Raw genomic sequence first — 69920 nt, 5'->3', positions numbered from 1 at the left:
ACTACATCATCTATTCAGCTTATCAAGCATTGAACAACTATGATCAACATAACAAATGATGATTTTTGTCATGCTTTTGACTTTAACATCTAACTAAGTTCATGGTTTTGACATACTCCCTCTTTTCTCTTTCAAATTTACATGATGAACTCTGAAAATTTATATGTTCTAGAAGTAACAGGTCACATTCGATCATATTACATTAACAGATAACAGAGCTTGCATACCTTTTTTGTTGTTATTTTTGTGATTTACAGCATTCAAAATATCAGAATTTGCCTTCCATACTCCCTCCTTTCTACTTCAAAATCATGAAATTAGAGTACTATCATCACTGCCTCACCAGTTGAACGAAAATTGCAGGTTTGTTCAGCTTCTATCTTCACTGCATTTCTTCTTATTTTTCTTTCTTCTGCCCGATGCCTTCTTCACAATATGTAAAAACTGATTTGTTGTCTTGTCCCTAATGTCAATCAGCAAAATGGCGCCATATTGGTGAACGAAATTGGCGCCAGTTGCTTATGCATTTTTTATTAGCAAGATTCCAACTGTTAAGTTGGTTAATGAAATTGAAAGTTCTAATTTGACCCTAATGACTTATTTATCATATTTTAGTCCTATAATAACACAAAATGTCTTGGGTATAATAGTAATTTCGCATTATATGATGTCAGCAATTGGGTCCCAAGTTCTGCCAGGGGAGGTCAGTGTAATTGTGGAAACCTCAGGGGAGGTCAGTGACATTGTCAGAAGCCTCAGGGGAGGTTTCTGAAATTATCCCTTGTTTTTATTCTACCAAAGCCCCTCGTGCTTATTTTATTTACTGTTATTATTAGTATTTATTTTGCAAGGTCCGGTGGCGACTCTAAGCATTTATCTGTTCAGTTCAGTCCTAATATGTGACTGTGGACCCTTCCTCCTCCCTCCTCCAGTTGCCACCGCTGAGCAGTGCAGTCCAGTGCAGCGTCTAACATCTCAATAAAAGGTAACCCCCTCTCTCCCCCCCCCCCCCCTCTCTCTCTCTCTCTCTCTCTCTGTATTTTCAGGATAACATTGGTCTTGTTTTACAAGACTTTGCTTCTTGAAAGGAAGAAGAAGGAGGGAAAAGAAACAATTGAAAGAAGAAGGAGAAACCCCCCCCTGATAAATTCAATCTTTCTAAGCAAAGATGCTTTTTCTGGATGTTAACTAGTTGTTATTAAGTCTTCTGTTTAATTTTAACAGAAATAAGGTGAATGGTTGTTATCTTTCTGCCACTGTCCCTTTCGAGAGCTTGAATTTCTAAACTTTACCACCATCTTGATTGAATGTATGTTGATTTTCTCTACGTAATCATGTAGCTACTTTTTTTTCCCACTTGTTAATTTGTGTTTGTATTTTTTTCCCCAGAGGAGGCTTGTTTTTTCTTGTTCCCTTTTTTTTTTTTTTTTTTTTTTTTTTTTTTTTTTTTAAATTTGGGTTTTGGGAAGTTTCTGGTGGTGGGGAGAGGGGGTGCGGTTGGTTGTTTTCTGTGGTTGTGGTTAACCTGAGAACATTCATTTCCATGTTAATTTGATCCTCTATCTGCATTTTCTCTATGTTACCTTATCAGATTGTGCTTAGCTAAAATATTCACGTTTTATTTCATTCATTCATTTGCATTAGCACATGTCTTTTTGACAATTGTGCTAATCATTACCAAAGTATGAATCTTTTTAGGGATGGTAAGTTGTTAAAGTATGTTTGCCTGAATTTGCGTTATTAGGTAATTATTTACTTTGTTCTGATGTGATCACGTGGATCTTAAGTCCATTTGTATCAGAGCACAATCATTTTTAATTTGTTAAGATCCAGCTCAAATGATACCCCAAGAAGTAATTGAATTCATGCACTCACTAGCCATTTCAAGAATTCTACAACCATGATAGGTAGAACAGAAATGTCATATGGTGATGATGAATGATTGTTATGTTGTTCTGACATGGCATGTTAAACTTAAGAGTTTTCTGTAAGACTTAGACATTGAAGGCATTGTTTTCCAATAATCACCTGTCCTAATTTGGTTAACTTTTTTCCCTCCTGCACTGTCCATCTTGTTGAAATTAAACTTTAGGCTTTGGTATTCACAAATATTATCCATTATCAGACATGAGGCTGGAGATTTAAGAAATTTCGGCATGCTAGCTAGTCACATCATTAGAATAGTGCTAGACATGTGGAAGGCAGTGGTGGGAGTGCAATAATATCTGAACATGTTTTCTTCACTATTATTTTCTTTCTTAAGATCTGTCCAAATGCGTGATCTTTTGCTGGTTTAGAAAAATTAATTGCTTTTGACATGAGAAGATTGGTTCTTATTGAACAAGATTCTATAAGATTGTTCAATGAACTGTTGTTTTATTAATCTTTGCCTTAGAACCAGATAAATCTACTAAGTTTCATAACGGATTATGATTTTATTTCCGGCACTCAACAGCTGATAATTTGTCACCTTTGAAATCCTTTATGTTTTCTATTTCCTATTTGGAGAATGTTGGTGTTAGTGCATTTTTCACTTACAGATAGATGGGAAAAAGTAGGGTCTTTTCATATAAGTTAACAGCTTCCTAAGGGCTGAGGCTCTCTGCAGGCGACCAGACGCGTTAGAAAGAGCATGGCTGCTGCCAGTGGCTCTGATTTATCTTCAGAAATGGAGGTGGATGCTTTTAGACGTCTTTTCCCTCTGAGTTTTCATGAGCGCCATCTGCTTAAATCTATTAGACCTGATGGCAGGACCCTTGGAAAAGCTAGAGACACAATCATATCCGTTGGTCAGTCCAGGTTTTATTTGCGTAAAGCTTTCTAAGATTTGCAGATATTACTATTGTCAGCTAATTGCAATTGGTTTTGTTGTAGGAGCTGTTACATCGGCAAATGGATCTGCACTAACAAAGATAGGCTGTACGGTAAGTTCTTATGCCACAGTGCTAACATGTTATTTTATTTTCTTACAGTTTAGGTTTTTGACGTAGAATCTAACACACATCACTTGTTTGATGCTTAGACCATGTTGGCTGCCATTAAATTGGAGGTTATGACACCTACAGTGGAGTCACCAGATGAGGGATGCATAGGTTCCTCTTATAGCCTCTTATCATCCTTAATTCTTTAATGGTTAATTGAATACTTAAACATGCAATTTTATACAGCTATAGATTTTCATATGCCCCCAATATGTTCTCCTATTGTTCGGCCTGGGAGGCCAGCAGAGGCCGCTCCAGTTGTGGCAAAGCAGTTATCTGGCACTATTTTGAGGCAAGTCATGGCAACAGCTTGATACCTGCAATCCACTCCTTTTCTAATTGATGAACTACTTCATCTTTTAACCTAGTTTTTACGTAGTATTGGACAATGATTTTGAATTGCCCGTGTAAAAATGCATTTTCTCTTGTAATCCATTAGAGATTGCAAGAGGTCCTACACACCGTAAATTGCAAGCTTAGGTATTTGTGGAAAAAGTCAAGCAATTAAGCTTGGTGATTAGTAGTTCAGTTCGTTGTTGAACATTTCTTTTGGTAACATTAGAAACTTTTGCATTTTCTACCTAATACAGAGTGCCAGACCTCTTACATCTTCATGCATTCTGTTTCTGGATATCTATTTTCTTGTCTTTGCTGATTGTTTGGTTGAATATTTTATAGTTCTGGCATGATTGATTTGAAAGAATTGTCTTTGGTCAGTGGGAAAGCTGCTTGGATGGCTTACCTGGTAATGAATTTTGAGCTGCAACTGTTACATAACCTTTGTTTTTAGTCCCTTTAATTACTCTTGTGTCGAACTCAACTTTGTTGTGATTTCCTTCATGAAGAAGTGTTTTCGCAGACTTGTGGTTTAAGCAAATATAACCACTTACTTATTTTACCAACTTATGATGACACAGGACATATATTGTTTGGATGCTGATGGTTCCCTTTTTGATGCTGCATTGCTTTCTGCAGTTGCTGCCTTTTCACATTGTAAGTTTATCTCTTTTTTTTTTTTCTGTCTTTCATGATTGTCAACTTCAATTTGTGGTTTGGTTGCGTGAGGAATTTAGTTTAATTATGATAGGCACTGCCATATGTGTAGGTTTTAATCCTTCTAATTCCTTTGTTCCTTGAAATATAGCCAGCTTGCCTGGACTATGTGTTGGCCAGATTTTATACATTTTATTGCCAAGTCCTGGTTCTCCTAGATATTTTTTGTTTGCTCACCTAGAACAGGGTCCTTAAATATAGTAGCCTTGGGATGAAGGTTTTCACCCGCTGTCTCCTGCAATTGTTTTGCTCTTACCTACTCTTCATCTTCACACCTTCTGATATGCACAAAAGTGGTTTTTTATAGAGCTGGTGTTCACTAAAAGACGAGATTATTCATCTCTGTAATTAGTTTGGATGGCAAAACTGAGGCTCCTGGTGTTCCATCATAATTCTTGCATCATAGAAGATTGTGCTATGTAATTCTTGAGGTTCACATACTACCTTGCTTGTTTACATGAATCCCGTTGCTTGCAGTGCAAATTCCTGTAGTTTCTCTGAATGATGAGGGAAGAATTGTGCTTATTTCTGAGGATAATGGGGGAGGGAAGTTGGAGAAGGAGCCAGTCAATAAAGAAAAAAGGAAGCTCAAGTTGGCTACAATACCATTGTCCTTAACTTGCATACTTCACAAGAATTACATCCTGGCAGATCCTACAGCAGAGGAAGAATCCATAATGGAGACACTTGTGACTGTGGTATTGGATTCCTCCAGTCAATTGGTTTCTCTTTACAAACCAGGTGGACCAGTTCTTGCCCAAACGTCAGCTATTCAGGTTAGGCTACATCACCTTGAAACGGGAAACAAGATTCCATAATGTTTCTGTAGCATGGAAAAATGTTTAGCTTTCTACTCATTAATTATGGCTATCCCTCCCTACCTGCATATTCATCCTCTTTCCTTATACCATGAGAAACTGCTGACGAAGTTCAAAACTGCAGGATTGCGTTGCATTAACAAGACAGAGACTGAAGGAACTTCAAAAGATCTTAAATGAAGCAATTTCTGATATGGAGGTGGACTAAAAGCAGGAGTAACTTGTGAATCCATCGGTATCTAGGTTTTAATGGTATTCGTTTCTTCATACCCTTTAGCTTCCTTGGTTGAGAATGAAATGAGCAGCAAAATATCACAGAGGACTGTGTTTTAGCCAATCTTTTTGCAGGGATTATAGTTGGAAAGGAATTAGACAAATGGCAATTTCATGGTGAGCTTGTAAAGAATCCTTGTGACTAAAAAAATCGTATTTTGCATTATGGCACCATTGACTTCTATGGATACTAGTTATGGCCTGGATGGCTGGATCCTATACAAAGTAAGTATAAACCTCACTTTCCCTGGTGCCAAGTTGAATCGCATTATAACAGGATCTTTCTGTTCAGGAAACCGACCACAGGCTACCTGTTGTTATTTCTTTTTTCTTTTTTTTCCCCTTTTTTCCTCCTTTCAATTTTAATTCCCAGATTGTCAAATTCTGCAGTTTGGATGTTTGGATTCAAGAGTTTTTCAAAATACTATTAGTTTTTCAAATACTATTAAAATTTTTTAAAAATACTCTAAAAGATACTCTAAAAAGTAGTCTAATTTTTTTTAATGTTTAAAAAATATTTCAAAATATATTCTAAAAATTCTTTTACTCTTAAATATTCCAAAATATTTTCTAACAATATTTCAAAATATACTATAAAAATTCTACTGCAGTAAAATTTTTCAAAAATACTTCTAAAAACAGCTAATCCACGAGTGTAAATTTGGAATAGCTATATATTTTACATGTATAATAATCATAATAAAAATGATGATACATTCCAAGCTACAAAGGGGTTTTTTTTTTTCTGTTTGGGTTGCCTTTTTCAATCGGCAGGGCACGCAAGCCTTGGTAATAAAATAAAGTATAGAAATCTAATAGTATCTACTTTTCCTCCCCGTTAGTTTTGTTCAAGAATGCCCCATGAGCTTTTCCTGCCATTGACTCCATAGTCAAGGTTTTTTTTTTTTTTTTTTTTTTTAACATGATTATTAACCACTGAACCACATTTAGCATTTGAGAAAACTGCAGCTTTCTTTTGCTCTTACAGCATAGTAACAATTTTCTGATATTGTGCCAATGTGTGTGTGTGTGTGTGTGTGTTTTCTATTTACGTCTTGCAAGAAGGCATTTGCATTTTCTTCCCCCCAACCCGAAACCTGCCAAACAATTGAAGGATAATGCATTGGTGAAAGTTTGTGTAAACTTTTTGTCAAGAGACCGGCCTCCTTCAGTCAAATATTATCTTTTTCTTGATTGAAAGAAAAGAAATATATGGACATTATGTTTGTTTTACAGCTATATAAAAGTTTCTTTCATTTGTAATTTATTTTTTTTTTGAGTAACAAATCTAGAATACCAACTCTAGAATGTTAACTTTTTTTTTTTTTTTCAGACTTTTGAAGTTAGTTAATTAAACCTAATCCCAGATTTAACCCCAAAAGCCGGCAACTCTTGAGGCAAACCTGGGGACTTAACTACCCAACTCCCCAACCCGAAGAAACGATGTGGGACTATGGGCTAGAATGTTAACTAAAACACTCTAAATTTGCAAATGTAAAAGTTTCTCTTTCTAGAAATTTAAGTATCGCAAAATATTGGATCAACGTGACAAAAGTAAGGGTGGGGAGTGTTGAGTTGGGGAAACTACCCCCCAAAAGTTTGAAGAATTTAATTTGGACCGCTATTTTTTTTTTTTTGATAAATTGTACAAATATTAAGTTCCCCACCCTCACACCCCTTCTCCCCCCCCCCCCCCCCAATCACCAATCCCCCACAAAAACCTTGATAAACTTGAGGATGAATGACTCTATCAATTAAGTGGTTTATTTTCTAAAAAATTGTTTTGAAGTTTAAATTTTTAGAGATATTTAATATCTATCATTTCAAGTTCTATATTACAGTATCATGGTAATAATTAAATATATTTGACTTTAATATTTATATTAACATAAATTATTTTAGCTTAATATTTCCTTGAATTACTTATACAATTTAGCTTTAGCAATTGTTAATGTTGAGAAAGAAATTTTGGTACTAGCCCTTAATTTAAGAAAACTGAAAAATGTGTTAGGGACAAGGGAGAAAATGGGGGTCGTAGTATGCATGAATCTTAGAAAGCTTAGAAAAAAGGTTAAGGGAGTGGACGGCCAGGGGTTTGAGTCAGTGATGCAAAAAATGGAGGATGCTTCATTGCTCTTCCTGCGAAATACATACATTTCAATCGCCAAATGCACAACTATACATATGCCACATTTTGTTTTTGAGCTTAATTTTTATCATAAAAAGCTCTAGATTTCCGGTTTTTTTTTTTCGTAGATTGGCATATGGGGGATGCAACTAGTTTTTGTCATGCATTTCATTTTTTGCAGTCCCAAAGTCTAAATCCTAGTTACACCAATTCCTTGCAGGTTAAAAATGTGACTCTTCCCGACTAAACTATATATATGGTATTCGAAAAACTTTTGCTCTTTTGTTCTTTGATTTATCCCCCATCTCCATACAAAGACGCCAATTCCTTCTCTGATGTAAAGCATATGGAATAAAAGATCAGTTGATATGCTTGATTCTTCTGCAAACAAAACCCCATCTCAGAATATATATATATAATATATATATATATATATTCTGCTAGGCAAGAGGATAGCAAGTTACAAATTCTGTCTCGGTAGGACATGTTATTTCTATTACTATGAAATTCATAAATATTCATAAACAAAGTAGCTAATTAATGGTGGAAAAAAATCGAAGATTTCACATAGTACTTTTTGATCGGAAAATCAATCTGATATATTTCGTACCCCTTGTTCGTTGAATGAGAAATGGGTCAAATTCTACAGGATAATTCACTTGTAAGTTTATCTTGAAACTTTTTTGCCTTTGGGGATGGTCTCCTGTGTTCTTGGTATCATTCATTCCTACGGCACATCACCCATGTCAGGTAGAAATGTCTTAACTAGCCGGCAAAGCAATGGAGAAATGCATCCGAGTTCCAATACTAATGACCCCATTTTGGGTGACAAATGGCCGGTCTCCTATGTAGTTGTACATTTTACCAAAGAAGAAAAGAAAGTAAAAGTAGTGTATGAATAGATAACTCCTTCAATATTTGTGGACAAAACTTTGAGTGTTAACTAATGCATTGAAAGATCAAAGTGTTGACAGGATCAAGCTTATATTTCTAGACAATTTCTTGAGGATTTGTTCAAACATGTATGGAGATTTTTTTTTAAAACTTTATTTTCATATTGAAGGAGACATGAATCGACCTAAATTAAATGCATTTGGAGGAAAATCTGTTTAGGGTTTTGAAAAGCTAAAGACAACAGTAAACAGACTTGCATGCAAATAAGTTACTGTAAATTAACTACATTCTTATATATATAAAAAAAAAATAAACACATTTAACAAGTACTACTGGACACTAAAGTATTCTTATATAAAATTTTTGCCTTGACTTTCAAATTCTTTCCGTCATATTCTCTGCTGTGTAAAAGTTTAAAGTCTCTTAAGAAAAAAAAAGTAATAAATTGACACTAAAGTATTATTTACATCAGACTATACATTGACACTAAAGCAATAAATTGATATTAAAATAGTAAATAGCCATAATAAGCATTGTTTCTCCGTGGGATGCAACATAATTTCAAACTTTCTTTAACTTTCATTTTCACCTCAGACGCCGCACACCCCTTTGAAATCACTTTTATAATGGCTGACTATATATAATAGCAGATGGTTTGAATTTGTGACCTTCCATCCCACCAAGCCTTACAGGTTTTGATGGTGGCGACTGAACCAAGCTTTGTAATTATATCAAACGCTTTATCACTTGACCGAATAATCTTTATTATGATTCTCAACACTGTCCTTGTAGCAATCAAAACTAGGAAGCAAGGTAAACTGAAAAAAGAGGGTGAAAAAACAATGAAAACATTTGCAAGGCTACTTTTTTATTTATTTTTTCACCCTTTTCTTTTTCTTATGGCCATTTAGTGTTCTACGTGTCACTGTTAACCTGCCATGAGACCTAGGAAGGTTGGAGCCATAGGAAATGTCAATTTCCTTTCCCGCAGGGACGCAAGCTAAAAAATCAGAATCTTTTCAAGCAAAAAGAGCTTTCCCCTTCAAAGTAAATGTTCACTCTAGAATGACAACAAAAAAGATTAAAAATCTAGCAATCTAATCTATCTCCCTCCTCATCATAAACAATCCAATCTACCCCTCTCATAGGCCTGTACTTCTTCCTTAGGAAATCCAAACTGGCCAATAGGAAACCAAGAAATTCATCAGAACAAGCCCAAGAGATAGACAGAGACCACATTACATGCAGACAATGTCCACTCGCTAGTACTAGGTCGATCTCCCTAAAATTGCCTGACTGAATTGAACCTCAACCTCAGAACACGCACTCCCAAGTGGCCTACACAGTTTTCCACGTGTCCTATTGTCTGACCACTAACAGAAAATAACCAACTTTATTTCCTTTCATTTCTTCATACACTCACTTCTCTCCACATGAAGGATATAAGCTCGAAGCCTTGTAATTTATTCAAGAAAACAGAAAGAAGAAGCAGATGCAGAAGCAGAAACCTTCTTCACTGAATAGTGAAAACGCTCTCATATCTGAAAGAGGGGGCAAGGTACATTTATTGATTCCTCCCCCGATTTCTGTTTCATTCTTTTTCTTTCTGTTTGCCATTTTAGCATAGTTGTGCTTGTGCACGCATTTAGAGCTACAGTGTTTCCATTAAAATTCGTGGGCTGCTCTGTTTTCCTCTGTGCATTCAAGAAAATTAGGGAGCTTGAGCAAAATGGCTTCTCTGGTTTCTTCACCTTTTCAAATTCCTAGCTCAAAAGTGGACCAACTTTCATCAATTTCGCAAAAGCGTTACTTTCTTCACTCATTTCTTCCCAAGAAATCCAGCCCAACCAACTCAAACTCAGTTTTGAAATTCAAATGTGCTGCAATTGGCAATGGATTATTCACTCAAACCACCCCTGAGGTTAGAAGAATTGTACCTGAGAATAACAAGGGCCTCCCCACCGTTAAGGTTGTGTATGTAGTTTTAGAAGCTCAGTATCAGTCATCCCTTACAGCTGCAGTTCAAACCCTGAACCAGAATGGAAAGTTTGCTTCTTTTGAAGTTGTAGGATACTTAGTAGAGGAGCTTAGAGATGAAAATACTTACAAAACTTTCTGTAAGGACCTCGAGGATGCGAATATTTTTATAGGATCATTGATCTTTGTTGAGGAATTAGCCTTGAAGGTAAAGGCTGCGGTGGAGAAAGAGAGGAATAGGCTTGATGCAGTTTTGGTGTTTCCATCAATGCCTGAGGTTATGAGACTCAACAAGTTGGGGTCTTTCAGTATGTCCCAGCTCGGGCTGTCAAAAAGTCCCTTTTTTCAGCTGTTTAAGAAGAAGAACAAGTCCTCCGCAGGATTTGCTGACAGCATGTTGAAGCTTGTGAGGACATTGCCCAAGGTTTTGAAGTACTTGCCCAGTGATAAGGCCCAGGATGCTAGGATGTATATACTTAGTTTGCAGTTTTGGCTTGGTGGTTCCCCTGATAATTTGGTGAATTTCTTGAAAATGATTTCTGGTTCATATGTGCCTGCACTAAAAGGGACAAAAATTGAGTATTCTGATCCAGTTCTGTACTTGGACAGTGGAGTTTGGCACCCATTGGCTCCTTGTATGTACGATGATGTTAAGGAGTATCTGAATTGGTATGGTACTAGGAGGGATGCTAACGAAAAGCTTAAGAGTCCAAGTGCACCTATCATCGGGTTGGTTTTGCAGAGGAGTCACATTGTCACCGGTGATGAGAGTCACTATGTGGCTGTGATTATGGAACTGGAAGCAAGAGGGGCTAAAGTCATACCAATATTTGCTGGTGGACTTGACTTTTCAGGGCCAGTTGAGAAATATTTCATTGATCCAGTCACCAAGAAGCCCTTTGTGAATTCAGTGGTTTCATTGACTGGTTTCGCTCTTGTGGGCGGACCTGCAAGGCAAGATCATCCCAGGGCAGTTGAGGCGTTGAGAAAGCTTGATGTGCCTTACATTGTTGCGTTGCCTTTGGTGTTCCAGACTACGGAGGAATGGTTGAACAGCACTCTTGGGCTGCATCCGATCCAGGTAGCTCTGCAGGTTGCACTTCCAGAACTAGATGGAGGCATGGAGCCTATAGTGTTTGCAGGCCGAGATCCCAGAACAGGCAAGTGACTTCTTTCTTTATCATCATATCTTTATGTTTTGATTTCAGCTCAAACACCAAGACCTTGAAATTTGAACTCTTAAGCATTTTGGCTTATGAATTAGTTACTCCTGTTTTTGGTTCTTTATGCTTGCAAGTCAAGGATTGCTAGGCGCTTATAGTTCTTACCTGAACCTTAATTATTGAAGTCCCTCTCTGAATCTCCATCTGCAAATGTTTATGCTTGTATTGGTTACGGTAGTACCATATACTTTAAGCAAATGATGTATTAGCGTACTTATTTTTGTTTGCACTTGCCACTATACCATTGCAGGGAAATCACATGCTCTACACAAAAGAGTGGAGCAGCTCTGCACTAGAGCGATCAAATGGGCTGAGCTTAAGAAGAAATCAAAGGTATGGTCACCTTTGCTTCTGAGTTTTATGCGAGTCTTTTATTTTCTTTATATAGACTTTGAAGAAAAGTATCTGTCGTAGGCCTAATGGTGCCTGAATTTTTGCTTCAAGCTCCCACATCTGAAATGTAACTGCACTCTTATCTATGAATCAATTATTTGTGACAAGAGAATTTTAGGTTAGATTTTGTGGTTTAAATATTACATTATGTCTGTCAAATTAGTTCAGGCCATAAAACATTTTATCTTTTTGGTAAGAGTGAGTAATGGACTGACAATCGCAAATGCATTTTTTTTTTCTTTTTCCTCTTTGGTAAGAGTGACTAAAAGTAGTAAATTCGAATCTTATGTGCCTTGTCTTTGTTTTTTCTGAAAATTAAAGAGGAAGACAAAACTCTAATATTAGCATGACTAAGAACAGTGTATCCATGATTCCTGATTAGCAGCTCGCTTCGTTGGCCTACTAGTTCTTATCAATGTTGTTATATCCATAAATAGCAATGGGAGAGTTGCAGCATATGCTAGATAATCTCATATTGCTTCTTAAATATGTACAGACAGAGAAGAAACTAGCCGTAACCGTCTTCAGCTTCCCCCCAGACAAAGGCAATGTTGGAACTGCTGCGTACCTGAATGTCTTTGCTTCCATTTATTCTGTTCTCAAAGACCTTCAAAAAGATGGCTACAATGTTGAGGGCCTTCCAGAGACTGGTGAGGCCTTGATTGAAGACATAATTCATGACAAAGAGGCTCAATTCAACAGTCCAAATCTTAATATTGCTTACAAAATGAATGTTCGCGAGTACCAGAAGTTAACTCCTTATGCAACCGCTCTGGAGGAGAACTGGGGTAAGCCACCTGGCAACCTGAACTCTGATGGAGAAAACCTTCTGGTGTACGGAAAGCAGTATGGAAATGTCTTTATTGGAGTTCAGCCGACTTTTGGCTATGAGGGTGATCCGATGCGGCTTCTATTTTCTAAATCAGCAAGCCCGCACCATGGATTTGCAGCTTACTACTCCTTTGTCGAGAAGATATTCCAGGCTGATGCAGTTCTTCACTTTGGCACTCATGGCTCCCTTGAGTTCATGCCTGGAAAACAGGTGGGCATGAGTGATGTTTGTTATCCTGATAGTCTCATTGGGAACATCCCCAATGTCTATTACTATGCAGCAAACAACCCATCTGAGGCCACCATTGCCAAACGTAGGAGTTATGCTAATACAATTAGCTACTTGACTCCACCAGCAGAAAATGCAGGGCTCTACAAGGGACTCAAGCAGCTCAGTGAGCTGATTTCCTCTTATCAATCCCTAAAAGACACTGGTCGTGGTTCTCAAATTGTAAGCTCTATTATCAGCACAGCAAGGCAATGTAACCTTGACAAGGATGTAGATCTTCCTGAAGAAGGGGGAGAAATTTCAGGCGCAGAGCATGACCTTGTGGTTGGAAAGGTATATTCAAAAATCATGGAGATTGAATCCCGGCTTTTACCCTGTGGGCTTCATGTCATTGGTGAGCCTCCATCTGCAATGGAGGCAGTAGCGACACTAGTTAATATTGCTGCATTGGATCGCCCTGAAGATGGAATTTCCTCTCTTCCATCCATATTGGCTCAGACAGTGGGAAGAGATATGGAGGATGTATATAGAGGAAGTGACAAGGGTATCTTGCGTGATGTGGAACTGCTTCGACAAATAACTGAGGCATCACGTGGAGCAATAACTGCATTTGTTGAACGAACCACTAACAAGAAGGGTCAAGTTGTTGATGTTGCTGACAAGCTCAGCGCAATTCTTGGCTTTGGCATAAATGAACCATGGGTCCAATATCTATCAACTTCCAAATTCTATAGAGCTGACAGGGAGAAGCTTAGGGTGTTGTTCCAATTCCTAGGCGAGTGTCTGAAGCTTGTTGTGGCTGATAATGAGTTGGGAAGTTTGAAACAGGCTCTGGAAGGTAAATATGTTGAACCGGGTCCTGGCGGGGATCCAATTAGAAACCCAAAAGTTCTGCCAACTGGAAAGAACATACATGCTTTGGATCCACAAGCTATTCCAACTACTGCAGCAATGCAAAGTGCAAAGGTTGTCGTTGATAGGTTGCTTGAGAGGCAGAAGGCTGATAATGGGGGAAAGTACCCGGAGACTGTTGCACTTGTACTCTGGGGTACAGATAACATCAAGACATATGGTGAGTCATTGGCTCAGGTATTGTGGATGATTGGAGTTAGGCCAGTGGCTGACACCTTTGGACGAGTGAATCGGGTTGAGCCTGTCAGCCTTGAAGAGCTTGGAAGACCAAGGATTGATGTTGTTGTGAATTGCTCTGGAGTGTTCAGAGATCTCTTCATCAATCAGGTATCAGATCTTGGTTCTTAATTTCATCTTAAAAATTAAGTTTTCTTCTCTAATATTCTATTTTGAACTGAAGCAGTATCTCAATTTAATAGAGTAGGATCAACTTCAGAAGCATCTTGTTTTACTTGTGCATTTTCTTTTGTTTTATGTCCTTTTAGTTCCAGCAGTGAAATGCTAATTATGATTTCCCCTTTTTCCTTCACAGATGAACCTCCTTGACCGAGCAGTGAAGATGGTTGCTGAGCTAGATGAGCTAGAAGACCAAAATTATGTGAGGAAGCATGCACTAGAACAAGCTAAAGAACTTGGGATTGATGTTCGTGAAGCTGCAACTCGTGTCTTCTCAAATGCCTCAGGCTCCTATTCCTCCAATGTAAACCTTGCAGTCGAGAACTCTTCATGGAATGACGAGAAGCAACTTCAAGATATGTACTTGAGCCGAAAGTCATTTGCATTTGACTGTGATGCTCCTGGTGCAGGCATGACTGAGAAACGGAAAGTCTTCGAGATGGCTCTTAGCACAGCGGATGCCACATTCCAGAATCTGGACTCTTCTGAAATTTCACTAACAGATGTCAGTCACTACTTTGACTCTGACCCAACCAACCTTGTACAGAACCTCAGGATGGATGGGAAGAAGCCCAATGCATATATTGCTGACACAACTACAGCTAATGCACAGGTAACCATCTGACTTGTTAACCTGGTGTATTTCTTACCTGCGAGACATCATTCAAGCTGCACAAGATTTCTTGATCTCTATGTATTAACAGCCCTCATTTGCATCTGTTCAGGTACGTACACTGTCTGAGACTGTACGGCTTGATGCAAGAACCAAGCTATTGAACCCCAAGTGGTATGAAGGCATGCTGTCCAGTGGATATGAGGGTGTTCGTGAAATTGAGAAACGCCTGACAAACACTGTCGGATGGAGTGCAACATCGGGCCAAGTAGACAATTGGGTGTATGAAGAGGCTAATTCCACGTTTATCGAAGATCAGGAGATGTTGAACAGGCTAATGAGCACAAACCCGAACTCTTTCAGGAAGTTGGTTCAGACATTTTTGGAGGCCAATGGACGTGGATACTGGGAGACTTCCGAAGAAAATATTGAGAGACTGAGGCAGTTGTACTCCGAGGTTGAGGACAAGATTGAGGGCATTGATCGATAAACATTCAAGGAAAGCAAATGGCTCTTGATTGCACATAACTCTGTCAATCCTCTACCTCTCAATATCGGCCACTGGTTCTCTGACTCTCCAAGGAATGTGCTTATGAACTGCACAACATCTTGTGATGCGAATGTTCACCAATTCCCCACTTATTTTACATTCATTTTTTGGGGTTTTGTTGTCATTGTATCGAGTGATGAGGTACTGGTTTCGTAAATGGAAATTTCAACCTTGCCATTCGCTTGATCTTTGTTATTGGGACTTGGCTAGTGTGATCATACATTAGGCTTCATATAAAACTAAGGAACAGTAAAGTTCTTTCACTAGTCACCGACAAAAGAATTTAGCACCCTGAGCAAACAAGTTCTTTGACTAGTCACCAACAAAAGAAATTCTGTACTCTAAGCAAAACTTGGGGTAAAGCAGTTTTAGGGGGAACTTTTTAAAGAACAAAATTATAATTTTGCTGCTAATTTGGGTAAGCAGATTTGGGGGGATTTTTTTGTTTTTTGTGTTTGGGGGGGGGGGGGGGAGAGGAAAAACACCTAGAAAGAGGGGAAGAAAAAAGAAAAGATATTCCAGAAAAGCGGAAGAAAAACTTGTAAAGAGAGGGCAATAAACCAAAACATCAGGAAGAATTGAACAAGAAGATCTGCTAATCAAAATAGAGATCCTTGCTAGGCAATAGGCATAGGTCCCTTCAAGCTGATGCTAGACGTGCACAGGCGAAACTGTGTGCCTCTTCTTCTAATTTTGGCACCAAGAAGATTCAATTTCCAGTATATCTCCCTACAAGTGTCAAATGCAGAAACGACGAGGAAATACTTCAAAAATAACCATTTAAACACAACCTTGATCAAGGGGAAAAGGTGCCAAACAATGTAAGGAAGTTTCATTTCTATGAATGTTAAGTACACATGATTTACAAATTGGGCTGTTGAAGGAACCATGCTACTTTCCGGAGAAGAGGAAAAAGACAGGTAAAAAAGAGAAGCACGGCCATTCTCCATGTCTTGGTTTTTTGTGTCAGTCTATCTATCGCACAGGTAAACAATAATACATGAAAATCTACAAAAGAACCCTTCACCCCTCCAAAGAATGGTACAAAAAAATTGCAGAAATCGGTGTCTGACATACTTATACATGTTTATGTATCTCTCCCTCTCGCAAGGGATTCGAACAATGGCAACTGCTTTCCATTAGACTAGTTCCATTAACAAAGGGTCACCAGCTGCCATAATTCTTATCAATTTAATGAACTCTTGCTCACTTGATATAGTCCATGGATGAACTGCAGCTACTTCAGAGGAATAGAGCATTGTCAAATTACTAGGTGGCGTTTGCTGATATTTCATTGTGTCAAACACGGGGTCAAAATTTTGCTGAGAGTCCATTGCCATAAAGAACATGGGTATTGCAACCTTGTGATGGATATCTAGATCACCAACGAGATTAACGAGATCCACGAAGTCGGATACAAATTGGTGAGGCACATAGAATAACTCAGAATTGCATATCGTCAGACTCTGCTCACTCTTCACAGATTCTTTGTAATTGACTTGAAAATGAACTGGCATGTTGGTAACTACTTTCTTTACCATGTCTGCTTGCTTTGCAAACCAATCATTGTCCCCAGTAGCTGAAACTGTGGTCCAAGACTTGGAAACCTACATGCAGTAAGTTATGGACATGGAAAAGGTGAGAAACCTACTTTTACATTTAGTGGTTAAAAAAATAAAACTTCCCCCTCCCACCTAACATAGATTACACCTTGTAGCTCATCATAAGAAAAAGAATCACAGTAAGCTCATTCTTTCTTGGTCAGGAATCAACTGATTGATATAAGATGTTTACATTTCATATACCTTATTTGTGATCCACAGCTTAGTCTTGTCTGCCTGCAGCAAGTTCCAATAGTTAAGGATTGTATCATCCTGAAGGAACAGAAAGCCATCTGCACTACTATATCTTTCAAACAATTTTGGCAAATACCTGGAGAAGAAGCAGGAGTATCATCAGAACACAACATAGAATTGGAATCATCTTAAAAGCAAATGATTAGCGGTAACAGCAAAATGGAACACGCAGCAAGCTGAAAGTGCAAAAGGTTAACTTTAAGAGAATACTTATTTGGAAAGCAAGTCTTGTCCCAGTGGAATTATAGATTCAGCCATGCAAAGAAAGGGAAAATGTGAGCGCGCGCCCGTGGGTTGGGGGGGGGGGGCAGACCAAGCACAAGTACCAGCAGAAGTAAAAGTTCTTCCAGACAAAGTGTGCAAAAACAGTGCTTTGATGAGGTCAAAATGTCAGATAAGACGTGGAACCACTAATAATACCCTACACCTTGGGTGTGTGTACGAACATCATATGTTCTCCATTATTATTTCAGAGAAATAATAACTTTATCTATACATACTCAATGCCTGTCCAGTAAGTATGTATGTTGTGGTATAGGTTAAAGGAAATAGATGGTGAATTTTACAAGCCAAGATATCCAAAAGGAGAAAATTTTCCCAATATTCTATTTGCTACTCAATATTCATTCTCAAGATTTTTTCCTATTCTACCTTTTCTGGTAGGAGCTATTAATTGCCAAAAACCAGTATAAAGTAAGAAACAACTTACATATCCTCACGGCTTTGTAGCAAAAACGAGATAAAAGGACATTCTTGCCACAAAGAAGGTCATTGCTCACAAATGTAGCACAAACAATTACAACCCCAAATATGAAGGGCAAAAAATTTCGAAGTCTAATCATGCCATATTAGCCGATGTCCTGTCAAGACAAGCTATATTATCACTGTATAGTTGTCCTTCCACATTAAAGGTCCAAAAGTAGAAGCAAAAGAAGACTATAGTGAGTTGCTCAGACCTTTTTTTCAACTTTTGCAGTTAACCTGAAGGACGTATTGTCTGTTAAGCCACAACTTATCATCTCATAATTACAACATTCGAACTTATGTAGACTCTTGCTCCAGCTTTACCAGTCACGATGTCAAAATAAATCAGTATAATGAGACGTACATGTGAAAATATCTCTAAAAGCAGGGTACTCCATACAACTTTATCTAAAAGCAGGGTACTCCATACAACTTTAAATGTCTTCAAACTATTTTAAGGTACCCTGACTTTATGTTGCAGTGGGTGCTACTTTAACATCTATATGACGATGCCAAAAGTAAATACACTCACCTATCCTGAAACTTGTCATGATCAGCAACCTTCCTAAGATTTTTGCAATTAAACAGAGACCTTTTTTCTTGCAATCTACTAACCTGGCTGCTCGGTTATTCTCCTTTTTCCATTGAAAAACAATTACCTTCTCCTAGTTATTCCTAACGCTTGACAAAAGACCACCTCCTCTATCTATATTATCAGTTGAAGAAGACAACTTGAGTGCATGATAATAATGTTCTCTGGCTTAATGGCATATCATTTCAGATAAGGCAATTGTTCATGGCACTCCACTTTTCATAACGGCTCTCCCACTATCTTCTTTATCATATGCCATGGAAAAAAAGATAGTTGGAGTGCAATCATAAAAAAGTGGAGTGCCATTAACATCTCCTATTCAGATAAACCTCTTTATTATATCTCTTAAGAATTTTGAAGATACGAGCTTCTTGTAGTAAATCTTTCCAAAATTGTATTGCTCACAAAAGGTAGATATTAAGGCATCTGAAATTTTACCATATGCCTGACAAATCTTCTAAAAAGAGTATGTATTATTCTCTAGTCAGCTTGGAGATGCTGTTAACCTGGGGTGCTCTAACCAAAATTGTATTGATGCAGCAGTACATGGTACAACAACAGGCGAAAAATGAAACCCTGGCAATGGAAGATAGCAGACTTACTTGTAAATATGGTCCAACTGGCCTTGTTCAACAGCAAGATCTACATTCTTCCGCTCTGGCAATATAATAACCGTCTTAAATATCCTACCATACAGCAATCTCCACTCCAAGGCAGTACGCTCAACAGGTCCACTGCAGAACATAACAAGAACAGTATTCCCAAAATTTTTCCTCCACCTAATTAAGTCCCCAATTTCATTATTTACAGTCCCTATTTCCTCAACTCCAAGATGAACAGATGGTATCTTGCGAGGCACAAATTCCTTCCTATCACCATGACCAATATTTGCCCTTGGCCGATCCAATTCATGGGACATCAGCCTAGGCTGTTGGTACCCAGCAGCAAGCAAATCCTGAAGCCACGCAGCAGTGAATTTGACATCTTTTTCGGTCCAAAATCCTTCCTCTGCCATTACATAACTCAACTGCAAAGCTTTCTCAAACAAGTTGTGTTTATCGGATCTCCAACTTACCAGGAACTTAATCAACCGACCCACATTCACGTGAAGATCTTTCTCCTCGGAAAAGGGATATGCTTCAATTCTATCATACCGATGAATTGTAGGAGGATATACCACCACATACCCACCAATCTCCCACAACAGCCTCTGTGCCCAGTAACCCCTCAACACATCCGAGGCCATTGAACTAACCGAAACAGGAAGCATCAAAGCCCAAAATGCAGACGAATGAAAAATTGTATTAAAAGAATTAACTGGTACCATCATCCCCTGTGGCAGTGCCACTTTGGGGGCATGCTCATCAAACCTTATGTCGAATGCTTCCAGCCCGGTTTTCCTAGTAAAATAAAAAACTGAATCCACATCCGGCAGCCCATTCGAAATCCCTTGCTGAATGAACTGCCTCCCACCAAATACCTCAGTGTAATACTCCTCATGGCCAATCTCACCCACATTTTCCAACGGCAATCCCCTGGGCCAAACTGACCGTTGCCCGAAATGGACATACGGGTTGACAACAGTCCTATTGAGATTCTCGTGACTATATTGCAAAATAACTTCCTGCTTAGCCTCTTCCCCAATTAATTCCACATCAAAATGTTTGCCAATATCATCATCAATCACCTCCCCTCGATCATCCACATCGAATATTTTCTTAGCACCATGCTGAATAGCAAATAAATATCCAACAGATTTTCTAACATACGAATCATAAGGCAAGTAATCAACAACTCGAAAACCCAACTGAGCTTGCATTTCCAAAGACAAGTATATCGTACCTTTGAGCACCCAATCTTTCGGGGTGTTCGAATTCCCAACTGCCAGCAGCTGCCAGCCCTTAATCCTCCCCAATTTCCGAAGCGAGTCGGAGGGGTAATCAGAAACGGAGACAACAATCCACTTCTCCGATCGGAAATTTGCAAAAGCACTGGACTTGTCGGCAATGGGAGGGATTGAATTCCAGCGGATTTGGGGCAGCTGGGGATGGATGGCATGGGACTGCGTGGACTGGATGCAGAGCAAGGCGGAGGTGTCGCTGCCGTAGGCGCCGTTGCGGAGGAAGAAGAGGGTGGCGACGGTGGTAACTAGGATGAAAAGAATGATGATTCTATACAGATTTTCGCAAACACATGTGGAGAAATCAAGATTCTTGGTGGGCTTGGAGAATTTAGCTGAGGTTGGAAGGAGCTGCCCATCTGATTCTTGGTGGGGTGGTTTTGGGGGTTTAGCAGAGGAACGATCTTGGACTTGCATTTGAACTCCCTTAGACTTTGCTCAAAGCTCCAGCCTTTACTATCAGTACACTCACAACATGCACAAAAAACACACACACTCACACACAACACAGAGTCAGGGTGTAGAATGTAGATGGGGGCGTTTCTCCTTTTTCTGGGTTCAATTCAATGTTGACTGTAGTCTTCAGTGTGCGCTGTGTGTGTTTTTCCGGAGAGAGTGTCTGCCTTTGCCGACAGAGGCGAGTGATGTGGACCGGTGGTTTTGGCCCTTTTCCTTGGGGTCTGGGATGTGCGGTGGCGTGGGGGTGGGGTACTTGGTTTCCTTCCTTTTTTTTTTTTTGGTTTGGATTTGAGGTTTTCTTACGCTTGAATGCAACTACAAGTAGGTGGTTTGATGGATCATGAGTATGAGGTCTGTTTTCATTGTCAAGTAGTATTAGAGGTTATTAGTAGCAATTTTCAATGATTAGTTTTGATTAAGTTTTGTGATGGATCTGGAATTTGGTGGGGATTTGATTGGGATTGGGGGGATTTGGATTTGGATGGATTAACTAACTAAATAATTAAGTTGTGGAAATTGGATGGCAAGGATTTTGATCTGTACAAGTAATACCCTCATGGGATGAAACTGTTAAAACAAATGGAGTATCCGTATTTTGACTCATTCGGCAGCTCAGCTGGCTGCAGACTCCAATTGAGTCCAGGCACAAGAATGCAGCTCATTTTTCACCCCTTTTTGTTCTCTTTGAACTTTATACTCTATTAGTTTATGCAGATAATGTAATAGTAGAAAAGTAGGAAATTAGGAGAATTGTGGGTTTGGGTATTAAAGAAGACGTGTGTCCTAATAACTAACAAGAAAAAAGAGGAGAGAAAACTGGTTTCAGAAAATGGGGACATGATAACTTCTGGTGGAAAGAAAAATGTTAGCGGAACTTGCAAGGCAAAAGAAAATGGGAATGGGATACAATTATCATCACTGCCGCCCCACAACAACAGCTCAAAACTGGGGCTTTGGAGTTGGATTTGGATCCTCTTCCTTATCTATGATTCTGAATGGATGATGTTACTGCTGCAAATGATTCTCATCTGCAATTGAGAAAGTCAGAGAGACCTTTAAAGGCTTGAAATTTGTTGTTCTGCTAAACAATCTTGTTTATGGATTCTGAACTGTGGAGCTGTTTTTAACTCTCCTAAATCAACGTTTCCCTTTCTTTGAATTATATAATAGTTTCCAAACTCACATGCAGAAAGCGTCATTGAAGACTGTGAGCTGATTGTGCTGTATACTGACTGCTTTTGAATTGTTATTTCCTGGAGTTTCTGTAGAAAAATATATTGTAATGATTTGATATATATATATATATATGGGATAAAAATAAAATAGAACAATGTGATAATAGAAGACACAAATTTTAGAGAACGTAAAACTTTTTCCGTGGTAAACTTCAAGTTATTTTACTGAATGAAGTAGTAGTGAATAACTTCAACTTTGCTTTCAACTCCAGTCTGGATTGTTGGGATGTCATTGACGGTGGTTATGAAGTCATCAGCCAACAACTTATGCTGCTGGTTAGTAGTTATAGCATTTAGCCAATTACAGAGCACATATGAGTCAGAGCCTTAAATTTACATTTGATTATCTCCTCCACAATACAACCTTATTACTACTAGGGGGAAAAAAAAAATTTTTCTTGCCTCAATTGATCCAGGACATGTCCTTGCAAATAGCAGGTTATAAAAACTGAGGAAATGGAAGTTTGATCCAATATACTTTGGAACCAAAAATCAAATTTGGAACATTTTTCGTGGTCAACCTCATGAATTATGTTTTTGCTGAAACAGTAGATTTTATTGATTGAAAACTAAACTGTACAATTCTTGAGCAAAGGCTCATGTTGAGTTTTACAAACGTGTACTAAGACACGGAGGAAACCTACATTCCTCATCTTGTATTAAACTAACAGCATGATTGCTAATCATTCTACTTCTTTTACTACTCTCATTTGAGGACAAAATAAATGAGCATTTCAACAAGCTTAATGTATGGATGTCCTCCATTTGAACAAAAAGTCTTAACATCCATAGTTTTCTTGGTCTTCAAAAGTTGTAGAAGCTCATGTGATGAAATTTCCAGTTTAATTGCTTGCCGGTAGAGTTGTTAATCGAGCTGAGTCGAGCCGAGTATTTGGCTGCCGAGCTCGACTCGAGTTTAATTCGAGCCGAGCTCGACTCGAGCTCGTTAAGAAAACGAGTTTTAAAATGTGTTCGAACTCGACTCGTTAAATGTACATGTGGCTCAAGCTCGAGCTCGACTCGTTTATCACAAACGAGTCGAGTTTCACGAGCTCGAACTCGAGCTCGTGCAAATTAACATTAATAAAAACCTATAATTTTTAATTTATATAATTTTGATTTCTAAAATAACAAATATGTCCTTCATTAACGAGCTCTAACGAGCTACTCGAGTATCAAACGAGCCGAGCTTACTCGGCTCGTTAACTAAACGAGCATGTTTCGAGCTCGAACTCGACTCGTTAACCAAAATTAACGAGTCGAGCTCGAGCCTTAACGAGCCGAGCTCTAACGAGCTTTCGAGCTACTCAATTGACTTAACAGCTCTACCTGCCGGTGTTGCTCCATTGCTTTGCTCAGAGCCAGTTTAATGGCTTGTGCATAGTCCAACAGCTTCTCGCCTATACTTCCTTCTCGTAAGGCCCATACTTTTTTTTTTATCAGCAATGATATATTTGTATAACCTACTCTATCCTAATCTAGGGGGAGGGGGAGGCTAAGGAGGCTGTTGTAGGGGCTAGTGGATATACAAACCCAATTAGACCAAGGGAGTGCTATGGCACAACCCTTAGATTTTTTTCACTGCTGGTGAGGTTTGAACCCTCACCAACAGCCCAAGGAGGGACCTAATTGGCCCAGTGGTTTCGTAAGACCCATACAACTTGTGTATTATCTGCCTTTGAGGCTATTATGCCTATTCCTAGCGCTTTGTTTTCCTTTTGGCTGCTGATTTCAATGCTTATGGACATGCAATTGTCATCATCAATGTTTGTCTGCATTTCTTGTTTTGCTATTGTTGTTTTCTGGATGCTAACTCGTTTATCCCTTTCCTGAACTGCTACAAATTCCTTCCATTCTGATTGTGCTTTCTGTACAATTTCAAAAGGATGCCGGTGTTTACCATTAAAAATGCTGTCATTTCTTGCTTTCCATAGCTATCAAAGAATGTTGACTGTAAGCACTAATGGTTAGCGCCTCCCATTCTGCTTTTAGCTTCGAATAGTTCACTCCACCATCTACTGAAGTTCCCTCTGTAGTGTGTTAGGCCTTCCCACTATAATGGTACCACCCTCCAAACCTGCTGTGCTCAGTTGCAAAAGAAAAATAAGTGTTCTACAGTTTCCACGTCTTCTGCACAGATGCTACATATTGGCTCTCCCTTCCTGGGTCTACTGTATATAAGCTCATTCACTGGCAATGCCTTATTTAGGCATTTCCAAATGAATGTCTTTAGCTTGCTTTTCATCTCTAGTTTCCAGAACTACTTCCACTCATTTTCATCTTGGCCATTTGAGCTTGGCTCACCTTTTCCATTTGGACTCACCTTGTTTGCTTTTTTTTCCCTACCTTGTTTGCTTTTTTTTCCTTACTCAGAGCTTTATATGCGGAGCCCACAAAGTACTATCCATTGCTACTTAATGTCCAGAAGCTGCCATCTTCTCTTCTTGCTAGGCTAATTGGGATTTTCAAATTCCCTGAGGCATTCTTGCTGTTGAAGCTCCTGAACACTTGTGGTTTGTTCCATCTACATTTTATGATTAGTTCCTCCATTTTCTGGAGGTTGTAGGTATGAGGCTTCCTGGTCGTTAGTTTGACATTATGACTGCCAGGTAGCTAGCTATCCTCCCATACTCTGGTGCTCTTTCCATTCCCAATCTTCCTTCTAATATCTCTCTGCACCTCCTCTGTTACACTATCAGACTTTGCCAAACCCAGGAGGCAGTTTTAAGTACTTTGCAATTGAACAAGGAGTCATTTGGGTAGTACTTAGCCTTAAGCATTTTAGTCACTAACAAATTTAGAAGTGTAAGTAGTCTCCAAATCTGTTTCCCAAGCAGGGCTTTATTGAAGTTTTGTAAGTCTTTAAACCCCAATCCCCATTTTCCACTTGTCCCTGGTTAGCTTCCGCCAAGAGTACTAGTACATCCTGCCTTTTCCGCGATCTTCTCCCCACCAAAACTTAGCTATCATTGAGTTAATTTCCTTGCAAAGCTTTCTTGGAAATCTGAAGCAAGACATTGCATACGTTGGTAGAGCCATTGTAATAGCATTTAGCAGCAATTTCCTTTCCTGCTGCACTCAGCAACTTGTTTTTCCAGTTCTTCATCCTCTTCTGATAGTTATTCCTAATAAAACCAAAGACTTGTTTCCTTTGATCTAGTTATAACCATTGGTAGGCCCAAATACTTCCCTTGACTCATCTTCTGTATGCTCCCTAATTTGTTGCATACCTCATCTTGCTCATTCTCAGTAACATTTTTGCTGAAAAAGATTGAGGATTTCTTAAAGTTAATCATTTGTCCAGAGCCTCTTCCATATTCTTGCAGGATTCTCATGAGTTCCTCAACTTGGCTTAGGTCTGCATTGCAGAAAATTAGTGTGTCAGCTACAAAAAAACAAGTGACCTATAGATAGCCCCCATCTGCTTATTCTGATGCCAGAAATCTGTCTGTTCTCTTCAGCTTTCTTTAAAAAGATTAGATAGGCCTTTTGAGTGCAACAAAAATAGATAGGGAGATAGAGGATCTCCCTGCCTGATTCCTTTTTGTGAGATAACGTAGCCTTTCTGTTCACCATTGATTTTGAAAGAGTAGGAGACAGTAGAGATACATCCCCAGATCCAGTTCACCCATGTTTCAGAGAAGCCCAATTTCTGCATTATAGCTTTCAAGAAGTTCCACTCTATCCTGTCATATGCTTTTGACATGTCTAGTTTTAAAGCCATACTTCCTATTGAACCTTGTCTTTTATTTTTCAAAAAATAAAGATACTCATGGAAGATAATGACATTGTCTATAATTTGCCTTTCAGGAACAAAAGTAGCTTGATTCTTACCAATGCAATGATCTAGAACACGTTTAAGCTTGTTGGCTAAAACTTTAGAGATGATTTTGTACACCACATGTATAGACTTATGGGCCTATAGTGTCTAAGATTGAAAGGCACTTGAATTTTGGGAATAAAAAAGATAACAGTATGATTAATATACTTGAGCATGAATCCTGAGTAAAAGAAGCTTCTAATAGCTTGAACTCTATTAGCTTTTACAATGTCTCAAAACTTTTGAAAAAAAAGGGGTGTCATTCCTTCAGGGTTAAGGGATTTGTTAGGATTCACGGAGAATAATGCAATTTTGATCTCCTTCTCAGTTACTATTTTGGTCAATTTCTCATTCATATGGTCATTAATTGTGTGTGGTATACTGCTTAGTATTCCTTCTAGATTCACCTCTCCCTAACTAGCAAGTAACTGTTGGTAATAATCAGTCATCTCTTGCCCCAACTCTTATTCAGATGTTGTCCAGGACCCATCCTCTTTCTGGAGGATCATCATTATATTCCTCTTTCTTTTTCCTCTTACACTTGCATGAAAAAATTGAGTGTTTTTGTCCCTTTGTTTGAGCCAAGTGATTCTTGACTTCTGGCACCATTATTTGTCCTCCTCTAAGTAAGCTTTCTTTAGTTGTTGCTTCATATCAACCATTTCTTCCTTATTATACTCAGCAGCTTGTTTAAGGTCCTCCATTTTAGCTTTTACACTGGTGATTTCCTTCCTCGGGTTTAATTGAAAGATGTTTCTCCATTTTATTAAAGCCACCTTGCACTAAGAGATTTTTTTGGTGGCGCTATACATATTAGACCCTTCTATATCCAATTTCTAAGCTTCTGCAATGACATGCTCAATACCTTCTCTTTGAACCCATCTCTTGTCAAAAATGAAGTTTCTCCTTCTTTTCCTTTCCTCAGGGTTAGTATCAATCGAAATCATACTATAATCAGAACTATAGTTATCCACATGAATACATTTTGTCTTTTCATAGCTTTGAAACCAAGGGGTACTACATAGTGCCCTATCCAGTCTTTGCTTAACTTCCCTTTTATTGTCCTAGTTATTACACCAAGTCCATGGTTTCCCTTCAAAACCAACATCAACTAACTCATTTTCTGTGATAAAACCCTTGAACTCCTTGAATATCCCTTCATCTGTCATTCTGCCTCCCTATTTTTTCTCATTAGACATAATATCATTAAAGTCTCCTGCTATAATCCATCTTGTCCCGCAAAGCCTTTTCCTTTCCTTATTACCTTCCATTGATTCCTTGTTACTTGAGCTTCACAGCTAGCATATGTCAACAATCCACCAATCCATCTGTTTTTTCTGATCAACTATATGTGCTTCAATAGTGAAGGTTGTTTTAAGAATCTCTATTACTTTATCCTTGTTCCACATCAAGGCAATTCCACCAAATCTGTTCATTGATTTCACAACAGAACTATTCTCAAAATTCAAATTTTTCCTAACGTTTTCCGCCACTTTTTCTCTATTCTTTGTTTCACATAAGAACAGTATGCTAGGAGAGAGGAAGTTGCATGCCTCTCTTAACTGGGGAATTGTCAAGGGGCTCCCTGTTCCTTGACAATTCCACACCAGTGCTCTCATTGGAAGTTTGGAGATCAGGTAAGGCTGGTCTCCTCCCCTTCATTGAGCTCTGATCTCCCTTAAGATAAGTTTGTCACTTTATTCCTCTTAGGCACCAGTTCAGTTATAACTACATCCACCATCTCAGTATCAGTCTAGCAACTTTTCCTTTCCCCTCTTAGTTCTGATTTCCTAGCATCCTATCAATCTCTGTCAAAGGTAGTCTCTTCATGATAGGTGATTTTAATTTCTTTTATCCTCTTATTCATTTTCTGAACTGCTTCCTGCTTATTCTCTAGGCTTATTTCCTCAACCTCTATCACGTCTTCTGCTTCTATAGTGTTATCCACTCTACTCTCTGAAATATTTTGCTGGTTGTTAGTCTTTTTCCTCTAACATTTGCTGATCTTGCATTTCAGTTTGTTTCTCAAAGACACTGTAGTGGGTCTTATCATGTCCTAGAGCCTGATCTTCCTTATTTCCCCTAGTGCTCAGTTTGTCCATGCTAAGTTTTTCACTTATTGGGATTGGGGAGTTCACATTGCTAGTGCGCTCATTATTCTTCCTTGTCAGTTTTTCAAATCTACTTGATCCTCCAATCTTACCTCATCTTGTTTCTTCCTGTCCTTGTTTTGGAGTAGACTCCACTGTTTTCTTTGGCACTAGTTCCCTATCTTTGAAACCCCAAACAACTTTATCCTGCTTACCTTTACCTATATATTGCTCATTTTATGGTGATTCCTTTCCTTAATTGGCTCTAACCCAAGGTCCATATTTGTTATCAGATAATCCTTTCTTCACTATAATAGAAGCCTTACAATTCCTTTAACTATGGCCAATTACTCCACGTCTGTAGTAGAAATCTGGGCATCTCTCATACTTAAAACTTATTCATTTCATTGTTCCTTGCTTCTTAACCGCAGTACCTCTCAGTAGAGGGGATGTTATATTCTCCAAATTCATTGATGGAAGGTTTATGGCGGGCAAGAATTGGGAAATTCAGGTGTGAGTTTTTGAAAGTTTGAACTTCCACACTTGGGAAGACAGGTGCGACTCTCAAGAGAGAGAAGTTTTTCCTAGTTTTTTTCGGACAATATGCCTCATGAGTTACTCAATATTGAATAATCACATTACTGCTCGATTCTTCTTGATTTGGTAAAAGTTCAAGAAAATTGAATAACCAGACATAATTCAGAAAGGGGAGGGATGTGATCAAATGAATACCTAGACTCTCAACATTAAATTAGGCGGAATATTTTAACTTCTTCATTTCCAATTTTTGTTTGATATTCGCAAAACAGTTATTTTATTTTATGTTTTTCCATTCAGATATTTTTTGTAAATAAGAGGTTCTCGACTTCTCGTTTGATACGTTCTATTTAACCAGTAAAAAAAAAAAACTTATAAATGGGTAATTAATGACACAGCAAAAAGTCCACCGAACATGTGCAGTGGCTCACAACAATAATCTGTTCTGCCTAAGCTTCATGTTCCTAGCCCAGCCCATGTAAACAGACCTCCATAGTCCGTTCCAGCTTTACGGTTTAGCCCAAATCAAAATGACTCTCTCAAAGGCGAAAAGAAATAAGTACTACTATATAAATACTGAAACAGTTCTTCAGTTGCTTGAAAGAAAGGAAAATAGATCAAAAAATTACAAAAAAAAGTTAGCAACGATTCCCCGAAAATTTCAAAAAACACCTTTCAATCTCCCGCCTCTATCAAAAAACCAAAAAATGGCAGGTGCAGAAGCAACAAAAGAAGAAGCATTAGAATTTCCAAATGCAGTTGAACGTGAAGTCGCCTCAGCTCTTCTCCTTCTCTCCGTCGCCATCACCACCCCGCCTCCTTCTCTCCCTCTCTCGCTGCCGCTGTATGAATCCGAATAATAATCTCAGAGCTTCAAATTTCATTTTATTTACCTGAATTTGAATTGAGTTTTCCGGAATATCGTAATTGTTATTCTCATTGATTTGTGCAGTGAGAGAAGTTGTACTGGTAAGATGAAGAAGAATAAGTTGAGGTTTAAGCTTTCCAAGTCGCAGCGGTCGCATTGGACCTGTTCGTCTTCGTCTTCGTCGACGGTGACGACCAGCGAGAATGATGATCGGCGAGTGAAAGTGATCGCCGTGGTTTCCAAGTTTCATGACACGATGAAGCTGAAGGTGATCGTCTTATTAACTTTCCTAGCACGTTTCTGCTGAATTCTGGTTTCGCATGAATTTTGATTCAAACTGCGTCTTTGTACGAGCTTAGAAATATGATCACCTCTCAATATATGTTCGTCAAATCTAATTAAAAATGAGTAGACGTATGACGAAGCTAATGGTAGAATCTTCTGCTTTATGATCCTAATTCTCTGAATTCAATGTGTCATCTGTTGTTCTTCGATATTGTTGAATTCGTTTTGAATATAATTTGAATTTGCATCAGGATTCATTTCGTTTCAATATAATTTGAATTTGCACCGCGATTCATTTCAGTTCATATATTCAAAGTTCTAAAGCGATTGTTCGACTGAAGTTTGAATTTGGAATTGATCATTGGTGTATTATTGGTTTACAATGCATGCGATGATCGTCTTAAACTGTGAACTTCTATTTGTTTCTTTATTCTCGTGAACAGCGATGCTTGAATTATGGCCTGAATTATAATAGGTATCATTTTCTTTCATTTACTTAGAAAAGAATTATAGAGCTTAATAAAATTCGGTGGAGATTTCTACGTAGTTTTGCTCTGTTTCACCCTGTTTTCGAGCTTATTTGCGTTGTGACGAATGTACAGGTGGTTCGAAAGCGGCGATCGAAGAATTTGTCCATCTCCGACTGCCAGAAACGCACCAGCTCAAGGAAGCAGGCTTCGAAGGTTGAATCATCGGCTTCTGTTTCAGCTTCGGCGTCGTCGTGCTTGTCCAATGGCTCCAGCAGCGTAATTTCCAGTGCAGGAAGCAGCGGCAATGTGATGATGAAGATGCGTGGTGGTGGACGTGGATTTGTTACTCCACCTGCTAAGGATCCGAAGAGGAAGCCGATCCTAGGCTCGACTCACATGCGCCGCCGAGCCGAAGCTATTCTGAAAGTTCTGTCATCTCACGGCCGCGCTTCCGAAGTTAAGATTCGTGAGTTGCTCGGCGACAGCCCCAGCACCAGCAAGGCCTTGAGAATGTGAGCCCAAACAATTTTCTCTCTCTCACACAGACACACACTTGACACGTATGAATTAAGCAGCCACGTGGTCTAGTGGGACCTACTTGAAGTATACCTCATATGTGGGCCGTTGTTTTGTGACCCGTCCCTAATTCAATTTGTTAAGGCAATCAGCGTGGTACTTCATGCATTGTTGGTTATACCTCTGACATGTTGCCTATTTAGTGACTCATTTTTGACAATTTATCTATGCTGGTATGGTATAAGAGATTGGTTTGAAGTAAAATTTTGTGAAAATTTTTAATTAGTTAAGCTTGATTTTTCAGAGCTAATAATATTTTGTTTAGTAATCAGTTATGGTAATCCATTACGCATTACTAGTTGTTGTGCCTTCTCTCTGAATCGGGCTATCAATCGCATAGCTACTTGCGAGCTGGTTTTGTTTCATACAGTTTACTCGGTAATCTGGTTTGTGGTTTTAACAGTCTAAGAATTTGATTTAATTAAGCTTGACTTTGGAAGGCTAATAATGGTATAATTAATTTCAGGATAATCTAATTAAGTTCAGTTTTGCAGATTGCTGAATCTAGAGCAGGTTAAGAGGTCTGGAGCAGGAGGCCGTACTGATCCCTATGTTTATATGGTAAATATTGCACCTTAGTATGCTACCATTCTTAAGTTTTTGGACATCTTGGACTGGTTAAATGATTGTTTCGCTTACCTTTTGTTTGCAGATTGCATGAGATCTTATTCAGTAGAAAGCTCTGTAGATTTTTGGCTGGACCAAATTGACATACTTGGTAAAAGAAAGAAGGCACTAATGTTGGCTTGATAAAAGGGTTTAACTGTAAATTTGATTATATTTTCCCCAGCAAGTACAGGATTACACTAGGAATACTTAATACGGCCTACGAATTTGATGGCCAATTTTGTCTAGATTCTACAAACATGAGCCAAAAAAGGGCCAAAGTATATATATATATATATATATATATATGTATGTATTGTTCTTGAAACTTCTATGATGCTTATGGTAGGTAATAGAGCAGTGGTTATTATTGAAACCAAGCTGGAGGTTTCTTGTCCCGCTATTTTTTGCTTCTGAATTTCTACACTTCATATGTTGTCACTGATAAATGAAGGACCTGATAATTTGTACTTCAAAGATTGATTGTTCATGATACCACTTCATAGGTAGCTTTTTACCTGAAAGGATTCTCAAGTAGTAGAAGTTTCATATATTGCGAACATGATGGCTAGTAGGGTACTCCATTGAAAAAAAAAATGTTGCTGGTTGATTGAGACCAGAGGAACAGATAGAAATTTTTGGATGGTAAGATCTTTAACTATAATGGTTAGACTATGGCGGTGGGATTTGTCATTGCTGAGATCTTGAACTGCTCCAAAGATTTCAAAATTTATAACATGGAATTTTGAAAAGACTGGCTAAACAAGAGTTGGATGGGAAGTGATTCAAAAGAAAAAATTATTGCACTGCATAAGCTTATTAGAATTGTATTCCCATGGTTTAGTTGACCACCATAATTATGGCACCGGCTACTTGACGTGTAGAAAAGCTCTCCACTAACACCAAGTCTAAATCTAATCTTTGGGAAGCATGAAAATGCATGTTGGTGTTTGAGCCATCCAATTTCATGTAAATATCCCCCAACCGATGAACTAAAAAAAGTTTCTGGCTTTAACAAGCGCTAACAGCCAATTCAGTACAGTTTCTTTCTTGAGGGGGTCAGTTGGCTAATGTAACATATTGGTAACATTATTCACGTTTTCCTTTTTGGAACAATTTTAACTAGTACTTGATGGTGGGTGGAACCTTCGAATCTTTCACGGGAAGAATTAAGAATTTAGTCATTCATGTTACACGGTCCTCTGACTGCCTCTAGGTGTTTCAGAAAAGGCGAATACAGGCATAGTTGTCAACCGTTTCAGTTTTGAGGTCATCTATTCCAACTGGACTGGTCTCACTTGGAAAGCGCCTGAGCCACATTTACAAGTCAAATGTGTGAAAGGAATGAATGACTCAAAAAGCTCAAAAAGAAAGAACTGGGCAGAAAGCTGAGATGGTTATTTTATTTATGGGTTGGGTTGGGGATGACTTGTGAGTTGTCTTTTTCTATGAACCACTAGGAGTCTTCCTCTTACCACATATTGGGATCTTCTTTAAAGGGGTCTCAAGTCTCAACTCCTATCTCAGTTAATCCCCATTGTTCACAATTTGATCAAACAAAATTGTCGGTGGAAAACACAGCATCACATACTATATTGTTTTCTCAAGGGGAGGAAGAAAGGCACTAATGGGGAAGTATTTGGAGATGTTGGATGTAGGGGTGAGAATATTAGCCAGGTTTCATTCTCACTGTCCTCAGACTGCCCGGATGTACTACCATCCACCCTCCAACACGGAGGAGCAAAACCATCGCCACCACCCTCTGTTCCACCGTATTCATGGGGTCGATAGCAGCAGAAGCAGCAACATGGCAAGTCATGGTAGAACCTCTATGGCCAGCTGTGGTTTCGAGACTTTCATGGATTTTGATACTGGTGATTTCAATTCTTTATTCATTGACCAAGATACGTACAGAGCAATGAACTAAGAAATAGTGATTAGTTCCTTTGCATTATTACTGATCCTGTACTCTGAACGAGCTATGTGTCATTCTTAATCTCATAGGTAACATTCAGGAAGTCTCTTTGTTTCAGTTTATTCTTCAAGACTAATGGAAACAGTTGCGGAGAAAAATTTTGGTCATGTGAAAAGAATATCAAAGAAGAAAAATAGGTGCGTCTGGTCGATCTGATTGAAGCAATGAAAGTGGCCTTGTTGTTTTATATTATTGTGTAGTGTATGTTGCATTTCTTTGGATAGTTTTTATTTGTCAAATAATCTACCTCTTCCCGTCACAAAACATATTTTTCAATGTATTATAATCACTTTTTTATTTTACATACATCACATTATAAAAATGTATTACAGTAATTATTTTAAATAGTTTAATATCCAAACACACAATGCTTTTGCCATAGCAATGGGCCACCAAAAATTTCCACAAAATGTCGTAATTTTGGGCGTAATAAGCAGTACAATGATTATTGGTTAAATTGATTTGATTTCTGACAGAAAAGAAAGAATAGGAGGTAAACAATTGACTTGAAATTATCACATCTTTAACTAAAGAAGCAATTTCTTCATCACTTTTTGATTAGTTTCCGAAGGTTGATTTCAACTTATTATCGGACCTTCAAGATTCGCGGAAGTGTTTTTTGTCCTTTTAAATTTTTTTAATTTGGAACGATCAGAGACAATAAAGAGAAATTATCTGGTAAGGAGGTGAACTGCAAGCATGCGTTAATTCCAAATATGGAAAACATACATAAATCACATCGTTTTCTAATTGATGTACTGATTTTCTTTTCATTTTACGGTATTTTCTTAGAAACTGGGATTGACACGACACAACCTATTTGACTAAATCATTTCCGTGATTAACTGCTTTTTGTAACATGAATTACTTGTTTACCCATGAATCTATTTGACCAAAATCCAACCAAAAAATTTATGCGTGTAATCATTTTCTTTTTATTTTACATTTATCGAATCACTACAATGCATTTTTCTATAAAAACTTCTAAAAATAGCAATCTAAACGGACCTAGTCAAAGCCTTTTTGTAAACTTTCCCTAAAAACGCATATGATAAAAATGCGTTTGATAAAAAGTGAGCCGATGTTTAATTATATCACAAAAGTGTAAGTAGTATGATACTACATGTCTTATGTGAACCACATGACATGCCATACAGTGTATTAGTATTAATAATTAATTACCAAGGACTGATGGTGAGATATATCATGTCTACTTCTTATTAGATGAGACATGGTCCACCATCCCTACTTGGTAATATGTTATCAATGCAAGTGTACCAAGTGAGAAATTCAAGTGGTGAACATGAAGCATTTTCCCTCTGAGTTATAACACCAACCAAAAGGACTTAGACCCCATTTAGGGTTGCAAAACTTTTGGTAAAAAGTATTTTTAGATGCTAAAAGCACTTTTGAAGTGCTTGGTGAACATATAAGTTTGTTTGGATTGTGTTTTATTTGGAATATTTTTACTGTAGCTTTTTTTGTGATGTGATGTGTGTGAGATAAAAAGGTAATTGGGAAGATAAAAAGATGTATTGGAAATTGTAATAATGATGTAAGCAGATAAAATTGGAGAAATAAAACACAATCCAAACAAACCATTTAGTACTTTTGATGTTAAAAAACACTTTTAACAAAAGCTAAAATTTAGTGCTTTTAAAATAATTTTTGTACTTTTAAAATATAAAATATTAAATTTAATCATTTTATCATATATTATAAACTAAATACAGAGATAACTACATTTAAATTTTTAAAATTACACATTTATCCAATATAAATCCGAACATCATCGAATTATGTATCCAAAAAATATACTTAAAAGTACTTGAACACTTAATGAGTGCTTTTATTAAAGGTTCTATTAGGTAAAGTACTTTTCAACCCCAAATAGACCCTTAGTCAATAATTTGACCACATCCTTCAAAATGGTATCTAGCAAATAGCCATCCATGCTTAAATTTTCTAAGAGAAGGAAAGTTAATTAATATAGCCCAAATTTAGAATAAACCAAACAGGTCAACGGGCAAGTGAATGACTTCGTAATGTAACAAGTGATGTGGAAAATCTAACATGCAGGCAGCTAAGGGATAAGGGAGAGTTTGAAAGTCGAATTAGGTGAGATCACCTAATTGAAATCTCTAGTAAGCTGGATTTGGGGACTATTCGAGTCACATTTTGAACTCCCATAGTGGTTGAAGCAGAACCGGAAGTTACTGGAACTCGAATTGCCTTGAACTCGTATATAGTTGCAATTGGTGCAGGTTTTGTGAAATGGAATTAGAACATTTCTTCAACTTCAGATCTCCCTTCTCTCTTTTTGGTGAGCCACTCAAAGATTGCAAACAACCTTTAGTTTACTCATTCGGTAGTAACATGAAATTTTTAAGCTTTCATGTGGCCCAAGCCTCCTTTAAACGAGCCATAAAGAGGGCGAGACCTCCTGAAGCTGCAGATATCCTCAATCTGGAGGAATTCGGGTGCAACAAGCTCACTTTTATCTGCTTCATACTCGGACAAATGTGAGTTTCCGTAGACAAACACACTTACTGCTTTCTTTCTAGGGGCACCAACTTTTATACGTTCATTAAAGAAATCAATGAATTGCTCTTGCGTCAGCTGCTTCAGTGCTGCAACCTGTTATAGCAAGATAAAATACCATCAAGAATGCGCTTTGAAAGTAGAATAGCATTGGAAGCAATGTCTTATTCTCAACTAGCGTGTTTCTGCTGGATTATTCTAACAGAATTCAAGTCGGGTTTTACATTACACAATTCTCAAGTAACAAAAACTAGAGCAGAATTGACAGCCAATCATGAGTAATAGCCCAAATAGGAAAAACTTCAAAACGTCAAATTCACATTGTCAGAATGCTCAAGTCAAAATAGGAATCAACATACATTTATGGAAACAAACTCTAGCATCCTCATTGTAATGTGTAAGAATAGTACCTCGTGTTCAATCCTATCAAATTTGAGGGTACCACTGGCAATTTCGCACCAGTAGAATGCAGATTCCTCGTGTAAGTTCTTGAACTTCTCAAGCTTCATTTCTATGAGTGCATTGACATTGCTCTGCACAAGAGACATCAAGTTGCTTCTTAATGCAATAGATGTAAACAATGGACATGGCCCACTTGGTAAATAATTCTTCGAGTAATTCAATCAAAAGCAAGATACTACAGACGAATGAGCTAACATGTAGTTCATCACTCAATGAGGCATGTGATGTAGCACTTGTCTGACAATTTTTAACTGTATTCTCAACCGGACAAAGTTTTTCTGACCACCACTCCAGGTAAATTGCAATTTTAACACGGAACCAATTGAGGATGGCTGTACTGGAAGATAGAAGGCTGGATGCATTAAATAGTATTAATTTAACTGGATAGTGAAAGAACATGTGTCAATTTGGTGTCTACTATCCACGGGATTGAGATTAGACTAAGCCAACAATTTCATGCTTTAACAATTGCACGCACCTATATAGCTTCAACAATTCAGATGTGGGGAATAGAAAAATTGGTAGTAAGCAGCTATCTGATCATTAATTGGATGGTGAATTCTGCTTATGCACTAATCCAGAACATACTACCCCTGCTCATACATAGATTCATTGTTTGCTAGGCAAACAATGAATGAAGTAGATGCAACCAAAGAATGAGAAAGGGAAGGTAACAGCTCAGGAAATACTATGTGACAATATTAAACCCCTTAGGAGTCCTGCTCACTCTCACCCGTTAAAGCAATGCATTAACATGTACAGAAATTAGATTATGTTTGCAACTAAAGCTCTAATTTTATAAACAACAGCTACTTGAATTGCACCTTGACAATCACACCAAACAACAAAGGTAAAGAAAAGAGATTTAGAGCAGCAAATGAAATAAATCAAGAAGCAGATAATGAATGCGTCTAAGCAGGATCAAAAAAATAAAATAAAATAACGCATAGCACCTTGAACAGATAAATGATCAAATACACAGGCTTCATTGTTTATGATGAAAAAATTTGACAACTTTTCTCCAAATTCCATCTGATTACGTATATCATACACTCTGCTTTTTCAATAGTGGTAATGTGAAAGTTTATAATCCACAGCTAGACATCTTATCATCCTTACATTATCAGCAATTTTGGTGGGTAAACACAATTAGTCCTCTAAAGTAGCTCTTCACCTGTGAGCTCTAATAGAGATTTGTTGCAGGTAGTGCAGCGTTACAATGGCTAAGTTGTGATAAAAATTACTTAGATGTGCCCAGATGAGCTCACCTTGAATTCATGGCTGGACATTTCATATAATTTATTTTCAAACATCTTCAGAAAAGCTTTTGTTCTTGAATCAAGATGCCTGGGTCCCTGTAAATTTCAGTGAACTATGTTTAACAGTTAAACCACAAAATACTTTTTCTTCTCGATTTAATAGGGGGTAAAAGTTGTTATCTGACCTTGATAGTGGATTGAACAATAAATTGCACTCCATATACACCAGAGAAGTTCCTAAATGGATGTGAAAAAGCAATGTAGAACTTTTAGAAAATATAACCAATTTGTGGAGAGATATGAGCTCTAATGAAACAAAAGTTTTGACGTACCGTAGTGCAAGTGAAGTAATATAACCAAGTTGCTCAACAGTCCTGAGCTGATGGAAAGCAGGTTGCTTTGCAATTAAAGCAAAAAGCTGGAGCATTATGTTCATCACTGAATCATCTTGATGCACCTATTCCACAATTTTGATTCAAATATATAAATAAGTCCGCATATCAATGTATAATCAGTGTGCATATCTATCTATATGCCTTTATATAATTGTTGTAAGTGTCAAAATGCATGTCTAATGTGAAATTAGTAGTCATATTAGAGAGACTTAAACTATAAAACGAATTTCTTAACAAAATTGCTTTATTGGAGCAGGCTTAAAGTTCCATGAACTTTATATTTGTTGCAATTCCCCTATCAAACCTGTACCTGGATATAATGGACAAGGGCAGAATTTTCATCACTTGGATTTAGGCCCTCAGTAGCATAACAATAATTTATGCCCTTTTTTAGCTTAACAACTCTGTGTGTCAGATGCTGAGATGTGAACAGAGCGTCAGATATAGGCCGAGTACCACTGAAGAAAATATCTTCTGTATACTGGACCATTTTTTCTGCTTCAGTTGGTTCCAGATTTCCTGAGAAGGATAGAAGTGAGATGGCAATTTTGATTGGCTGAAGCAGCCAAGAGTTGCAACCAGAATAATAGTTTGCTGAAAGAATAAAAAACCTGCTATAAAGCATTCTAAAAAGACCCTGGATAGCATCAGAGGATAAAATTGCACAAGATCATCAGCTTCAAGATGATGAAGAACTTCAAGTTCATCTTTCCAAGGAAATGTTGGGTATTGTAGAGCTAATGAACAGTAGTATTTAGCCAGCTGATATGGCTGTTGGAATTTTAAGTTTTGGTAGTCCTTGATGAGCAATTCCTATGAGAATGAAAAGAAAATTTGAAAGAATATACTTTCCATTAGTAAGTCTTTACTAGGAGCATCTTCAGGACACATATCTGGTTAATCATTAACTACCAAGGTAAACCAAAGCCAAAATCTCAAATATTAATTTTTTTTAATCCAGGGTACTCCTTTGAGACTTACATCTTGAAGTGGTCCAAGATCAATTAAGAAGTTATGCCAAAGCAAGAAAGTGGTAAACAATAATTCAGCTTGCAACATTTTAATCTGAGTTTTTGCCAAACATTTAAACTAAACTGATCCAGAAAAGGACAAATAAAAGTATTCATGTATAGGAGTGTTACATTGAGGTTAAAAAGTTATCTATATCTTCTAATTAGATTCTATCACAAAACAAAACATCTCATTCAAATGACCTCTAATAAAAATATTATAACAAAATCTCCTTAACATTTTAGCTGAGTACCACTTATAAACCCCAAAACTTTTGTGCTCTTCCGTTTGACCAATATCAAATAAAACTACTATTAGATGCTGCAACATTGTATACATCAATCATTTAAAGTGAGTTTCAGCATCCCATCGAAGTTTTCAGAGGGACAGTCTGCTCCCCTTTATTCTGTTAATTCTCTTGATAATTCCCACGATCATAAGCAACAATCTTAAGTAGCAGCAATATAAGTAAAAAGAACCTATCAGGTTTTACTTCGAACAGTTAAAGAACATAGAAAATCTTTGAAGCAACAAATGTTAATTGCACTCTTGCCATTGTTTTATATCCCAAAGAAAAACCAAGAAGACTAAAAAACAGAAGTTGATATTGTTCTGCAGTTCATGGTAATTATCAAACTCACCTTCATTACAGAGAATCTATCAGGTTTTACTTCAAATTTAGCTATTCCTTCTATGATTGTTTCCAGTAAGATCCTCATTTTGTGGTTATATCCAACCAAAGTCACCTGAGAAGGAAGAAAAGAATGGAATAAAAATGAACAAAATGTTTTGTAAGTTTATGCCTACACAAAGGGAGCAAAAACAAGTAAAACTGCATGGAGAAGCCGCTAAACAAAATTTGATTCCAGTTCAGAAAGCTTTCAAGCTTCCTAGATGAAATTACGACATTCACCAGCCCCCCTGCATTTGCAGCCATTCCAGAGAATGAAATTCCTTTTCTGTTTGTTAGCATAGAGGCTAACTTTAGTTTGTTTACGTGCAATAGTCTCCCAGAAAGAAGTAAAAATCGTCACTTTCACAAGACAAGACCAAGGCATTTAAAACTAATGTAACATAGACAAGAAGTGTTTATTTACCTGAAAACCTTCATAATAGTTGGAAACTCCATAGTAAAGACCAGCAACATCAGCATAATAAGCTGAAAGATAAATGCAGAAAAATGAATTTGCTAAGGAAGATAGTGTATGTATAAGGCATATGCCCTTTTTGTTTCTTTGTTGTTGCATAGTAAACTGAAAGACAGTGAGTAAATAAATACTGTAGCTCCTCTAAGAAGGTATCTACATATAAAGGCATATTTTTCCTGGTTTTTGTTTGGAGATTGATATATCGTTATACCTAAGACACCTTAATACTGCATCACCACAGGAAAACTACACAATCGTGAAGACTTACCATATTCATTCAAGTAGTCCATTACCAAACGTGAAAAAAGGCACGTAAGAACTACTGATTCAGGAGAAACTCTTGAATGTGGACAGTTGAAATCTATCTTGATATATGCCTTTGGAAAGCAAAATGCTGTGTCAGGCTTATACCATAACCTTGAATATTGTGATTTCCTCAATACGAATGGAACACCTGCCTGTTGCAATAAGACAGACATATCAGACAATTACAACGAAAAAAATACCAAACTATGCAGAAAATTGATACCTTATCCAGTATATTTTTCAGAGACAGATCAGAAGGGATGAACATATTTGGAGCTGGCAGTTGCAATTGTTTCTCACAAACACTTTCCTTCCATTGCTGAAAACAGATGTACACGAACCTTGAAAGATCATTTTCATTTTAGGCTTTATAAAGGATCTAAATCTTGAGAAAACAGGAAGTCTTCTATCACACAGCACCAACACTTACCTGAATCTGACAACTGGTTATTTTCTCCACAGAAAATGAGGTTCCATACCAGGGTTCAGACATGTCAGTATTCCCTTCAAATTTTTTAGATGCCCAGAAAATTCTGCAGCAAAAATATACTGTAACCTTCAAAAGTTTATTCAAGAATAACAATATGTTGAATACAGTAAGACGGCCCTCATATGCATCGAATGTGCAACCAGTAACTACATAGAATGGCCATAAGAAAGTTGAAAATACAATATTTTCCATCAATTTGTGATAATTTAAAGGCTGAACAGCGAGATAATCCTGATTGATACTTGAGGGTCAAATAAGAAGGTTTACTGAAAGGTTGGCCAATATCAAGAGGAATGGGAATTCAGGTGGAGTGTTTTTCTCCAAATCTCTTAAGATTTTTATGGTTTAGTTTGTTATTCAAAAGAGTCAAATTATAGGAGGATTTCTGTAGAATCGGGTCCTAAAACGAAGAAAAAAATGCACTAAAGAAGGGAAGTGACAATAAGATCCTAGGAACAAAGCCTCATAGGAAGTCTCTTCAAATGATCTTTAGATCTTCCCATAACTATTAGGTTGACTAACTGAAGACACTTCAGGAGCCATTCCAGGAGTATTAAGCATTACCAATTCCCATCCATCCTACGGATCATGATTGACGATTTTGGATTACAATATTGTACGAGAATCAACTGAAGAACACGGCTTGGATTTAATAGAATTTTGGATGTTTAGACCAAGAGATGATATTTACAATATATGCTGATTTAGAGGAATCAAGGTTGTAGTCCTATCACGTATAATAAACACTGGATTTGTATAGAAAAGCATGGATGTGGTGAGAACTAAATTTCTTTTGGGCTTCACTTTCTTGCTAGATTAATCTGAAGTTTAAACTGAAACTGAAGGAAAAAGGTTTTGTGTATTGTTCGCAATGAATATGGTTGAAGTAGATTTCCAAGGAAAGAAGAATTTAGTACACCATGAGTTTGTTCTCTATCAAGCAGCAAAACTTACCTTACATTGTTTGAATTGAGCTCATCCAATAGTACTTGAATAATGTCAGAATTAAATTTCTCAGGCAATGCTCCCACCAACCAGTCTTCTGGAGGATATAGCTAACAGAAGTTTCTCACAAGACAAATTAATATGGCTATTCAATAATCAACAGGTAATCATGCATAAGGAAAAGGCAAACTACTAGAAACGCTTAAAGACTTGATGGCGCTAAGAAACAATGAAAATCAATTGATGAGAAGATAAATTCCATGATCAAATTAGAAAGGAAAAACAGAGAGAATGGAAAAACTGGGGCAGAGAAAAATTCTTAAATGGAAACTACAAGCTGTTCCCAAAAAGTTGTTCTTATTTAGAACAACACAGAATGAGTTCACCAGTAAGTCAAAATACCAGCTTATCCCATATTCACTTGAGGAAATAGATTCACATATTACAAGGTCCAATATCCAAATCTTCACACAATGAATAAGGAAGCTTGCACTAAATTAATCCGATACAATGTGTTAATAACCATCAGCTCACCTATAGGCTACAACTAATCAGTGTCGATTACTTCATCCATCCAGAATTTCTCACCAAAAGGCTTATACCTTCCAAGAAATCTTTTCTTGTTTATGCTGCTGCAGTAAGAGCAGAAACATGCACTTTAAATAATGGAACAATAAATATTACCAGGCTGACCAAGGTCAACCTCAAAACTTGTTCGCTGCTGGTAGATTGGGTCAGAAATTCTTTTAACCATAGAAATAAACTATTTGCCAAAATCATCTTGCAACAAGTCCTTGTCATGCAAGCATGTCTAAGTAAGATGCAAGTTGCTTATCCATTTGCCTGGGAAGAGCTCTCTCTCTCTCTCTATCAAATCAGAACTAGTGAGGCTAAAACTGAGATTAGTGAGTCTTGATATGAGTATCATGGTTGGGCATATACTTACTAAGCTCAACTTCAGGAACAGACTGCAAGAATTCCTAAAAGATTGACAAATGCCAAACAAAGAAATACCTTAAGACCACCATTTTAACATCCAATTTGACACACTCCTGAATGTTCAAATTGTCCTACATTGAATATGTGAGTAAAATTTCACTTCACATTGGATCCTAGATAGAATACTACCAGTAATTTGGCTTAAACTATTTTAGGGTGGTGCTTAGAGCCTCAAAATTTTCTTAGCTGCCCTTCCAGGTCATTATAATTGGTGTCAAGGTGATAAACCAGCTGGAAATGTGAGATCTAATGCCAGGAAGGCTAATTGCTATAAAGTGCCACCTTTAGAACCATTAAGAACGACCTCTACATTCACATTGCGTAGTTTTCTCTGCAGCTTCATGCTAACTGAAATGAATCCATATCAAGTTCTTAGGGCTTTAACTAGGGAAGAGCTGGTTTGGTTCATAGTGCCATAAGGTTCAAGTATCCCATGGCGGGTATGCAGATAATGTTTAACTGGTCCATAAGACCTTGGGAGAAGTAATAAGTAGAATTCCAATTAATCATCAAAGCCACTGCATTGGGCTGCAAAAGTGGTTTCAATTAGTGCATATCCAGGTGCAAGAAAATTTGACTTATAAGAACTAATTTTCTAGTTCATGTTAACTTGTAAACAAAAAATCTAGGACTGCTAGGTAAATAAGACATTTAAACAGTTCAAAGTCACCATCGTTTCAGAAAACAATACACTAATAACAGTCTGACTTTAGGGCGAGGACTCCTTCTAATAAAACGAAAGATGGGTTATTTGCAGATATGAAAATTATGAAAGACTGTAGATGCATGAAGAGAATAATAGGTTGTTTGCAGATATGAAAATTTCCAGACACGGAATTTCTTGCTTACCCGCATATTAAATGAAACGCCAAGTATGGAATCAATTGGAGGAATTTTGTCTTGATAATGGAAGTGTGTCTCGCCCATACATGAAAGCTTCATAGACAAAATTTCAGAAGGGAAGTCAAAATCTGAGATGCATTATATAGAGTGAAAGCATGCATCAGGAGAAGAGATGTCTGGCCATTCTGCCAAATTTGCAACAACAAAAATTCTGCTACCTTTTTCTTTTCCTTTCTTTGATAAGCCAATTTAGGAACACAAGAAGAAGTTTTCATAACAAACCACACATAATTACTAGAAATAATTCAAGTTCCCCACCATTAAAAAACTAGAGAAATCCTTAACAGTGAACTTTATAATTACCATCCAAACAATCGCCACCAACTCAAATCATTTGAGCAGTATCTCCTGTTATTCAAGTAGTGGAAATTGCCCCAAAATCATTCATGAAACAAAGAGGAATTAAACACTTCAATTCATGCTAACATTCAACAATCTTGCTTCTTGGATGGTAAACCTGCATATAGAAACCTGGTTGACCTTTCAGCTTTCTGTGATCCATAATTTCCATACGGCAATTTACATGTGATACCACCGTACTTACCAATCAAAACAACTAAATACTTGGTGTAATTGTGAAGTGACACCAATGCAGAAGACAACATTGAGGTATCTAACTTTCCAATCTGAAAATCAATAGTTCCTTCCGCATATGACACCAGATGTGATTATCTGATATTTTGCAGGTTGTCTTCTCCAGATATATGATGCTTCATTTGTAGATATTTACATAAGAACATTTCTGGAGAAGTCATACTCAATAAGTTGCTTTTGTGAGCTGGTGTATTTCTTTGTTTCTTTGAGTACTAAAAATGAAATAAAAACATAATATTTTCTTTAGAAATACATCAGATTCTTTTGTCACCAGCAAAGAGACGCACAAGATAGGCCATGTCAATAGTACAAAAATAAAGATCGCACTTCAATGGTATGAGGTGCAACTATTCACCTCATCAAAGATCCACTTCTGCGCTCCGGATTGCTGAAGGAGGTCAATATATTTGAAAACCAGCCCCACAATCTCCTGACAGTGCTCTGTGATTAGATTTAAAGACGATATCACAACTCAAAACAGAAAATTCTACACAAGTTACATCTATTTTTTCATGTGAAGGAAAATAAACTATTGTGTTAAAAATTTCAATATAAATTTCAAATGCTCAATCCAAACCCTCTCCACTCACACTCTCTTCCTTCAGAAAAATGAGGGAATAAAGCAAACTTGTAATTATTTGCTAAAGAAAAGATTAAGAGCACTTACCATGACCAGCATCTGTCAATTCAATTTCTACTTGAAAGAATGCAAATTCATGTGCACAGTCTGATCCCCCAGCCCATAAACTACTTGCCCAACCTGCCAGAGTTGTAACTAGTTATTAAGAAGCCACAATCGGTGGTTATTAAACAAGAATATTACCCCCCCTAAGATATACTCTAATAATGAGCATCCCCAGAATCATAAGGGTCAAGATACAGAATAATGGTAACCAAATAGTAATAATAATGGATAATGGCATACGTATAGTGCTTGAAATTTTAGCCACCCCTCCGTGTATAACCAAACTCAGTTAAAAAGAACACTATTGCTCCAAACAGGACAGTGGAAAGGCCATTGCTGATGTTTGGACAAAATTACATAACCTTCATTCCTCACAAGAAATATGTTTTGCTGATCTAGAATTATGATCACATAAAGTATGGGAAGAAAAAAGGGAGCAGATAGTAAATTCTAAAAACGAGCCAATATAGGCACAATATCATTGAACAGCACCTCAAACTTGCAGTGCAAAAGATTTAACTTCTGGAGCATTATCAACTAACATTAACCACTGCCTATCTCAATAAGGTCTGCTTTTGAAGCCTTCAGAGAATTAAGGAGATTAGAAACTCACCCAACTTTTTTAAAATATAAAAAATAGATCCCTCTCCTTCATGGCCAATTAAGTGGCTCAGGTAACCACTTGGAGCCATCTTGTAGTGAAGTGTACCCGGAGTTATTGGCCATGTTACTCGCAACTTGTGGCCTTCTGTTATCGGAACAGCTTTCACAAAAATCTGAATTCAAGGGCATGCCAAAATGACAGCAACAAAGTTATCTCATTAATAAATCAGAAGAGTAGAAGAAAGGAACTTTATAAAGTTAACCAATCAAGTTGAAAGTAGATGACAAATATTCATGTAAGTTCCTAAATACAGTACTATTTTCTAACTTAAGCATTTCGAGAATTATAGTATGCTTTTGTTCATAAAAGACTAAATGCAGCTATATCCTCAGCCATGAATATTCTCTTACAGAAAAATGGTCGAGAAAAAAAGGTACTCAAGACATCTTCAAGACTTTGTGCAGCTTTAGACATGACAGCTATGCTTGTAGTAGAATACCAATATAGATCTACATACAGACACAGATTTTCCAATATATGAATACAACATCTATCTTTAGAAAACAATGTCTATTATTGTTTCACTTACATAGTAACATAATTCTGTTAATCAAAGGAAATAAAAGTTTGCACTTAAAATGATTATTCAAAAGAAACTAGCATCTAATAATAGTATATAGCAGTCTTTGATGGAGTAAAATAACGAATTCCAAATTGCCATGAAAGAGAAAAGAAAGAAATAAGGAGAACAAGGATGCCTGACAACAAAATTAATCTATGCTATTTTCTATGATGGCTTTGAGATCAAATATCTGACTTAAAAGTACTAAATGAAGCACGAAGGAAAAAATAATACTACCTGAAGGTATTCTGGTGAGCAAGGCTGGCCAATAAAACGCACATGACTTCTATTAATATTGAGGATTTCCTGGAATTTATTCTCAACAAGCTTTTGGGAGATATCAAGGCTGTCTGCCACGTAAAAAAACCATAAAAAGATTATGACAACTGTAATTGCAGAGCCGAAGAAACTTAGTATGGTAAAATCTTCATCTCACCTTTTCCATAGAGAACTAGATGCATAATGTTAGCTGAATAATATTCTTTATAGAACTTGAGGAGCTCTTGCCTTGTATCTAGTCCTTTTTCTTTTGGCCGCACCTCTAAAGTATTCCAGTTGCCTACAAGTTTGACGAAAGACAAAGAAAGAACCATATATGACCATAAAAATGTTTTATTCTCAGTCTACTACTTCTCTTCCAGATATTTTCTCAATGATCATGTCACTGAATGTTTGATTGAGTAAAACAAAGAATTAACAATGCCACAAATTTTGAATCACATTATTGACCTATAAAAACTATTCTGGTCTTTATTTTTTTTTTCTTTTTTCCGAAATGACATTGCCTAGAACTTCCATTGCAAGATCCGGAAGACACAGACATGAAAGTGGATTTCTTATCTTCTTGTGGAGCTTGGAACACTGTTTTGACAACTGAAATTTTAGATAAAGACAAAGATTGTTTAGAGGAACATATTAAAATAGGTGTTCCTCAAGCAGACATAATTAGGTCACATACCAAAAGGAAAATTGATTATATGCCTTCTTTTCGAGTTTCTCACATGGTATTGCTTTCACATAACCTAACTGCATCTCCACCTTATATACATATTCTAAAATATCAGTATCTCTCATTTTAATTTTGCTTTCATCTTAAGATGGACCAGATACTCTACTTTTCTATGCTGAACTTCTAGAACTTTTGGTATTTAAATTTCAGCACTATTGAGAGTGATATCAACAATACATACATCTTGAGCAGGAGCATTACAGGTTAGGCCCAATGTTTGTCTGTTAGATTTTCTAAGCAATCTTCAGGAAATGTTAGACACGAAAGATATCAATAAGGAAAGAAGGACGAAGCATCAAAACACAACACCAGAATTAGTGAAATTAAGTTAGCTTAACTTGGTATTTTACAAATCAACGAGATAAAACTTTAACTCCAAGGCATGCCCAAAAATTAGTGGTGCAGAATCAAATTGACAAAAATCATAGATTGGACTCCAAACCCGTGCTGAACTTATGGAAAGGATGATCTTTTGAACTGAGATGCTTTTCCAGCTGCATTAAAATAACTTCAAATAAGTTAGTTCCTTTTGCAACGGAAAAGAAAGCTTAAAAAACAGGCAAAATACTTTTGTGCAAATGAAAATAGGACTAGCAGGCAAAAAAATACCATAGAATACCTGGCTCATCCTCCAACCATCAGATAGAAGATTCTTTTGGTATTCTGAGGAGGGAGAGGAAGGGAGAGAGAGAGAGAGAGAGAGATAGAGAGAGAGAGAGTCAGCATTATAATTTAGTGTTATGAGCTTGAGAGATATATGAGAGAAAGAAAGGAAGTTGCTAACCTGAATCAACGGCTTTTATTTCCCTTGTTGTAGCATCAGGCGACATCAATGGTTTGATAAAGAACTGTGCAAATCTGAAAAAATAAACCAGACTATGGCTTCCAAAAGAGACATGCTATGTGAAAAAATCAAGGATACTGATTTGTGGTAAGGAAGGATCCTAACCTGTCCAGAGCTTCTTCAAATGAATCAGGATTGACATCAAAATAGTAGTTGGTATGCTCAGAAGATGTGAAGGCATTTGTGATACCCCCATGCTGGAAAGAAAAAGATAACAATCCCATGAAAATTAAGAATTGGTCTCCTATGCTACCAGGTTTTTTATTTGTTTCTTGTTTCTTTTATGCCTTTTGTCCCTCTTTAAGTGTTGCATATCTTTTTTCTTCTCTTTCATAGGGTGTGGCAGACACAGTTTGCAATTCACCCGCTTATCTATAATCTCTTAGAAAAGCAAAACAAAAGCATAATCCAACTACTCCAGAAAAATGAGCATACTCATGTATCTATGCCTAATATTGGCCATAAAGCACAAAGAGAACCAACAAAGCAGAAAATTAGCCATGAGTTTGGCATTCAGGCTTCCTTATTTGATTTTCTTGTCACAAGTAAAAGAAAGTTATGTATTCAAGATGATAACTCATCGGCATTTTAAATGGCTTAGATTTTAAACCAAACATGATATATTAGCCTGCAAATGAGCTTCAAGGTTCAACCAAATTATGCACAGAAGAGAACAAAACCATCATTTCATCTTTGTTCTTATATAATGACAACCAATAGCACATAAACTCTTATTATGGGATGGGGCAGTACTGAAGGTACTTGTAAAGAAACCCTGGTATACTTGAATCTAGATGTTAGTCCTAAGCTCGAATTTTGTGAATACATTAAGCAATCCTTCACTTCATAAAACTGGTTTCATCCTTTCCCTTAACCAATCTCAGTCCCTATAATTTACCAGCCTTATTAGCTATTGCGAAGATGTCAAGTGAAGACACCTATTTATGAAAAATCAGTTCACCACTTTATATGCATTTCTTTGTGAATAAATCATCTACTGACCACTGCACAATACTAGGAAGAAACCTCCAAGTTAAGTGCCACTTTAGAGTTAGAATTAACCACTTGGCAACATTTAGCAATCACCTTTTCCTTTACGAGTCTGACATGAAGATCACATTCATTGAGCATAAAAAAACCAGCACTACATATTTCTTGCCATCAAGACTCTAATTTCTTACTCTAACTTTTAAATATCCTTAAACTAAAATGCACAGCAACATAAACATAAAAAAGGATAACACACTTATTCTCTTCATGTTCTTGCAGAGAGTTTAGGTCTTTTGAGCATCATTGCTTGTATTTTTCTTCTGCCCGCATTCTAATACCAATAACAACTTTTTTTTGTTTAATTTTCATAAGTAAAACAGCAATTAAGCCAAAAGCAGTTCATATGACAATGTGCTATTAAAACCATAGTCAGGCAAATTTTCAAGTCTTAAATAACATTTTGCCTTGAAGAGAAACACGGATTGCTGAAATGTTTCGCATCTTGAATTGCAGCAATTTAGTTCCTTCCTTTATTTATTTATAAACCATGGTTCATCTATAAAAGGTTGAAGTACTAAATATTCATCAGAATGGCATGCTGAACTATCAAGGCCAACTTGTTACAGGGGCTAACTGGATTACTGAACAAAGATAAAGCATATAAAATCAAAAAGAAACCTGAAAGTTAAGTACTTATAGTACAAAAAGAAATCCATATGAGCAATCTGATAAGTACCTCAGTGATGAACTTAGAGTAACTATCTTCCTCTGGATACTTCTCACTCGCATAAAACAGCATATGCTCTGTATTATTACAACACCACAATTCACATTTTACAATAAGCCCACATTATAATCTGACAAATCTATTTTAATAAACAAAATTTTAAAAAAAAATGGCTTCACAACATCAACCAGGTTCAGCCCTGCAATCAGGCTTCTTTGACCAACAAGACACGCAGACACACACACACAGAAGACACTGGTTTCCACTATAGTCACTCCCACAGGAGAGGCCAAAAGATTGAGTAAACCATTTGGTGCGGCGCGTGCGTTTGACGCGCTGATGTGAAATTCACGCTCCGGCTAGTGGCCAGACTATCTTGTTGGAGTGGGCCCGTCAGTAAGCAGGATTAGGCTAAAAATCAAATGTCTGCGTTAGATTGGGCCAATAATGTCAGTCCAGTTCATTTGAACCTCTTATGAGCATTCTGCTGTGTTGGCCCTCTTAATTTACAATCTATCGCAGTTTTGTTCACGCATTACTTTTAAATTCTTAATTGATTTATGTTAATAAGGAACATATTAGTTTACTTCCCTTTTACTTATTATGCAGAAATCCTCTTTTAGTTCTCAAAATTTGCGGATTAGATGTAACCTTTATTTTAATATAAATTACACAAAATTTCAATAAAATAATTATGAAAAAAATAACTCTAGAAAATTAAAATAAGTGTACGGTTTTACTTTTGATCAAACAAAGTGCATGTAGGTATGCCAATTTTTTATATGTATAAAAAAGTATACAAAATTGCATTCACAAATTATAACGTATATTTATTTTATTATAAAAAGCATGCAAAATAAATAAATAGAGCACATACACAATAGATGCTTTATTTCAGTATTAAATTGAATTTTTTAGATACCTTACATTTATTTTTTTTTAAGTTATCAAAGTTTTTATAATCATTCTGTAGATATTCTTTTAATTTTTATAGAAATTTTCTAAAAGTGCGTTTTCCCTTACTTGATATTTAACTTACAAGACTGTTACCTAATATTTGAGAAAAAATTCGATAAGTATTAATTTTTACCATTAAAACAACTTAATCTTTGCTACTCTGATGACAGAATGTTCCAAGCAATAATCTCCTTTTGGGATAAAATTTGACAACCAAGGTATAAGTTCTCATTCCTTTGTCAAATCAGCTGGTGAGAGTACATTAATCTAAGCATTAGGCGCTTGCAGACGGTCAACAATTCTTTAATAAAATTAGTTAAGTGGATAAAATATTCAAGAACATACCCACATTATTTGAAGTGTTATCTTTAAATAATTAAATTTGGTCATTTGGTCATGTTAAATTTTCCTGTTAATGATGTATACTAGCCTTACTTCTTGACCATAAGAGTTGCCATCATCATCACTATGATAAGAGTCTTGAATGAGGATCCTCATTAATCAAGTCAATATTTATTTCTCAAAATTTTACAAAATTATCAAAATTACCAGGGTCATTCAATAATTTATGGGTGTTTTTGAAAAACTTTGCTGTAGCAGCGAGCAGAGTTTTTAGAGTATATTTTGGAATATTTTTAGAAAATATTTTGGGATATTTAAGAGTAGAAAAGTTTCTAAAATATATTTGAGATATTTTTTAAAATTTTAAAAAAATTTAAACTAATTTTTAGATTACCTTTTAGAGTACTTTTTAAAAATTTTTATTATATTTGAAAAACTAGTTTTTGAAAAACACTCAAAAAACAGGGAATCCAAACAGAGCATCAATAATGTCACCTAATGTTGGTGATATTTAACTCAGAAAACGAAAAAGAACATGATAAAGGTGAAATATCAAGTCATCAAATGGAGAAATCCATGTTTTTGTAGTTGAGTTTTTGTTATATCACTCGTATATAATTCTCAAACGAATCATTATTTTCATATCATCAAAATATAAGCACAAAGCTCATATAATTAAGCTGCTGAAAGGTAATATATTCTTCTTAATCATAAATAATTGAAGGAAACCAGAACACAAATTGAGCATTAAAGTTATTAGGCCAAAAAAAAAAGTATATAAATGTGAACTCTCGAAGAAACAAAGACATGACATCAAGTAGAATTCTATCAATCAATCAAGACCTTTTTCTTTCATTTTATTCCTGACAAGATAGGGAAGCAACTAGCTAGACTAGAAAATGGCAGTTGGTACCAAAACACCAAACACCCCAATATTCAAGCCTTATGAAACAATAATAATGCTATGCTTTTTCAAGACTTAACTAAAGGACGAACACCAAAGTCATGCTCCATATTTTACGTCAAATATAAAATAATGCCACCAAAGTCTTCTTAAAATTAATTACAAACACAGAGAGTCTTTCTTCTTTCTCCTCCGGTTACTATTTTTTTTTTTCCCTGGTATTTCTTGTTTTCCTTTTCAATAGCCGACAATTGAATTTTAAGACAAACTTACAAAATCCACGTCAGCATGCAAGAAGGAAAGTGGAATAAAAACTTCTGCGTCAAAAAAGTCCTCCGTTAAAAAAAATTAAAAATAAAAGAAAATGAGGTGAGGAACTTGTTACCTAGAAAATGGGCAAGGCCTTCTAAACCTTCAGGATCGCTGTAATTGCCGACTCCAACATCCATTGAAGCAGCACACTAAATTAAATTCCACCCACAAAACAAAAAAACAAAGAGAAAGATTAAAAAAGAAGAAGAAGAAGAAGAAACTTTAGCATCAATAAAATAATGGAGGAATCCAATTCCCTGTGCAATGAATCAAATTAGCAGAAAATGAAAAAGAAAATAGTAAGAATAAAGGTGGATTTAGATGAAGAAAGACTGCAAAACCTTATCGGTTTCAGGATCACTAATCAGTAGGACTGTCAAAGAATTCTTGAGGATAATCCTTCGGTACTCTCTCTTGTCTGAACGAGCTTTAACTATCTCCAACGTTTTCGTTTCCTCCTCCATTTTTCCTGCGATATTCAACTCTATGCGTAGCTGCAGATAGCTTTTCACGGGGAAGGGAAGGGAAGGCAGAGTCGAAAGAGAATATACTAGTACTTACTAGTTGACAAAGGCATTTCGAGTGGGAATAATACTACTTATAGTTTACTTGATCCGCCAGAAACAGACAGTAGTCACTACTTGTCTTCATAGTATTTCAAAGGATATATATGTGCAAAATCTGAAATTGGATATTGGTTTGTTAATTAAATGGGCTATATGTCTTTTGTTGTCCTGGGGTTGCAAACTGATAGAGCGGTTATTTGGCACATTTTATACCGTTATTTTGTCCTAATTTTGGCTATTCACGGTGCTAAGAATTGAAATTTCACTCATATTCGATATTTGTGTGAATTGTAGGTGGTCGGCATGAAAAATGATCTCGCGGGATAAATTTCCAGAAGACTTTTCGTCTCAGAGCGTGGCCACGCCTTAGAAGGTAGACGTTATCGAAAGCGGGACTACGGTCCACGTGAACCGCGAGAAGCATGGGATAAAAACTCCAAAAGGCTAGCTTTTGTTGGAATGAATTGGGCCAAACGTCTGAGAGCTCCTGCGGCGGCTATAAAGAAAGGAAAAAACAAGATTCAAGGGGACACGACTCTTAGCCTTAGTTTCTCTTTTTCTACTTTTTTTTTAGGGGAAGATTTGTCAGACAGTTCGGCGGCTCTTTTGTTTTTTTTCTTCCGCAGCAATCACATTCGAAATTAGGAGGACCTTAGCTTTCGTCTTGTCTCTTCTTTTGTCAGACGCTTTTGGATTTTTCTTTCCTCTCTAGCCGCAATTAGGGAAGAAGATTCCTCTTGTGCGCGGGGCTCCATTTTGGACGCAGAATACGAAGAAACTATTCCTTCATTGTTTCACTTTTCCAATTCTTCGGCAATTAATTGAATGAACTCAATTAAACCACGCGGGATTGACACGATAAGGAGCGGCTAATTTCCTCATCTACCCAAAAGTTAACGCGAAGGCGCGGTCCATAACATCTGTGAGATCTAATCGAATTTTCATTATTTCTTCCAATTTATTGCTATTCGTGCGTTTCCTGAATTAATTGTTCATGGGTATTTTATTGATTGAATATCAACGGTCGGGTATTTAATTTAATTTAATAGCCTACTGCCACGTTAATTAAACAGAATCCGTAATTGTTCATTTAGTTAACACCCCATAGCAACCACCATAATTGGCTTTATGATGGGGAAACGCAAGATCTAATTTAAATAAACCCTCTTAGCGTGTTTATTGGTTAGGGTTGGGTTCTTCTAGTTTTAATGCAATTGGATAATTAAATTCCTACGGTCGTACCTAGGGTTGTTATCTGATTAGAGAAGCAGTCAATGGTCGTACCTTGACTGTCGAAAAAGTAAGGAAGAGCTGGTTGTCAGAGCTTATCGATGGCTATAACCAACCTAGTGATAAATGGATGAAATATCTTTGCATCGATGAGTATATATTTGGACCGTGCCTGAGCAGTTGATCCTTTGGGTAGAACTTTTATTAATTGCTATTTTTAGTGAATTGTGCTTTGTGAGTTAGTTTTGAATTTTGTTTGTTTTATTTTATTTTATTTTTATTTGTCTCCCATTGAAAATCCCCCAATTTCGTTCTACTAATTTGGAAAGAAATAATTTCCTATCTGCTCCCTGTGGAATCGACCCTACTTGCCATTGTACGCAAAATTAGTATTTTTATAGATAAATCCGGTATATCGGATCAAGCAAACTCTTCGGGAACAGGGTGAATCAAGTAACCCATTGCACACCTAGGGTCCCTGCTCCAGTACTTGGATTTGTTCTATAATTATTTAATTGATGTGGTAATTAAGACTTTTTAGTAATTATTATTGCACAGATTCGGCACCTGTCAATTTTTGGCGCCGTTGCCCCGGAGTTGGCGTTTGGATTATTTGTTTCTTTTTAAATTCAGTTTTTATTTTATTTTATTCTTCTTGGTATTTTTGTTAGTTTATGCCCCGTTCTTCTCGCACAGGTGAATTGATATACGATCTTGAGGTTGAGAAGGCAGCGCGTAGGCGGAGGCAAGAGACCAAGAGACGAAAAGAAGGGCACTTCTTTGTTGCAAACGAGTCAGTAGAAGACGAAATAAGCATGGCCAACGCCCAAACATTAAGGGAGCTGGCTGCCCCGGAGTTGACTCACCAGCCCTTATGCATCACATTCCCCACTTTGGCAGAGAATACTGCTTTCGAACTGAAGTCGGGACTGATTCACTTCTTACCTTCTTTCCATTGTCTCTCTGGCGAAGAACCCCACAAACATGTCAAGGAGTTCGAGTTAGTTTGCTCTAGCATGAAACCTCCTGGGCTCACTGAGGAGCAGATAAGACTTAAAGCTTTCCCCTTCTCTCTCAAAGATGCAGCAAAAGATTGGCTATACTACCTACTAGCGGGTAATATTACCACATGGGCACAGTTAAAAAAGAAGTTTTTAGAAAAATTCTTCCCTGCATCCCGGGCTGCGAGTTTGAGGAAGGAGATCTGCGGCATTAAACAATATCCCGGTGAGTTCTTGTATGAATACTGGGAAAGGTTTAACAAGTTGTGCACTAGATGCCCGCAGCATCAAATTAGTGAACAACTGTTAATCCAATACTTCTATGAAGGGCTCCAATCAACCGATAGGAGTATCATTGACGCTGCGAGTGGGGGAGCACTTGCAAACAAGACACCGAGGGAGGCGTGGGAGCTCATCAAAGCCATGGCAGAGAACTCCCAGCAATTTGGCTTCCGTGAGAGCAACCCTCCCCGTAGAGTCAATGAGGTAGAGACTTTATCCATACAGCAGCAACTGTCAGAATTGACGTCTGTTGTTAGGTAATTAGTCATGAGAGACACGCCGCGAGCAAAGGTGTGTGGAATCTGTACTAGCATGGACCACTGCACGGACACGTGCCCCATTTTGCAAGAGGACGGGGCGGAACAGGTAAACATGGCTGGAGGCGTGCCCGCGCCCGGCAGGTAGTACGACCCGTACTCCAATAGGTACAATCCGGGCTGGAGGGACCATCCCAATCTCAGTTATGGGAACAGGCAACAAATTTATTTCCGAATCGTCCACCAGGATTCCACCAGCCATGGCAACCAAAATCTCAACCCTCGTCCTCCAATTCAGGAAACTCCCTGGAGGACCTAGTCAAAAGCTTGACCACGACTACTACCCAGTTTCAACAGGAGATCAGATCCTTGGCCGCGAATACCGCGCAGCTCCAGCAGGACACCAAGGCTGACAAGAAGGACCAAGATGTTCGAATAAGCCAACTGGCAACTGCCATCAACCGCTTGGAGTCCCACGTTTATGAAAAACTGCCATTGCAACCCGAGGTAAATCCCAGAAATGTAAGTGCTATGACGTTGAGGAGTGGCAAGGAACTGGAAGGGCTCAAAGTGGAAAGTTAAAAAAGCAAAAGTGAAGAGGAGATAGAGAAGGAAATTGAAGAGGAAGGGCATATTCGCAAGGATCCTAAGGTAACCTTCACTTCTCCGCCCACTATTAAATCTAACTTACCTCCTTTTCCTTGCAAGCTGGAGAAGACAAAAAAGGTAGAAAAGGAAAAAGAGCTTTTAGATGTGTTCCAAAAAGTGGAGATTAACATTCCTTTACTGGATGCAATCAAGCAGATACCGAAATATGTTAAATTTCTCAAGGATCTATGCATCCATAAGAGGAAACTGAGAGGGGACGAAAGAGTAGCGGTGGGAGAGAATGTGTCAGCAATGCTCCAAAGAAAACTCCCACCCAAGTGTGGAGATCCAGGTATGTTCACGATCCCCTGTAAGATAGGGAATATACCGATCAGGAAAGTAATGTTAGATTTAGGGGCGTCAATCAATGTGATGCCAAAAACCATTTTTGCTTCTCTAAATCTTGGGCCACTTAAAGAAACAGCCATCATAATCCAACTAACTGATCACACAAATGCATATCCAGAGGGGCTAGTTGAGGATGTCTTGGTTCAAGTAAATGAATTGGTCTTTCCGACAGATTTTTATATCTTGGACATGGGAGATGAAAAATCAATAAACCCGTCACCTATCTTGTTAGGTAGACCATTTCTTAGCACTGCCAGGACTAAGATAGATGTGAATGAGGGTACTTTGTCAATGGAATTTGATGGTGAAACTGTGAATTTCAATATTTTTGAGGCGATGAAGTATCCAGAAGAATCTAACTCGGTCTTTGCTTTGAGCGTTATTGAGCCTTTTGTGCAGGAAACTTTCGAATTAGATGGCAAAGACGCATTGGAAGTGGCTCTAATCAAGCATCTGGAGTTGGGTGTAACTCTTGATGTGGACCTAAGGGAAGATTTGCTCCATGCTGTTGAAGCCTTACACTCACTTCCACCCGTATCCCCAAGGTATGAGCTTACTTCTCTTTTTGTGCCAGAGGCTCAGACAAAGTTGCTCCCTTCAGTTGTGCAGGCACCGGAGTTAGAACTAAAGTCTCTCCCGAAACATCTAAAGTACGCATTCCTAGGAGACCGGGAGACACTTCCGGTGATCATCTCTGCACACCTATCTCCAAGTCAAGAGGACAGACTGGTGCGAATCCTTAGGGAACATAAGGAGGCAATTGGGTGGAGCATAACCGATATTAAAGGGATTAACCCGTCCTTGTGTATGCACCGGATAAGACTCGAGGATGATGTAAAGCCGGTGAGGCAAGCACAGCGAAAATTGAACCCTCTGATGATGGAAGTGGTGAAAAAGGAGATACTCAACCTTCTGGAGGTAGGGATCATTTTCGCTATTTCGGATAGTCCGTGGGTGAGTCCTGTCCAAGTGGTCCCGAAGAAGGCGGGAGTGACCGTGGAGGAGAACCAGGAGGGTGATATGGTACCGGTCAGGAAAGCTACTGGCTGGCGTCAGTGCATCGACTACCGGAGGCTAAACTCCGTGACTAAAAAGGACCACTTCCCCCTCCCTTTTATTGATCATATGGTAAAACGATTGGCAGGTCGTGTTTACTACTGTTTCCTGGATGGCTTTTCAGGTTACTTTCAGATCGCGATAGCACCAGAAGACCAGGAGAAGACTACATTCACATGACTGTTCGGTACATTCGCTTATCACAGGATGCCTTTCGGTCTCTGCAATGCTCCGGCAACTTTCCAAAGGTGCATGGTAAGTATTTTCTCAGAATATGTGGAAAAAATAATTGAGATATTCATGAATGATTTTAGTGTGTACGGGGACAGTTTTGATGAATGCCTTGAGAATTTGGCCTTAATTCTGAAAAGATGTATAGAGACGAATTTGGTACTTAATTGAAAAAAATATAACTTTATAGTAGATCATGGCATTGTCTTAGGGCACGTCGTGTCGGCTAAGGGAATAGAGGTAGATAAAGTTAAAATAGACCTTATTTCTGCTCTACCTTACCCGTATGTGTATGGGAAGTGCGTTCGTTTTTTAGCCATGCAGGCTTTTACAGGAGATTTATCAAAGACTTTTCAAAAATAGGAGCACCCCTGTTCAAGTTACTGCAGAAGGACGTGCCATTTGATTTCACAAATGAATGTAAGGTGGCTTTTGATAAACTGAAGGAATCATTGACATCGTCGCCTGTCATTCAACCCCCAGATTGGAGCCTTCCGTTTGAAATCATGTGCGACGCGAGTGACTATGCCGTGGGGACCGTGTTGGGACAAAGAATTGGAAGAGCGTCACACGCGATCTATTATGCGTCGAGAGCCTTAAGTGGAGAAAGAATTACTAGCTGTTGTTTTTGCACTAGAAAAATTTAGGTCATATTTATTTGGTGCAAAAGTAATAGTTTTCTCTGATCATGCAGCCTTGAGGTACTTGCTGGCGAAGAAGGATGCTAAACCAAGGCTGATCAGGTGGATTTTGCTCCTGCAGGAGTTTGACCTAGAAATCAGGGATAAGAGCGGAGCTGAGAATTTGGTGGCTGATTATTTGAGCCGGTTGCTCACAAATCAAGAGGATCTACCGTTAAGAGAATCATTTCCTGAGGAACAATTATTAGCCATTGATTTGTCAATACCTTGGTACGCTGACATTGTTAATTTTTTGGTAACAAATCAATTACCTGCGGGTTGGTCAAAAGCTAAAAGAGATAAGTTAAAGAGTGATGCCAAACATTACCTTTGGGATGACCCCTACCTGTGGAGGCAATGTTCGGACCAAGTGATAAGAAGGTGTGTAAGTGCAGGTGAGTTTCACTCTATTTTGACTTTCTGTCATTCGTTTGCATGTGGAGGGCATTTTGATCCAAAGCGGACGGCTCGTAAAGTGTTAGAAAGTGGTTTTTATTGGCATACTCTCTTTAAGGATGCATATTTGTTCTGTAAATATTGTGATAAGTGTCAAAGGGTGGGGAATATTTCTCGTAGGGACCAAATGAGTCAGACTCCCATATTATTTGTTGAGATTTTTGATGTCTGGGGTATAGATTTCATGGGTCCTTTCCCCTCGTCTTTTGGTTTCTTGTACATTATACTTGCTGTTGACTATGTTTCCAAATGGGTGGAGGCGAAAGCCACCCGAACTAATGACTCTAGAGTGGTTGCAGATTTTATAAGATCTAACATTTTTGTCCGCTTTGGAATGCCGAGAGCTATAGTGAGTGACAGGGGCACCCATTTCTACAATAAGACAATCACTGCATTGTTTCGTAAGTATGGTGTGCTGCATAAAGTATCCACTCCATATCACCCACAGACGAATGGGCAGGCCGAAGTGTCGAATAGGGAAGTTAAGTCCATCTTGGAAAAGATGGTGCGGCCTAATAGGAAAGACTGGAGTCTGAAGTTGGAAGATACTCTCTGGGCCTACCGCACTGCGTATAGGACACCGATTGGGATGTCCCCATACAGGTTAGTTTTTGGGAAGCCTTGCCACTTACCAGTAGAATTTGAACACAGGGCTTCTGGGCGCTCAAGGGGTGTAACATGGACCTTATGGAGGCCGGAGGAAATAGGAAGCTTCAATTACAAGAGTTGGAGGAGCTAAGGAATGAAGCCTATGAGAACGCTGCAATATATAAGGAGAAGAGCAAAATTTTTCATGACCAACAAGTGACGAGGAAGTCATTTGTCATAGGGCAAAAAGTCCTGCTTTATCACTTGAGACTTAAGCTTTTTCCTGGTAAGTTGCGTTCCCGTTGGATTGGTCCATTTATTGTTACTAATATTTCTCATTATGGTGCAGTGGAAATCCAAAGTCTTAAGACAGAGAAAAGGTTCGTAGTCAATGGTCACCGTCTAAAGCCTTATTATGAAGGGTTCAACAGTGAGCAAGTGAAGGTTCTATTCCTTGATAATCCAAATGGTGAAGTCTAAACAGTTGAAGGCCATGTCTAGCCAAAGACGTTAAAGAAAGGCGCTGCTTGAGAGGCAACCCAAGGATTACAATATTAGTTGTGATCATTTTTCCTTACTCTGCAATTTTTCAGTTTTATTTTAATGTTTTGATGGTTTTTGTGGTGTTAGACAGAAGAATAGAGGTTCCAAGGCATGCCCACACCTTGGAAAGGGTGCGCCAAGTGCCCTGAGCAAATTGGAGACTAGCAGATCCAAGGCGTGCCCGCGCCTTGACAAAAATTCGCTTGAGTGTCATTAGGATGCGTTGGTCAGAGAACTAGGTCCTTCAAGACGTGCCCACGCCTTCCAACCCTTCCGATAGCGAAAGTAAAAAAAAATAAATAATAATAATAATAATAATAGACCAAGACTCTACTTTTTTTTCCACTTTTCCTTCTTCTTTGACTAGTTTTGGACAATCCCTTCCAAACTTCTTCTGCCTAAGCTCTGATAATACTTCCTCTGTTTTGGTCAAGCCGCCGCCTCCATGGTACGCCACCGCTACAGTCCACAGCTCGTCGCCGCCGCCGTCGTGCACCCCCTGCGCACGCCTGGCTCCCACAGCAAGTAGACCGCACGAGCGCCCACAGCAAATCCGCGGCCTCAGCACCGCGCGCGACAAGAGAGCGCGCCCAAGCTCGGCCCACGCGGCCTAGCAGGTCCACAGCCCTCCCTGCGCGCTTGCTCCCTCCGCTCTGCTGCTCTACCCTGCGACCAGAGCGTCCGACCAGTGCCTCTGCGCGCTAGCACTGCCATCTCGCGCAGTCCTAGCGCAGACCCAGCAGCTCGCGCGACGAGCACCACTCAGCGCGCGGCCACCTGATCTGCGCGCGCAGCATCCAGATCCAGCGCGCAGTCCCCGCCCACGCGGACAGCACCCGAGCCCAGCCTCGCGCGCTCCAGCGCGCCTCTCCATCGCGTGGCCCACACCGCTGCGCCCAGCCCCTACAACAAGCACGCCCTGTAAGCCACGGAAACCCAGCGTCTGTCCTCCGCTGTGGGCAGAAAGTGGTATCTCTATCATACTCGATTGCTGCTACCAGTCTTTGAATTGGGGGGGCAGTTGCTATATGTGACCAGTCTTTTAATTTATTGCTGAAGTTCTACTTGTGTTGGGTTGACATAATTGCTTGTTTTTTGGGGACCATTTATTTGTTGTCTGCAAGTGTGAGTACACGTATCTGCCTGGGATTGATTATATACTTGAGACATCTGGGGGCTCCGGTGAATTTATTATTTATTACACGTGGTCGGAAGCTCGCTGATTGTTGACTGATATTTTGATTTGAGGGGGGTTGGTTCGGTCTTCTTTATTGTTGTCGGCTAATTGACGGCAGTGGGACATTGGTTGGTGTTTGTTGTCTGGCCGTTGTCTGGTGGGGTAATTGTGTCCCCCTTTTACTGTTGAGCTGCCGAATATTTTGTAATTCTTGTTGTCTGTGGTCCCCTATCTGCTGTTGGTGGTTGGTTGGCTGTCTCTGAGCTGATTCACTCTGTCTGTGGTCCCTAAATGCCCCCTAAGAAGGCAACCACTGCTGGGCCGTCTGGCTCCAAACCTCGTAAGAGACGAGCCCCGGTTCAACCCCCCATTCGGTCCCGTTTGGGCCTGAATAAGAGCACCATGTCTCCTGGAGAGTGGGGAGAACCGATCACTAATCTTACAAAGGCCCAACAGGACCGGTTTAACACCTTGGTGCATCGACCTTTTGCCCCTTGTAAGTGCTTCCACGCCCCTACCCTAGACCATCTGCGAATTGCAAGGGAGGTTGAGCAGTTGTTCTCTGCAATAGGCTGGGAAAAGTACCTAATCATTAACTACCCCACATTTGAAGAGCTTTGCTGTGAATTCTACTGCTCTTTTGAGTTTATCAGGAATGAATACATCACTTTGGATGAGCCGGAGATTATTCAGTTTAGATTAAAAGGCACACAGTATAGTTTTTCCATCAATGAATTTAATCTGACTTTGGGGTTTGTCAGTGAGGATACCATTGCATCCGGAGCATATATCAATATTGCTTGTGACTACACCAGACCGTTCAGAACTGAATACATTGACATCTGGAGGGAGTGGTCCACAGATCGGCAAGTTTATAATCCGAGTCAGTCCAAGGCCTCTCAACTGAAGGATCCGGTCTTAAAGGTCATCCACAGGTTCTTGGCTCACAATTTCTCGGAGCGGAAGGATTCCTCCGGCACTCTTACCAAAACAGAATTTTATTTCCTTTGGTGCATGCGCAACAACGTCAAGGTTAATTTTGGATGTTGGATAGTCACTCAAATGCAATCAGTCATTCAAAAGCAAAATAAACCGATCATTTTGGGCTCACTCATTACCCACTTGACCATTCGATTGGGCTTGCTAGACCTCGACAAGGAGCACAACTTCGCCCTAGCTCGAGAGATTGAGCCACTGGATTTGCGCAGTTTGGAGCTGATGGGGGTTATTTTCAAAGTGGGCGATGTCTATCAGTTTACGCCCCCTGGTGAGGGCGGGCCGCGGTCTCGGGTGCCTACCACTGCACCCGCCACTGACTCGCCACCCCATCCGGATCAGGCAGGTCCGTCCTCCTCTCATCCCCCTCCTGCTGGAGACCCCCGCTACCCGGACCTCCAAGATGCTGTTGATGAGCTCAACACCCAACTGTCGAGGATAGATGGCCGTCTTATGGCGCTCCAGGTCTTCGCCCGCATTCAGGCAGAGAATCAAGCGGCCTTTTTCGCACACATTGGATTCACCCCGTCTTACCCCCCTCCACCTTAGTGTCTCGTTTTCCCTCCCCGGTGGTCAGGAAAGTTTCTCTTCTTTCCTCCTAATACTTTATTGGTCTCTTCTACATTGAGGGCAATGTAAGTCATAGGTGTGGGGGGAGTGACTTCCATTAGTGTGACTCCCACTAATTTTTTCTCTTTCTCTCTTTTTCATTAGTTCTTTTTGCTTTGCATAAAAAAAAAGAGAAAAAAAAACATGAAAGAAAAAAAAAGACGAAAAGAAAAAAATGAAAAAAAACATTGTAGTTAGTCGATTTTTTTTGGTTATTTCTAAGCTTGTTAGTGTTGGGGCATGTTGCTGTGATGAATGACATAATCAGAGTGGGTATGTGGTCGGATATGCTAGTTGTGCATCTTGCTTCCCTTGGCAATGTCGTTGAATGTTGAATATGTTGGAATTGACCCATTTTTGAAACTTTTGGGAGCTTTTGAGCCTTATATGAGCACATTATTTTTGTTTGCTCTATTTTTGTTTGATTGAGTGGGTATCACACATGGTATTGGCATTCTAGAACTTGCTAGTTTATACATGTCGAGATCACATTTTTGTTGAATTGGATGCATTTGAAATGATAAGGGCATTTAGGATTTGACCCTCTTTAACTATCTAAAAAAAAAAATCAAGCCCTCATCTTATCTCCCAATAGTGAACCAATTTGAGCTTTTGTCCTTCGTTTCGGGTTGTTATCCATGTTTGTTAACCCAAGACCTCTTTAAACTTTCTTGTTTACCCCTTTGTTGCCAAGGGATGCCTGAATTCCATCATTTGTGCAAAGCAAACAAAATTGGGGTTGCAAGTGCTGTTAGATTAGGAGCTATATGATGCTATCCTTGTATAAAGGAGGGGAAATTGGAAAAAGGCCACTGACCAGAGGACTTTGGCTTACAGGGGCGTGCCCACGCCTTACAGGACTTATTCCTTAAAAAAAAAATTCCTGAAAAGACCTCGTGACCAGAGGACTATGGGCTACAAGGCGTGCCCATGCTTTGCGAGCAGTATTCCTTCAAAAAAAAAAAAGAGAGAAAGAGAAAAAATTGGGGGCACTTGTACAATGGGTACAGCAAATGAAAACTGCCTTGTTTGTGAAACTCTTCCGGTAAAGCACTGTGGTTATTGGTGAGTTTCGGACACTCTCTTGACACTTTACCCCCTATCTACACCTTCTTAACCCGCCTTTCACCCGAAACCCCATTACAACCCTATTAAAGTCCCTTTGATTTATGTGTTTAGTTCACTTTTAAGTGGTGGAGATGTGATAAATGTGCAAGCCTATGGTAATGGCATTCCGTGATGTTGGATTGAGCGTTCCTAGTATTCATATAGATTTTTTGAATTACAACATGTCCGGTGTGTTCTACCTTTGGTGATACTGTCAGGGATCTGAGGTGCTTGTGTTAGTATAGCTTATTGCATGACCTTTGCTCTCTCGGTTGTACTTCTGAGCTCCGAAATGCTTGACGGCAAGCATTGTTTAGGTGTGGGGGGATTTGATAGAGCTGTTATTTGGCACATTTTACACCGTTATTTTGTCCTAATTTTGGCTATTCACGGTGCTAAGAATTGGAATTTCACTCATATTCGATATTTGTGTGAATTGTAGGTGGTCGGCATGAAAAATGATCTCGCGGGGTAAATTTCCAGAAAACTTTTCGTCTCAGGGCGTGGCCACGCCTTAGAAGGTAGACTTTACCGAAAGCCGAACTACGGTCCACGTGAACCATGAGAAACATGGGATAAAAACTCCAAAAGGCTAGCTTTTGTTGGAATGAATTGGGCCATACGTCTGAGAGCTCCTGCGGCGGCTATAAAGAAAGGAAAAAGCAAGATTCAAGGGGACGCGACTCTTAGCCTTAGTTTCTCTTTTTCTACTTTTTTTTTTAGGGGAAGATTTGTCAGACAGTTCGGCGGCTCTTTTGTTTTTTTTCTTCCGCAGCAATCACATTCGAAATTAGGAGGACCTTAGCTTTCGTCTTGTCTCTTCTTTTGTCAGACGCTTTTGGGTTTTTCTTTCCTCTCTAGCCGCAGTTAGGGAAGAAGATTCCCCTTGTGCGCGGGGCTCCATTTTGGACGCAGAATACGAAGAAACTATTCCTTCATTGTTTCACTTTTCCAATTCTTCGGCAATTAATTGAATGAACTCAATTAAACCACGCGGGATTGACACGATGAGGAGCGGCTAATTTCTTCCTCTACCCAAAGGTTAACGAGAAGGCACGGTCCATAACATCTGTGAGATCTAATCGAATCTTCATTATTTCTTCCAATTTATTGCTATTCGTGCGTTTCCTGAATTAATTGTTCATGGGTATTTTATTGATTGAATATCAACGGCCGGGTATTTGATTTAATTTAATAGCCTACTGCCACGTTAATTAAACAGAACCCGTAATTGTTCATTTAGTTAACACCCCGTAGCAACCACTATAATTGGCTTTATGATGGGGAAACACAAGATCTAATTTAAATAAATCCTCTTAGCGTGTTTATTGGTTAGGGTTGGGTTCTTCTAGTTTTAATGCAATTGGATAATTAAATTCCTACGGTCGTACCTAGGGTTGTTATCTGGTTAGAGAAGCAATCAATGGTCGTACCTTGACTGTCGAAAAAGTAAGGAAGAGCTGGTTGTCAGAGCTTATTGATGGCTATAACCAACCTAGTGATAAATGGATGAAATATCTTTGCATCGATGAGCATTTATTTGGACCGTGCCTGTGCAGTTGATCCTTTGGGTAGAACTTTTATTAATTGCTATTTTTAGTGAATTGTGCTTTATGAGTTAGTTTTGAATTTTGTTTGTTTTATTTTATTTTATTTTTATTTGCCTCCCATTGAAAATCCCCCAATTTCGTTCTACTAATTTGGAAAGAAATAATTTCCTACCTGCTCCCTGTGGAATCGACCCTACTTACCATTGTACGCAAAATTAGTATTTTTATAGATAAATCCGGTATATCGGATCAAGCAAACTCTTCGGGAATAGGGTGAATCAAGTAACCCATTGCACACCTAGGGTCCCTGCTCCAGTATTTGGATTTGTTCTATAATTATTTAATTGAGGTGGTAATTAGGACTTTTTAGTAATTATTATTGCACAGGTTTGACACCTGTCACAAACAAGCCGAATCGAATTGAATTTTGATCTAGTCGAGTCGAGTCTTGATTTAATTTTAGTGAACTCGAACTTGAACTCGAGCTCGATGAGCCGACAATTTAAAGCTCGAAAGAATTAAAAAATAATTATTTTATTTTTTAAAAAATAAATAAAATAATATTTTTTCTTAATAAATAATAAAATATTAAGAATATATATGTAATTTTACTATTAAAATAAAAAATAAAAAATATATATATACTTAAAATAAAAAAAATAAAAAATATATATTTAAAATAATATATATATATATATATATATATATATACTCAAACTCGTGAGCCAGCTTAATATCTTGAGCTCGAGTTCGAGCTTGATTTCGACTCGAGCCAACTCAAGTTCGATCAATATCGAGCCAATATCGAGCTCAAGTCGAGATTGACTCAACGCGGAGCAACTCTATTCGTTTGCAGCTCTAGTTGCCCCCCAGCCTATAGTGCTTTAATTCTAGTGCGAGAAAAATAGCACAATTTGTATTAAAAATAAAAGGCAAGTAGCGAGAATCGTAAGCAAAGTAAAGTATTGTGCAGGGAGGGAACAAAAATACAAAAGATGTGGATCCGGATCCTTTGCGGCTACAATAGTAGAGGATTTTTTAATGGTTAATATTAATCTAATCGAACTCGAGTTGAGCTCAATTGTTAATTTAAAATTTAAATAAATTTTAATTTAACAGCCAAAATCAATCCGAATTCGATTGGACCGATTTCAACTGTCAAATCTATTAATCATTCTTTGCAATTGCACTTACAATCACGGAGGATTTAGATCCAAAAACTGTGGGGTTAAGAAGCTGTACTTTTAAATAGAAAAAAAAATATTTTAGGATTACAAAAAGAGTAGCCTCCACTCCACCTTGATTTCCTAAATTATGCAAAATTTGTGTCATACTAACATAATTTCCTTCTTCCTTAAGGTATCTCAAGAAAATGATTTATGTTCAGTGATGCTCCTAGAATATTGAGCTAATATTACAAGTTTCGGGTTCAAATTTGTTATAGCCTAAGCAAGGAATCGGAGGAGAAATGTTGTGATGGTAGCCGAGATTGTCGAGGGAAGAAATAAAACAAAATTCCAGAAGAAAAGGAAAAATCCAACACGAAGAGAAAGAATTCAAACAAAGAGAAATTCAAAATCAAATGTGGATGGGATAAAAATACACTTTTCGCATTTGATCATGTTTGTCCATGCTCGAGCTAAGGTCCTAAGAATTATTAGTCTTCAATAATTAAAAATCGAGAAGAAAAATATGATCTTTGATATATATATATATATATATATAACAGCAAAAAGGATATACATTTATAAGATGAACACAATCGGACTAATAGCAACATGCTACTATTAGTCTACTAAAACGAGAAAATCAGAGAGTTAAGGATTAACCAATGTGTTTGCAGGGATCGACTTTTACTACTATTCCTCATGGAGCATAGGCCTTATTGGCAAGAATGTTCTTACAAATATTCAAAAATGAAGGTTTAATTCGTAAAGAAGTGCTATGATGGTCACTGAAGAAATTTTGTTTTGATGTTTAAAGTTCATAGATTATATTAATACCTTATAAAACTATATTTTATGGGTGCACCAAGTTGTAAATTTACTTATGTAAATTGCTACATCTTATTAAACGTGTGGAGAATTCACAGCTCACAAAGAGAAGCAAAAATTAGAATTTGAATTGTTCCCACATTTCAAAAAATATTATGTCAACAAATTTCATGCGGAAAATCTATAAATACTTAAACCTTTACATGCTTAAAAGGCAATATTAATTCCCAATCCTACGATTTGAAATAAAGTTATAAGTGATTCAAACTAATATGTTTGGATCTTTTTAATATAAAAAAAATATGTATAAATATGGTAGAATGTTTATAAGCTAACTCAAAATTGAGGATACTCTATAATAGCTTCTATGGTTGTTTAAACAATTTATGTTAGGAATGGCAATGGGGCAAGGGTGGAGGCTGGAGACCCTTCTGTCGCCTCCCGCCCATTGCCCAAACATTCCCCCTACCCCTGCTGCACCCCGCGTCACTTCCTTGACGGGGCAAAAAAAATGTACAATTAGTAAAAAGTGTAATCAGTAATTTAGTATAAATGTATTAGTATAATTAATCAATAATTTGTATTAATATAAATATATAATTATTAGTATAATTAATAATATTAATTATATTACATACACATAATCTAATACTTATAACTAATAAATATAATATATATACAAACATCATTAGTTATACTAATTATATATATATTTATTTATTTAAATAATGATGGGGTAGAAGTGTACTTTCCAGCCCCTAGCTCATTTTTTAACTGGGGGGGGGGGGGGGAGAAAATGACCTCTAACGAGGTGATTTCCGGACGGGCAAGTCGAATCAACCGCACGAACTCACCTGTTGAGATATAAGAACGTGCAGCGTCTTATCCTCTGATCCCACTCCAATGTTGAAGTCAGTTGCAGGTCAGAAGTTACAAGTAAAACCAATTGGATTTGAGTTTTTGCATACCTTATTCACAAATAGCAGAAGGGTATTTATAGTAGAGAGACCTATGGGAGGAATGATGAATTTTACTTCTGATCAACTGCAACACGACAGTGTAGGGTGGCGGTGTCAGAAGTAGGCCTATACAGGAGGGCAGCAGTGATCATGTCTCTCTCTAATATATAATATAAGTAGGTGTAATATAAAATCCATCGTGCTAACACAAAAAAGAAAATGACCCCCGCGCCGCCTCATCCCCCCTCCCCTGCCTCATTAACCTCCTGGAGAGTGGGTGCCCGCCGACCCTAAATTAGGCGGTGCCTGACAAGTGATTCTTCAAACCAACCCCTTTAAGAAACTTTTCATCGTGTTCCACGTTAGTACTTGCTTAGTTGTTACCATATTACTAGGTTGCAATGCAAAGTCTCGTGTTTAAAACAATTCAACTTTGCATTAACTCTATGTTTTCAGTTTGCTTAAGTGAGAAGCTTTAATACTACATGCACGATGTACTCTATAAGACGAGTTTACTTTGGTTTTTCTACATAAATAGAGCAATTAAACACCTGTATCAAAACATACATACGGTCAATATCACTATCCTTTTGAGAACTAGGCAATTTAAAAGGTTAAGATGTATATTTAGTATAAACAAGAATAGATTTAGCATAAATTTTTTTTTAAAAAAAAAGAATAGATGTAGCAAATTTTATGTACTTTTAGTATATCACATAGTTCAAATCATATAAGAACAACAAAATTCAAAACCTACCTACTTCTATAACTTATAGTCAATACAATACTCATGCAATTTGAATTAAATGAGTGTTGATAGAACTGGTAAAAAAAAGCCTACCTACTAATTACTATAACACAAATACATGTTTGCACAATTAGCTCCACAATAAGTTATGTGTGATAAACTGGGCGCAGAAGGAACTGAGATCGAGTCTAAGCTAGAACAAGTTAACAAGTATACTGGGAAACACCAAACAAAAAGCGTGAAATCTCTGTTTTGGGATCGTTATCATTGCTAATAAGAACATCACAGTGTTTATGTCCGAGTCTCCTCCGGGATTGTGTTATGACCCCAAATATATTGGGATAATCGATGCTTTGCTTGTTAATATTGCTAGTTTTAGAAGTGTAGTTTTGGTGGGAATTTGAGTGAGCGAGCATATAAACACGTACATATACTTGTAATTGATGTAAGGATACGGCAGGCAACAACAGATTACAATTTCCATTTCTCAATTTCCCTCTTTATTCTCTCTCTCTCTCTCTCTCTTTAATTCTCTCCTTCTCAGTGCTATCAAAGCTTCGT

The 69920-nt window shown here is 38.0% G+C and overlaps 6 protein-coding genes and 1 non-coding gene across 9 annotated transcripts; 4 read left to right on the top strand and 3 right to left on the bottom strand.

The window, feature by feature from the left end:
* The first annotated feature begins 849 nt into the window (after positions 1 to 849).
* Positions 850 to 5299, top strand: LOC113691906 (uncharacterized). 2 transcript variants are annotated; one of them, XM_027210234.2, is made up of 9 exons: positions 850 to 985; positions 2609 to 2789; positions 2875 to 2924; positions 3023 to 3092; positions 3168 to 3273; positions 3660 to 3726; positions 3899 to 3974; positions 4512 to 4810; positions 4977 to 5299. In XM_027210234.2, the coding sequence occupies exons 2-9, from the start codon at positions 2633 to 2635 to the stop codon at positions 5058 to 5060; spliced, it is 909 nt and encodes a 302-aa protein (XP_027066035.1). In that variant the 5' UTR covers positions 850 to 985; positions 2609 to 2632; the 3' UTR covers positions 5061 to 5299. The 2 variants fall into 2 exon arrangements, with proteins under 2 accessions (XP_027066035.1, XP_027066036.1); XM_027210235.2 differs by having other exon boundaries at positions 2591 to 2789.
* Positions 5300 to 9131: 3832 nt separating this feature from the next.
* Positions 9132 to 15457, top strand: LOC113691905 (magnesium-chelatase subunit ChlH, chloroplastic). The gene is made up of 5 exons (XM_027210233.2): positions 9132 to 11284; positions 11598 to 11680; positions 12237 to 14039; positions 14245 to 14721; positions 14834 to 15457. The coding sequence occupies exons 1-5, from the start codon at positions 9877 to 9879 to the stop codon at positions 15209 to 15211; spliced, it is 4149 nt and encodes a 1382-aa protein (XP_027066034.1). The 5' UTR covers positions 9132 to 9876; the 3' UTR covers positions 15212 to 15457.
* A 622-nt stretch (positions 15458 to 16079) lies between these two features.
* LOC113693574 (probable glycosyltransferase STELLO2) lies at positions 16080 to 21354 on the bottom strand. Its single transcript, XM_027212108.2, has 3 exons — positions 19066 to 21354; positions 17077 to 17203; positions 16080 to 16878 (listed from the first exon to the last, which is right to left on the bottom strand). Exons 1-3 carry the CDS (start codon positions 20778 to 20780, stop codon positions 16411 to 16413), a joined length of 2310 nt encoding a protein of 769 aa, XP_027067909.1. The 5' UTR covers positions 20781 to 21354; the 3' UTR covers positions 16080 to 16410.
* A 7764-nt stretch (positions 21355 to 29118) lies between these two features.
* LOC113693073 (uncharacterized) lies at positions 29119 to 31577 on the top strand. Its single transcript, XM_027211654.2, has 5 exons — positions 29119 to 29348; positions 29457 to 29640; positions 30260 to 30639; positions 31198 to 31264; positions 31356 to 31577. The coding sequence occupies exons 1-5, from the start codon at positions 29212 to 29214 to the stop codon at positions 31362 to 31364; spliced, it is 777 nt and encodes a 258-aa protein (XP_027067455.1). The 5' UTR covers positions 29119 to 29211; the 3' UTR covers positions 31365 to 31577.
* A 3532-nt stretch (positions 31578 to 35109) lies between these two features.
* LOC113691642 (insulin-degrading enzyme-like 1, peroxisomal) lies at positions 35110 to 53054 on the bottom strand. 2 transcript variants are annotated; one of them, XM_027209878.2, is made up of 26 exons: positions 52675 to 53054; positions 52407 to 52482; positions 49828 to 49895; positions 48207 to 48298; positions 48042 to 48115; positions 47877 to 47920; positions 47700 to 47751; positions 46685 to 46807; positions 46486 to 46598; positions 45636 to 45798; positions 45005 to 45097; positions 44693 to 44778; positions 43690 to 43776; positions 41851 to 41951; positions 40837 to 40939; positions 40630 to 40725; positions 40369 to 40558; positions 40050 to 40111; positions 39594 to 39698; positions 38553 to 38754; positions 38252 to 38460; positions 37879 to 38003; positions 37732 to 37783; positions 37556 to 37642; positions 36236 to 36358; positions 35110 to 35921 (listed from the first exon to the last, which is right to left on the bottom strand). In XM_027209878.2, exons 1-26 carry the CDS (start codon positions 52795 to 52797, stop codon positions 35670 to 35672), a joined length of 2901 nt encoding a protein of 966 aa, XP_027065679.2. In that variant the 5' UTR covers positions 52798 to 53054; the 3' UTR covers positions 35110 to 35669. The 2 variants fall into 2 exon arrangements, with proteins under 2 accessions (XP_027065679.2, XP_027065680.2); XM_027209879.2 differs by lacking the exons at positions 49828 to 49895; positions 52407 to 52482; positions 52675 to 53054 and having other exon boundaries at positions 48042 to 48105.
* A 2262-nt stretch (positions 53055 to 55316) lies between these two features.
* LOC113694362 (small nucleolar RNA R71) lies at positions 55317 to 55423 on the bottom strand. Its single transcript, XR_003449319.1, has one exon. It is a non-coding gene; the product is annotated as a small nucleolar RNA R71 (small nucleolar RNA).
* A 256-nt stretch (positions 55424 to 55679) lies between these two features.
* On the top strand, positions 55680 to 60368 carry LOC113693071 (uncharacterized). Its single transcript, XM_072053484.1, has 7 exons — positions 55680 to 55778; positions 55886 to 56176; positions 56378 to 57720; positions 57846 to 57976; positions 58647 to 59813; positions 60026 to 60120; positions 60270 to 60368. The coding sequence occupies exons 1-7, from the start codon at positions 55680 to 55682 to the stop codon at positions 60366 to 60368; spliced, it is 3225 nt and encodes a 1074-aa protein (XP_071909585.1).
* Positions 60369 to 69920: the final 9552 nt, after the last annotated feature.

Source organism: Coffea arabica, chromosome 6c (genome assembly GCF_036785885.1).
Source record: "Coffea arabica cultivar ET-39 chromosome 6c, Coffea Arabica ET-39 HiFi, whole genome shotgun sequence".
Taxonomy (NCBI): Eukaryota; Viridiplantae; Streptophyta; class Magnoliopsida; order Gentianales; family Rubiaceae; genus Coffea; species Coffea arabica.
The sequence above is the reverse complement of the archived record's forward strand: the minus strand, read 5'-3'. Positions and strand labels throughout refer to the sequence as shown.

Bases quoted from the DNA above. Each gene is read 5' to 3' on its own strand.
- LOC113693071 (XM_072053484.1), top strand. From the start codon at position 55,680: ATGAGAGACACGCCGCGAGCAAAGGTGTGTGGAATCTGTACTAGCATG. The intron at 57,977-58,646 runs GTAAGTATTTTC...CTGATCATGCAG, and splicing joins CAACTTTCCAAAGGTGCATG to CCTTGAGGTACTTGCTGGCG. The intron at 59,814-60,025 runs GTTGGAGGAGCT...ATTATGGTGCAG, and splicing joins AGGAAGCTTCAATTACAAGA to TGGAAATCCAAAGTCTTAAG.
- LOC113691906 (XM_027210234.2), top strand. From the start codon at position 2,633: ATGGCTGCTGCCAGTGGCTCTGATTTATCTTCAGAAATGGAGGTGGAT. The intron at 2,790-2,874 runs GTCAGTCCAGGT...GTTTTGTTGTAG, and splicing joins AGACACAATCATATCCGTTG to GAGCTGTTACATCGGCAAAT. The intron at 3,093-3,167 runs GTTCCTCTTATA...AATTTTATACAG, and splicing joins ACCAGATGAGGGATGCATAG to CTATAGATTTTCATATGCCC.
- LOC113693574 (XM_027212108.2), bottom strand. From the start codon at position 20,780: ATGCAAGTCCAAGATCGTTCCTCTGCTAAACCCCCAAAACCACCCCAC. The intron at 17,204-19,065 runs GTAAGTCTGCTA...CTTCTTCTCCAG, and splicing joins CAGTTGGACCATATTTACAA to GTATTTGCCAAAATTGTTTG. The intron at 16,879-17,076 runs GTATATGAAATG...TACTGCATGTAG, and splicing joins AGCTGTGGATCACAAATAAG to GTTTCCAAGTCTTGGACCAC.
- LOC113691905 (XM_027210233.2), top strand. From the start codon at position 9,877: ATGGCTTCTCTGGTTTCTTCACCTTTTCAAATTCCTAGCTCAAAAGTG. The intron at 11,285-11,597 runs GCAAGTGACTTC...ATACCATTGCAG, and splicing joins AGGCCGAGATCCCAGAACAG to GGAAATCACATGCTCTACAC. The intron at 14,040-14,244 runs GTATCAGATCTT...TTTCCTTCACAG, and splicing joins GAGATCTCTTCATCAATCAG to ATGAACCTCCTTGACCGAGC.
- LOC113693073 (XM_027211654.2), top strand. From the start codon at position 29,212: ATGGCAGGTGCAGAAGCAACAAAAGAAGAAGCATTAGAATTTCCAAAT. The intron at 29,349-29,456 runs GTATGAATCCGA...TGATTTGTGCAG, and splicing joins CTCCCTCTCTCGCTGCCGCT to TGAGAGAAGTTGTACTGGTA. The intron at 30,640-31,197 runs GTGAGCCCAAAC...TCAGTTTTGCAG, and splicing joins ACCAGCAAGGCCTTGAGAAT to ATTGCTGAATCTAGAGCAGG.
- LOC113691642 (XM_027209878.2), bottom strand. From the start codon at position 52,797: ATGGAGGAGGAAACGAAAACGTTGGAGATAGTTAAAGCTCGTTCAGAC. The intron at 45,799-46,485 runs GTAGTATTATTT...CCTTGAATTCAG, and splicing joins GCTCACCAGAATACCTTCAG to ATTTTTGTGAAAGCTGTTCC. The intron at 40,559-40,629 runs GTATCAATTTTC...TTATTGCAACAG, and splicing joins TGAAAAATATACTGGATAAG to GCAGGTGTTCCATTCGTATT.